The sequence below is a fragment of the Ictidomys tridecemlineatus genome, unplaced genomic scaffold (genome assembly GCF_052094955.1).
Source record: "Ictidomys tridecemlineatus isolate mIctTri1 unplaced genomic scaffold, mIctTri1.hap1 Scaffold_761, whole genome shotgun sequence".
NCBI classification, from domain to species: domain Eukaryota; kingdom Metazoa; phylum Chordata; class Mammalia; order Rodentia; family Sciuridae; genus Ictidomys; species Ictidomys tridecemlineatus.
In genome coordinates, this window is record NW_027525565.1 from 1 (window position 1) to 56,000 (window position 56,000).

A 56,000-nucleotide genomic window follows, 5' to 3' on the forward strand; every position below is an offset into this window, starting at 1 on the left:
TCCTGTGACCTGCGGCTTGTTCTCTTTCTACACAGGGGGGAACCCGTTTTCTCCTGAAGAGCTGTGTGTGTGTGTGTGTGTGTGTGTGTGTGTGTGTGTGTGTGTGTGTTTCCTGGGCAGTTTCATTCTTGATCTTTTTAAAATTCATCTTTTAGTTTTTGATGGACACAGCATCTTTATTTTTTTATTATTTTTATGTGGTGCTGAGGACCGAACCCAGACCCGCACAGGCCAGGCGAGTGCGCTACCTGAGCCACATCCCCAGCCCCCCCTTTTTATGTGGCGGTGGAATGCCCTACAATTCTCATTACACACGTGGAGCCCAGCCTTTCACCTCTCTGGTCATATACACAGTATATTCACCAATGCTGTCTTCACCCCTGAACTATTGCCCATCCCGTTCCACCATCATGAGTAACCCCCGCCCCTCCCCTCCCACCCCTCTGCCCTGCCTAGAGTTGGTCTATCCCTCCCAGGCTCCCCCTCCCTACCCCACTGTGAGTCAGCCTCCTTATGTCAGAGAAAACATTCACATTTGGTTTTCTGGGATTGGCTAACTTCACTTGGCATTATCTTCTCCAACTCCATCCATTTACCTGCAAATGCCATGGTTTTATTCTCTTTCACTGCTGAGTAATATTCCATTGTGGAGGTATGTCACATTTTTTATCCATTCATCTATTGAAGGGCAGTTTTTAAGATGCTGGGTCTGGTGGAGTTCAGCAGGGAGCACTGGGAATTTGAGACCTGTCCATGACTATAAAGCCTCAGCTCTTTCTGCCACACCAGGGTTGCCAGGGCCACTGCTGGGGCAGCCTGGAAGTCTGACCGGCTTCCCCCAGCTGAGTGGCTCTGGTGGGGTGGCCCCTGCCTCTGCCAGGCACGTCCTTCCCCTGGTGGCCCCTCTGCCAGCCACGTGAGGTCAGCCAGCCCTGGAAGCGCCTGCACCTTCCCCTGCGTTTCTGTTCCTGTCCACTGTGACCTGTAGCCTCCTAGGACAGGTTAGATCCCTCCACCACAGGGGGTCTAGCTTGAGGCCAGGCGAAGGGACAGATTCACAAGTCCAAACATGGGCGACTTCTTTCACCTGCAGCAGAGTCCAAGAGGAATGACCCCTGGTCCAGAATCAGTACCTGGATCTGGTTGCTAGATTGGCTACTTAGGAACTGTGTGAATTTTGTCAAGTGTCTTCACCTCTCTGAGCTTTGTTTTCTGCTCCCCTCAGGGCATGGTCCCCCTGGGTGGTGACACGGTGCCTGGTGTGGTCAGTGCCTGCCTTGGAAGGCATATTATTTAGTAATAACGGACAGTACTCAGCTTGCCACGTTCCAGAAAGTGCTGCAGGTTCCCAAACCCCAGGTTGCCGGGAAGGGGCCGAGGCGCTGTGAGGACGCCGGTGGTTTGCCGCTGTGAACTGGAGGGTCTCTATTCAGAGGTGACCCTCCCAATCCCCGTGGGATGGCCGAGGTGGGGGGTAGTTGTGATGGGGAGGCCTTGGAGCCACACAGCTTAGGAGCTCTGAGTCCAGCAGCAAGGGGCCGCTGTGGCAGACCACGCCTCTTCACCTCCCTCCCACGTGCTGCCCAGCACCCAGCAGTGCTGGACAGCGCTCGCCAGGCCAGGCCAGTCCTGACCGTCTCAGGGCGTCTGAGAGTCAACCTCGGTTCTTAAGTGAGGTAAGAGGGGAAAACAGAAAGAAAACAACCGAATCACGGTAGAAGGAGGAGAGCCGGGACAGAGGGACTGGAGAGTCCTGGGGAGGGCCGGGCAGAGAAGCGGGCAGCTGAGGGGTTCCTTACCACCCAGGGGTTCCCTCAGTGCCAAGGACATGGGCTGGGGCCACACCCAGGCCCCCCAGGTCCACACCCAGGCCCCGGGACAGTCCCTCAGCCCACCCTTTCCACACCAGACCCGTCTCAGGTGGACACCATCGCTGGCTTCAGGACTTGGCGGGCTCCAGGCACAGGACTGGAGGGAGCCTGCGGTGTGGACAGGCTGAGGTTAGATCTGTGACCAGGGGAACCACGCCCAGAGGAATAAGGCCACCGGGTGGAGAGGGCTCCGGACGTGGCTCCGCCTGCCAGCCAGCGAGTGGGCAGCGCCACACGGGCACCAGGACACCTTCTCTTCCCAGACCCCGCTCTCCTCATGGGGAAAGTGGGCTCTGGAGGCAGTGCCCAGCCGCCGGGCCCTACCTGTGTGTCAACATCCTTGTCCACCTCTGCAAAGAGGGTGTCCCCTGAGGGCCTTCAGCTGCCCCTGCAGCCCTGGCGCACCCCTCCCGGGGTGAGAGAGAACTCCCACTGTCCACCTTGGCCAGCCTCTTCCAAAAACAAGTAAGGAGGGACAGAAGGAGGGACAGAAGGAGGGACAGAAGGAGGGACGGAAGGAGGGACGGAAGGAGGGAAGGAAGGAGGGAAGGAAGGAGGGACGGAAGGAAGGATGGACGGAAGGAAGGAGGGATGGAAGGAGGGAAGGACAGAAGGAGGGACAGAAGGAGAGAAGGAAGGAAGGAAGGAAGGAAGGAAGGGGGGACGGAAGGAGGGAAGGAGGGAAGGAGGGACGGAAGGAGGGAAGGAAGGAAGGAAGGAGGGACAGAAGGAGGGACAGAAGGAGGGAAGGAAGGAAGGAAGGAAAGAAGGAAGGGGGGATGGAAGGAGGGAAGGAGGGAAGGAGGGACGGAAGGAAGGAAAAATGCCGCCAAAGCTTCTTAGGGAGGAGGAAGAAGCCGTGGTCCTGGGCCGCCGGCCGGGGTCTCTGTTCTACCTGCTGCTGAGGGGCTGGGGGAAGCTTGGCTCTTTGGTTCGTGGTTTCCACGTCTTTAAAATGGGGAGAGCGGCGCTCCTCCGGGGTCGAGGTGGGGTGAGAGGGAGTGAATGGTGACGCGCCCGTCATTGGCACCTGGGGAAACCTGGCCTCACGCGGGCGCTCAGGGTCTCAGGGTTGCCACCGCCCCTGGGCCTCTGCGGGAGAAAGAGGCCTGTCCAGCACACAGGGCCGGCCCCGCAGGAGGCAGAAGACTGGTGGGCTGGGGTGCCGGGCACCCGTGCTGTTGGCTGGACAGAGCCGTCCTCCCGAGGGCAGGAGACCAGCTGCCCGCCGCCCCCTCTGCTCCGTGCCCTGAGTATCAGCCTGGAGGCCGCGGGCGCTGCACCAGCCACCTGAGAGCCGCCTGGTCCTCACGGGGTTCCGAGAGCTGCCAGCTCACCACCTGAGTATTTTAGGAAAGATACACAAGAAATCAGTAAAAACAGTTACTTCTGCAAAGCAGAATAAAAGTGGAAGGAAAATTATCTTTTCACGTCTGTCCTTTAGTACCATTTGAATTTTCCCATTTTTTAAAATTAAGCTAATTAAAATACAACTGATATATAATTTCGAGGTTTAAATGATCAGATTGTGAGGTTCCTGCGTCTCAGCTAACGGCACTGACCACCTGTCCTGACCACATCAGCCCCTACTGTGGTTTGCAGGAGAAGCTCGCAGCTCTGGGTGGCTAGGGAAGGCTGCCGGCCAGCGTCCAGGGCCTCGCCCCCTCTGCTGGGGATGGGTTCCCTTTCCACCCAGGCCAGGGCTGTGGAGCCCTGACGTGTGGACACCACTTCTGGCCCCGTTGGTGGGGAAGGGGAGGTCGTGGGTCTGCACTCCGTAGAGCCCTGGGTGCTGCTGAGGCTGTGGGGCCGACTGAGCGAAGGTCCTCGACCCCCACGTGAGATGCTCACCCCGGCCCCGCGTTGGTGAGAGGACCAGGAGGAATGATTCGGAAGCCCCAGTGTCTTCGTTTAAAACTGTAGCACAGGGCACCGGGCTTGAGGAAAAGACTCGGCTTTGCAGGGTACTGAGGAAAGACCCACACGTTTGTTAGAACATCTCTATGCCAGAAACTGGACAGACGCTGTCCCCATCCTAAACAAGGACTTTCTGGGGGGCAGGCAGAGTCCCCTCCCGGAGAAATCAGGACTTAAACTCCCAGTGGTTTTCTAGGACAGTGACCGCGCGATTCTCCCCTCTGATGGATGGTGAATTTCACCACTAGTTGCCATTGACCCCCAGATGATCAAACTCAGCCTGAGGGCCATGAGAAGCATTCTGTACCCCAAGAGGCCCACTGCACAGTGTCCAAGGCCACCTGGATCGTTATCAAAGTGATGGCTCCTTGTGTAAACTTTTCCTCCCTCTCTCCTTCCTTCCTGGTGGTGGGGATTCGGCCCGGGGTGCTGTACCATGAACTGCCTCCCCAGCCCTTTGTATTTCTATTTACTTATTTATTTTTAATTTTTCCTTTTAATTGTTGATGAACCTTCCTTCCTTCCTTCCTTCCTTCCTTCCTTCCTTCCTTCCTTCCTTCCTTCCTTTTCTTTCTTTCTTTCGTGGGGTGCTGAGACACAGGGCCTCACACGTGCTAACAAGTGCTCCACCACGGAGCCCCGCCCCAGCCCCCCTTTTTATTTTTTATTTTGACAAAAGACCTCACTAAGTGGCTGAGGCTAGCCCGGAACTTTCGATCCTCTTGCCTCAGCCTCCCTCATGGCTGGAATCACAGGTGTGCACCTACTGTGCACCTATGGCAGCCCCAATGTGCTCAACCCGTTCTTCTGCGACGTCTCCCCCCTGCTCAACCTCTCCTGCACCCACGCGGCCCTCACGGAGCTGGTGGACTTCATCTCGGCCATCGTCACCCTCGGGGTTCCCTTTTGTTTTCTTAGATCACCTCCACAGTTGCTCAGGGGAGCCGATACCATGCATCCCATTTTATGGAGGGAAAACTGAGGTTTGGTGCCAGCAACAACATGCCAGGAGTTATAACAGCAGACAAGGCAGAATCCTGGACCCGAGGCGTCCGCCCCCTGGTCACACTATCTGGGCCCCTTAGGTTGCCACCACCACGGGAGGCGCTGCCCTGGCCGAGTCCCGCGATGCCAGCCAACCCTGTACCCTGCTGTGCCCCGGAGCCCGCCTGACCCTGAGGCCCTGTGGTTCCACAGGCGTGCGCCGTGGGGGAGGACAGGGCGTGAGCAGGACCGCGCTCACCCCGGAGGCCCAGGCGGGGGACGCGAACTCCTGACCAACGCGGGAGTGCTTGACAGGGACCGCGGCCCAGAAAGGCCACAGTGGGTCCAGGGGGAGAGGCAGGGTTTCCCCGAAGGCTTCTCTGAGGACACAGCCTTCCCAGGAGGAGAAGCGTTCCCAGAAACGGGAAGGGCATGGGGGAGGGGTGCTGTAGACAGAAGGAGCTGCTCAGGGAAACCCCGTCAGGCTGGAGGGATCTTGGACCTTGGAGGACGTGGAAGGGGCCGGGGGCATCCGAGGGTGGGAGGACGTGAAGCAGGGCTGAGCTGAGCCTTGAGCACTGGGGGATCCGCACAGAGCTGAGGAGGGTCCTGGGAAGGAGCCTCTGTATCCCGAGGCAGCGAGTCCCGCTGAGAGTCCTCAGCAGAGAGCAGTCGCCTGCCTGGTCTCTGCCTCTGAAGACCCCGGGCAGCCGCCTGGAGAAGGCCACGGAGGGCAGCTTGGAGCTGACAGCTGAGGAGCCGTCACCCAGCCAGGGGCGCCCTCCAGGGCGAGGCGGGGGGGCGGCTCTGCAGGGTGCCTCATGGATGTGCTTCCTTCTCAGATGGAGCCGTCCCTGGAGCTGGCCAACGGGACCAGGGTCCAGCAGTTCATCCTGCTGGGCTTGTCCACCAGGATGGGCGTCAGGGGCGTCCTGTTTGCCGTCTTCCTGGCTCTCTACCTGCTGACCCTCCTGGAGAACACCCTCATCATCTCCCTCATCTGCAGCCACAGCCAGCTCCGCAAGCCCATGTACTTCTTCCTGGGCAACCTCAGCTGCCTGGAGATGTGCTACGTGTCCGTCACCATGCCCACCCTGCTCCTGGGGCTGTGGGTGGGACCCTACCACCTTTCCTTCGTGGCCTGCATGACCCAGCTCTTCTTCTTCATCTCCCTCATCTGCACGGAGTGCACGCTGCTGGCCTCCATGGCCTATGACCGCTACGTGGCCATCTGCCGCCCTCTGCACTACCCACTGCTCATGCGGCCCCGGGTCTGTGTGGGTTTGGCTCTGACTTCATGGCTGGGGGGGCTGGTGGTCTCGGTGGCCAAGACCACGTGCATCGCCAGCCTGTCCTACTGCGGCCCCAATGTGCTCAACCACTTCTTCTGCGACGTCTCCCCCTGCTCAACCTCTCCTGCACCCACGTGGCCCTCACGGAGCTGGTGGACTTCATCTCTGCCATCGTCATCCTCTGGGGTTCCCTTCTGGTGGCGCTGGCCTCCTACGTGGCCATCGGGAGGGCGGTGCTGCGCATGCCCTCGGCCGCCGCCCGCCGCAAGGCCCTCTCCACCTGCGCCTCGCACCTGGTGGTGGTGGGCATCTTCTACTCCGTCACCATCTTCATCTATGCCCGCCCCAGCCGCATAGAAGCCATGGACCTCAATAAAGAGCTGTCGGTCATCTACACGGTGGCCACGCCCCTGTGCAACCCGGTCATCTACTGCCTGCGCAACAGGGAGGTCCACGCGGCCTTCCGCAGGAGCCTGCACTGGTCCTGAGGCTGACCAGGTGGCCGGGGCTGGGGAGACCTCGGACGGCCCAGGCCCTACTTCTCATTGGGACGTGACACACACCACATACAGTGGAACTGGACGTGGGTGCCTTCTTGTGACTGGTGTCCTCCCCCGCGCGACGTTTGGGGCTGGTGAGTCTTGTCGGGTGCTGGGCGCTCACTCCTTCTCCGGGCTGAGCAGTGATCCTTTCCCTGGCGCACCACGCTCTGATTTCCGTCCGCTGCTGGCGGCGTCTGGCCCGTCCACCCTTGGCTGTGGTGACCTGACAGGCTGTGCACACGGGCCCATGAGGCTTTGAGCGGACAAGTCTCCCGTCCTCCTGCGTTCAGGTCGGGGCGTGCATGTGCTGGGCCGGGTGCCCTTTTCCAAAGCGGGCAGTACTGTGCCTTGACGATACCAAGTGCCCGGGAGGGCAGGTGGGCAGCCACACAGGGCCCTCGGAGCGGACTCAGTCCTGGAGGAGGGGCTGCTCCTGGTGAGCCCGTCACCCGTCCTCTGGGTTCCCCCGGGCCGAGGGGGCTTTGGGAAGGGGACATGCCTGCTCCATGCCCTGCTGGCACCAAGGCCTAGACCCTCTTGGCCACCCACTAGCATCTCTTACCATCTTTAAATGGTGTCTACACTTTGACCCAGGTATCCGCTTTGCAAATCTAAAAAAAAATCAAATCATTGTCCATAAAAGTAAGCGTCTGGGGCCGTTCAGTGTAGCATGGTTTCAGGTCTCTATTCCCAGAGGGAGCGTGGCCACTCACAGTAAGGGTGAGCTACGGGTGAACTGGGGGACCTCGCAGTGTGCCACACGGAGTCACTAAAACAAGAGTCAGCTCTGCGTACTGCGTGAAGCCGTACGGCATTCCTACAGGAAGATGGGAATTCTAGACTCTAAATAACTTAGATTTTGGAATTAGAAACGTTTAAATAAAAACTAGATGTCTACATGTCTGTGCACAGGGTTTTTTGAAGGTGTAAAAATAGTTCAAGAAAGGGAGGAGTTTTTTGTGAATTTCAGTAACTTAAGTTCTTCACCAATATTGGCGTGATGCTTGAGAGGGACGCTGGCGACGTGTGACTGTGTAAGTCGTGACTTTTGCACACGGCTGTAAGAATGTTCTGCAAAGGAACATGATGAAGGACGTCGCAGTGGCTCTCTGTTAGGATGTCCACAGCCCTGTGCATGTGAGGGACAGCTGTGGAAGGAGCTGTCTGCACACCGATGGGCCAGTTAAAACGAGCCAGCTGTCCCCACAGGGTCACCAAGAGTAATTTTATAAATAAACTTACCACCGTGAAAGACATCGACTACAGATTGTGCTGTGGAAAAGTCAGGTTGAAAACGGCCAAATGATTGTGTTTTACTTTGAAAATGTGCACATGTGACATTTCATCAAGATTGGAACACTGCACAGGTGGTCGTCACCGTGTGGGGACTCGGCAGGCCTGGCTCGGCTGGTCTCTTTGCTGGCAGTTGACAGTGTCCATGAGCACATACTGCTTTTGGGGTAAATTTTCACTTTTTAATATTAAACATGACTTTGCCAGAGACAGAGTGGGGCCTCCTTGTGTGCACAGGGAAGACCCCGGAGCGTCGGCCTCAGCCAGCCTTCCCCTGTGCCTGCTCCGCCGTCCCAGGGGCTGGGCGAGGAGACCCAGGCCTTCATTGCCCAACCCACGGCAGATCCCGCCAGGCCCAGTGGTCACCTCCTCTCGGAGTGAGGCCGCGAGTGCACCCTCTCCTCTGCTCCTGCCCGGCACACACACAGGAGCTTCCTCAAGTGGTGGAGACCTGGGCCACTCACTGAGGGACGCCCTGTCGCCTGGACCCTCAGGCACAATGACTTCCTGCTGTCCAGGCAGCCACAGCTTCTAGGGAACTCTCTGGACTGCAGACCACAAGCCCTTGACACAGACATCAGGGTGTCACTAGGGAGGGACGCAGGCAGAGCCGCTGAGCGCCTCGGCACCTGCTCTCCTGCCGAGTCTTCGCAAGAGGCCCCCAAGTCTCAGCCAGGACCAGCCACTCCGAGCTGTTCCCAGGTCTGGGGACAGGGACGTGCCCCCAGCGAGAGACAGGAGCACGGCAGCCCCTGCCCACACACAGCAGGACACACGTGGACACACGCAGACACACTCCCGCCCCAGGGCTGGTTCAGGACCAGGGGAGAGGAGCAGGAAGGGCCCCAGTGGGACCAAGAAGAGCCAGGGCAGCAGTCTGGACCGTGGAAGGAGGGCAGATACCCAGAGAGGGCACCTGAGGGTCCTGGGCCCAGCCCAGGCTGGCATCCAGGGCTCCTCCCCACACTGCAGCCGGGGGCCAGGGGCAGGAGCCAGGTCCTGCGCCCTGCACTCCCCGCTGCCCCTCAGTGACTGACCTCTCCTGGCTCACCACCACGTCTCTTCAGTGTCGAAGATGCACCGTGGGCTCCATGAAAGAGCTGAGCGTGCAGCCGCCATGGCCACGAGGGACGTGGGGAGCAGAGACCTGTGCCCTTCCTCTCTAAGAGCCTCAATGCCCCAGGCACGTCCCCACCTTGGGCACCAGGAGCAGGAGGAACAGAGGTCAGACGGGCTCTGGAGTGGCCATGGTGGCAGAGCCACCGCCCATGGGACCCGGAGCTCCTCCTGCCCCTCTGTGAACTTGGGTCTCTCTCTGTCTCTGGGCTCATGGTGGTACCTGCCCAGCACGGCTGACCGCTGGCTTCCTAAGGCAGACTCCACACAGAGCCCTGCACCCGGGTCGGGGCCCCAGGAGCTGTGCCAGCGGGTCCACACACCCTTCCCACAGCCAGCCCTGCCTGTCCTGTCCCCGTTCACCCCGGCAGCCTGCTGTCCCCAAGAGCGGGGTCTGCAGCAGAGGCAGGAGGAGGGAGCCCCTGGCCAGCTGAGGCTGGTGGAGGGGCTCCCTGTTCCCCAGACAGTGGACAACGGGGAGCCTGGGCGTGGCCCCAGTGCAGGTGACGGACAGCACCTGGCTGAGGTCCCTGGACTGGAGGCCCAAGCTCACTTCTCCTTCACCACCTGTCCCTGTAACGGTTCAGGCACCGAGGTTCTTACTGAGCCATTGTCCCCAGGGCCTCAGGGGGCAGCCCACACTCACGGCCAGGACTCCATCCCAGGGCCGCCCTGCGTGGGGTAGATGGGTACCGCGCCAGGGGACGGGCTCTCTGCAGATGGACGCCAAGGCCCTCAGGAGAATGGCGCCCTGTTCACTGGAGGCTCCTAATGCTGGGAAGGGTCAGGAGAACCAGGGTGGTAGAGGGCGTCACCAGACATTCCTGGGCGTCCTTGGTGGCCCTGGAGCGAAGTGACCCTTTCCCATAGAGTGTGTGACAAATCTTGCAAGTTCAAATGGAGCTTGGCCCACTAGTGCTCCTGGGTCCCCTCTGTCTCGAGGTCTACCCCTGCGCACGGCAGGTGGCTCTGTGGCAGTGCCCCCGCGGCAGTGTCGGGACCACGGAGCCTGCGGTCTGGGCACACGCTCACTGACACGAGGCTGGAGACGGACCTGCTTCTCCCCAGCCCCACGGCCCCTGGGTCGGAAGCCCCTGTGCTCACGGTGGAACAGAAGGAACGCTCTCGGGGGTCTCGTTCCTGTCTTCAACTGTGAGACTCTCCATCGACAGACATCTCAAAGCTCTACCAGGAGCCAAGCCCTTGAAGGGAAAGTCATGGTCCCTTTCCTGGATGAGGTCACAGGGTGGTGGTGAGAGAGAGAAGTGAGCAAATCTGTGCCAGATGAGGTCACAGGAGCCAGGCAGGAGCCCAGCAGCCTCCGCCCTGGGGAAGAACTCCGCTGACCGCCTCCCTGCTGTGTCCACTGTGCCCTGCGTCATCTAGGGGGGTGTAGGTGACCCCCACTTCACAGGCTTAACGAAGGCAGTAGCCACTGCTGACTGGGCACCCCGTGGGCACTAGTGTCAGGACAGGTGCTTGTGCACGCAAGTTCACTCGATTAGACAGTCCTGATGGGCATGACCGTCACTTTACAAATGGCTGTCGGGGACACGCAGTCTTCAAGGTGGAGCAGGAACTCCAATTCAGGCTCTCCTGCTCCAGGTTACAGGCCACTCTGCAGCACGGTTTGGATTTCTGGGTACCTGAGGGGGATCGTGCCACTTCCGCGCCAGCACACAGCTCCCCCAGGGCAGGAGAGGGAGGAGCTGAGTGACAGGTGCTCTGAGGAGGTGCAGCTGATCTCCAGGGTGAGCTGTGGGGAGGTGAGTGACCACCAGGCAGAGGGTCACTGCGGGCGCAGATGGGCCAGGAGCAAAGTGTGCTGGTGTGTGTGCACAGTGGGAAAGCAGGGGCGCACACTGGGTGGTAGGGATGTTAGCGTGAGCCCCAGAGGCAGGCAGGGACGCGGCACACCCTGCCTCGCGGCTGCCCAGTCCAGGCTGCAGCATCGTCCCCGGCGGCACTGCCATCCCTGAGAACACAGCTCCTCTGGAGTCACAGGCACAGGGACTTAAAAATAGCTTTATTTGATTGCAAAAAGGGAAAATAATCACATTAAGTTTGATAGCTCAATTGAACTGGACCGTCCAGGTTTGCACTTAGTGTTCCAAAACAGAGAAACGCCCGGGAACAGGTGCGGCTCGCTGAGGGGTGAACCTCGCACAGGGAGCTGGGGCGAGCCAGGGTGGGGGAGACGCTCTGAGCCCCTCTGAGCTGGCAGCGCCCCGGGCCTCTTCCTCCTGTCTCCCGTGGAGCCGAGGCTGAGCCTCCTCAGCCCTCCCGAGTCTGCAGGCTCCCTCTGCACCTGGCCTGCTGCCACATTCTGCGGGACGCTGCCTCTGCTCAGAACCCCTCGGCACCGAGCCACCCGAGAGCAGGGGTCACAGCTCAGCTTCCCGCCAGGGTCCTGCGCTGCAGGGGGACTGATGCAGAGCAGAGGACCCTTGGGTCACCCTCCCAAGCCCCCCCACACTCGTGAGAGGCTTTCACTTGGACGCCTTGTCTAAGTCCACAGAGGGCAGCTGGCCCTCTAAGGCCCAGCTCCTGGGCTTTAGCTGGTCCTTCTGCTTCCAGCTGCTGATAAAAGCAGGTCTCAGCGCTCGCTCGAGATCACGGAGGCGAGCAGCAGGGAGCGCAGAGGCCCCGGCCACCTCTCCACCGGCTCCCGACAGAAGTCCCTGACCCCCCGGCTGGTCACTCGGGGCGCTGCGTCTTCACCTCTCTTCAGGAAGCAGAATCTTTCTGGAATTTCCTTCAGGAAGGAAAAGCAGGACCTGCCTGGCCGTCGCTGAGAGGTAAGAAAGCAAGATGGCTTGGTTTAGGGACGGAGAGAGGAGTCACAGGCCACCCTCCTGCAGGCCACCTGCGGGGCCAGCCCCCCACAGCGGGAGACGCAGGCAGAGGCTCCAGGTCGGAGGTGCCGTCTGAGGTCACAGGCCAGCTGCAGACGGAGGGGACAGAGCCCGCTGTGACTGGATGACGGCACGATTCCAACTGAGATCCATAAAACCAACTGGGTCGACACGAGCCTGAAACAATGACCCAGAAAAAATAACACCAAAAGATGAAATTAAATTCAGACAGGACGCAGGAGGGGCACGTGGGGGAGTGTCGGGAGGTGTGCTGCCGGGTTTGCCTGCCCGTGTGGACTCTGCCGTGTCACTGTGCCTGGTCACCGTGCCGGCCGTGGTGACAGGCTGCTGACAGTGGAGCCCACCTCTGCACCCCGCCCACAGAGGCAGACCCCAAGGTCCCGCTGCGCCACGTGTGGTCTTTGTGCTTCAAGGCACCTCCTGACCCCACAGGTGGTGGGCGGTGGGCAGCACCGCCCTGAAGCTTTGGCCAGGCTGCTCCGGGCAGCAGGACCAGGGCCTCAGACCTCCCACGGGACTGGAAGCAGCTCAGCTGCGATGAAGGCTTCAGGCCCTCGAGCCGTCCCCACACTGCCCACTGTGTCCAGCAGACTGACCAGGGACACCCTGGGCATCCGGAGTCGTCCCTGGGGAATGACAACACAAGTAGCCCCTGGGGGGGCTCAGTCAGGTGCAGGGTTGAGGTGGGCAAGGGGCAGAGAAAGGACCACCACCAAGGGGACCTGAGAGGGAAGTGGTCCACCCAGGAGGGACAGTGCTGGGTCACAGCAGGAAACCCTTCAGTACCGAGGACAGCGCTGACATTACCTCCTGGTGGGTAGCCCAGGGGGTCAGAGCCCACGGCAGGGCAGGGCTGTCCTCCTGGGCCACAGCCAAACTCCACTCTGGACAGAGCTGAGCCCGCGCCGGGCAGTACAGACGTGGGCCTGGAGCTCCGAGCGCACTGTGCTCTGAAGAAGAGGGCACTGCGCTTGGCACGTCCAGTGTGTGCAGGAGCAGCCCCACGGGCTTCTGTGCAGACGGAAGCTCAGCCTGCCCACCAGGGAGCTCTCTGCCGACCGGCTCCGGGACTGACCTCTGGTGACGTCAGGCGGGGCTCAGAGACCACAGTGCACCCACCCCATCCAGGGCACCTGGGACGCCGACAGGTCTGGTGACACGGGGACACCGCTGTGGACACTGGGGTGGACTCCGGTAGCTGCGGGTCAGTCTTCCTGGACAATGCCTGACCTATTTGGAGTGTGCCGGTGCCGCTCTAGACCCTGGGAAGCGAGTGGGAAGTGCTCTCTGTTAAGCTGCACTCTGCCGCCCACCCTCTGGGTGTGCAGTGGTTTCTCGGTTTAGTCTCAGTTTCCGTTTCCTTGGTTCCTAGGGAAATGAGCGTATTTTCATGCCCTCGATTGTTGATGACCCAGGCATCCCTCCATCTTTCCACTGGAAAACTAGACATCAGCTGGTAAATGTCTTCACGTTGTACCTGGGGACCCCGTCACATGTACCCTAACCAGGTTCTGCAGGGGACTTGTAACTGTTGGGGAAATCAGAATCTCTCTGGATGACGGCAGGCTCAGTGCCTGACTTTCATGGGTCCAAGGTCATAAAACCCCTATCGTTTCCTAAGATCCTGGGGACAGTCACTTCATTTTATATTTTTAGTCCACCTGGGGCTGGGTTTGGTCCTGGGTGTGGCCAGGGGTCCAGCATGGATTCTCCCACAGCAGGTCACTGAGACGCGCCCACGTCCAGTACTGTCCTCACAGAGCTTGTGGTGGGCAGGTGTGTTTCTGGGCTTCGTTCTGTTACTCTTGTTACCTGTGAAGCTCGACTCGCACCGGGAATGTGTAATGGAGAGGACTGAAGAATGTGCCGGATGGAGGTGCAGCCGCCGGGCAGCCCAGGGAAGGAGGAAGCCCAATCCCCTCTCCCCACCGCCCTCCTCCTGCACCCTCACTACTTCCCTGAAGGTGCTGGGCTGCACTTTCCTGATGCACCTGGAAGGTCCCCCAGGGCTCAGCTGCAGCTGCTCATCTGTCAGGAACAAGCTCACCGGCCCTCTCCCGCCCCGCCCCCCAGTGTCCTCTGGCTGCCCCTCTGAAACAGGCCCCTCCAGACCTGGCTGAGCACATGCACCCTGACTTGCTTTCTCTTGGCATGTAGCCTCTGAAATTCTCTTTTCATATTTGTCCTCCCTGCCTCCCTCCCTCCCTCTCTCCCTCTAGATCATGAATTTCTAAAGGTCACCGGCACTGGTTTTGCTGTTTCTGGCACCTGGAACCTGGCGCATACTAAGTGACTCTCTGGTATTAAACACAAGTGATAAGGTCACCAGTGTGCCCAACTATTCTGCTCGCCGAGTCTCAGGTTGGATCCCCTGTGAGGGCCCAGAGAGGACGGTGCTTCTGCACCTCTGACCCTTGAACAGGTACTGACAGCTGAGCCAGCGAACAGAGACCCTCTGTCTGGGGCGGGGACAGGGGTGAAAAGGAATTCATCTCTGGGCTTAGAAAGCCCAGAACTGGGCCCACACCTGAAGCTGGGCACGGGCCGTTCCTCTCCCTCCCCCCTGGAAGGAGCTGCCTTTGCAGCTGCTCGGGGAGGAAGCCTCTTGGGGAAACATGACATCTCGTGCCTTTCCAACGAGCAGAGGCGACCCTGCTCCAGAAACCAGCCCAGTGGAGAGGGCACACGTCTCAGAATGATCGGGACTCCTGCTTTAGGACAGGACACACAGTCTCTGGGGAGAGGAAGGAAGTCCAGCAAGAACAGACCACTTAGGGCCTCGAGAAGCACTGACGTGGGCGTCCCCCTTGGGTGAAGCGCCCCCTCTGTTGCCTGGGTAGTGCCCTAGCGGCTCCCAGCGTGTGGGGTGCAGTCACCTCCACCCTACAGACAGTGACAGGCTCAAGGTTCAGAGTCTGGCCCCAGGCCACAGCCTCAGCGAGCCAGGCCTACGGTTTCCCTTTCCAGTTCCGCAAATTTGCACCTGTTCCTCCGAACGGATCAACCCACAGCCAGTCCCCAGGATCTCCAGGGGGTCTCCCTTGCCCTTCACGTGGGCGGTCTCTACAAACCTGTTTCTCTCTTCCTCAGATGGAGAGGTCTCTGGAATTGGCCAACAGGTCCATCAGCCACAGCTTTATCCTGCTGGGCTTGTCCACCAGGCTGGGCGTCAGGGACGTCCTGTTTGCCGTCTTCCTGGCTCTCTACCTGCTGACCCTCCTGGAGAACACCCTCATCATCTCCCTCATCTGCAGCCACAGCCAGCTCCGCCAGCCCATGTACTTCTTCCTGGGCAACCTCAGCTGCCTGGAGATGTGCTACGTGTCCGTCACCATGCCCACCCTGCTGGCGGGACTCAGCTCCAGTCCCCGCCGAGTGCCCTTCGCAGCCTGCATAGCTCAGCTGTTTCTCTTCGTCTCCCTCATCGCCACCAAGTGCACGCTGCTGGCCTCCATGGCCTATGACCGCTACGTGGCCATCTGCCGCCCTCTGCACTACCCACTGCTCATGCGGCCCCGGGTCTGTAGGGGCTTAGCCCTGTCCTCCTGGCTGGGGGGGCTGCTGGTCTCTGCGGTCAAGACCTCGTGCATCGCCAGCCTGTCCTACTGCGGCCCCAACGTGCTCAACCACTTCTTCTGCGACGTCTCCCCCCTGCTCAACCTCTCCTGCACCCACGTGGCCCTCACGGAGCTGGTGGACTTCATCTCCGCCATCGTCATCTTCTGCGGGTCACTCCTAGTTGCCCTGGCCTCCTACGTGGCCATCGGGAGGGCGGTGCTGCGCATGCCCTCGGCTGCGGCAGGCCGCAAGGCCCTCTCCACCTGCGCCTCGCACCTGGTGGTCATGGGCATCTTCTACACGGTCGTCCTCTTCATGTATTCCCGGCCCGCCCACATCGAGTCCACCGACCTCAACAAGGTGCTGTCGGTGGTCTACACAGTGGTCACGCCTGCCTGCAGCCCCATAGTCTACTAGCCTGCACCGGGCCATGCGTGCGGTGATGCTCGGGCCCTGCCCGCACGCAGTCTCGCGGGAACTGCAGGCCCACTGGGGCGCGGCAGTGCAGGGTCAAGAGCAGAGGTGCAGGCTTCGAAGCAGGTAGTGACCCCGAGGAAGCCAGGAAAGCCGGAGGAAGGTGGACTGAGCACCACCGCTGAAGGGAGGCTGGCAGAAGCAGAGGCTGGCGAGGAGACGAGGCGCCTGTGTGCCCCTCCCGTGGGAGAAGGGCGCGGGTGCAGGATCAGGCAGGGAGACTGCGGAACGGGAGCAGACGCTTTGGGGAAATGGGCAGTAATAACTCAGACCATTTAACGCCCTGCGCGCCTGCTGTGAAAAACAGGCCGGAATGAAGGCCTCCATTAGACCCGCGGTTACTGACTGGGAGCTGACCCGCGGCCTGCACTTAAAAGCAGGAGATGCCATTACCTGCCGCATCAGAGGTCTGTGGGCCACGACGACCGTGATTGCAGAGGGCCCGGTGGACGTGTGTGTGAATCTGGATGGACACGGGCAGGGGAGCTGGGGTTCAGGGAGGGACCGCGGGGTGCAAGTCCTGCTTTATGTGCTGGATATTTTGGATTGCTGGTGTCACCTTTATAGTTCAATAAATAAGTCACAGGATAAAAGAGGAACAGGAGCGGGTCGCCTTCCTTCTCATCACACCGATGACTTTAATTCTGTGGTGGCGCCCGGGAGGAGCATGTCCTGGTGCGGTCTGTGGGAGTGGGGTCCACAGGAGTGGGGGCCGTGGGAGAGCTGGTCTCTAGGGGCTTAGCCCTGTCCTCCTGGCTGGGGGGGCTGCTGCAGGAGGCATCTGGTGGCACACACAGAAGCTGTGGACGCTGGGTGCCTTGAGCTCATCTCTCCAGAGGCAAAGATAAGAGGGGCAGAGTATGCGCAGAGGGTGGGTGGGGGGACACACACTGGGCAGCTCTGCACCAAGGTGACCACATGCCAGTTCCCACTCTGACGGCAGTGGCCGTCGGGTCTGGACACTGAAGACCCTAGGAGTCTTAGGCTCCCGGTGTCTCCAGCCCTCTGCCCTCCGGCTCTGTCTAGGGTCGGACCTCCTGGACCAGGGGAGGCCAGGGTCCTGGCTTGGGCCAAAGCACTTAGTTACCCTCTTCTTGTGTCCTGATGGAGACGGTCAGAGTGAAACATGACCTCCCGCCCCTGGCTGGCAGAACCTCCCCACCTGGCCCCCCGCAGTGGACACAGGCCGAGGTGCAGCTGGACTCAGGGTCACTGTTCTATGGCATCCACCAGCCTTGGGAACACCAGAGCTGCCTGAGGTGGACAAGGGTGGCTGTGCAGAGACTTTGCAGGAACCTCTGCAAGCCAGAAGGTGACAACCTTGTGGACACTCAGGGAAGAGGACGAGTCCCCTGGGAGTCCACGCCTCCACCAGCCTCAGCTGGCCAGGGGCTCCCTCCTCTGCCTCTGCTGCAGACCCCGCTCTTGGGGACAGCAGGCTGCCGGGGTGAACGGGGGCAGGACAGGCAGGGCTGGCTGTGGTGGGAAGGGTGTGTGGACCGGCTGGCACAGCTCCTGGGGCCCCCACCGGGTGCAGGGCTCTGTGTGGATTCTGCCTTAGGAAGCCAGCGGTCAGCCGTGCTGGGCAGGTACCACCATGAGCCCAGAGACAGAGAGAGACCCAAGTTCACAGAGGGGCAGGAGGAGCTCCGGGTCCCCTGGGCGGTGGCTCTGCCGCCATGGCCACTCCAGAGCCCGTCTGACCTCTGTTCCTCCTGCTCCTGGTGCCCAAGGTGGGGACGTGCCTGGGGCATTGAGGCTCTTAGAGAGGAAGGGCACAGGTCTCTGCTCCCCACGTCCCTCGTGGCCATGGCGGCTGCACGCTCAGCTCTTTCATGGAGCCCAGGGTGCATCTTCGACACTGAAGAGACGTGGTGGTGAGCCAGGAGAGGTCAGTCACTGAGGGGCAGCGGGGAGTGCAGGGCGCAGGACCTGGCTCCTGCCCCTGGCCCCCGGCTGCAGTGTGGGGAGGAGCCCTGGATGCCAGCCTGGGCTGGGCCCAGGACCCTCAGGTGCCCTCTCTGGGTATCTGCCCTCCTTCCACGGTCCACCCGACTGCTGCCCTGGCTCTTCTTGGTCCCACTGGGGCCCTTCCTGCTCCTCTCCCCTGGTCCTGAACCAGCCCTGGGGCGGGAGTGTGTCTGCGTGTGTCCACGTGTGTCCTGCTGTGTGTGGGCAGGGGCTGCCGTGCTCCTGTCTCTCGCTGGGGGCACGTCCCTGTCCCCAGACCTGGGAACAGCTCGGAGTGGCTGGTCCTGGCTGAGACTTGGGGGCCTCTTGCGAAGACTCGGCAGGAGAGCAGGTGCCGAGGCGCTCAGCGGCTCTGCCTGCGTCCCTCCCTAGTGACACCCTGATGTCTGTGTCAAGGGCTTGTGGTCTGCAGTCCAGAGAGTTCTCTAGAAGCTGTGGCTGCCTGGACAGCAGGAAGTCATTGTGCCTGAGGGTCCAGGCGACAGGGCGTCCCTCAGTGAGTGGCCCAGGTCTCCACCACTTGAGGAAGCTCCTGTGTGTGTGCCGGGCAGGAGCAGAGGGGAGGGTGCACTCGCGGCCTGACTCCGAGAGGAGGTGACCTGCAGCTGGTTTTTACTGATTGATTGATTGCTTTTATTGCTACTGAAATTTATCAAAAAAACTTTCTTTAATTTTTAGTGCATGCCTCCTTCAAAAGTCCTGTGCAAACATTCATAGATGTGTGTGGCTTTTGTTTTTAAATAATGGTTTAAATGGTAATTGCAAAGCCTTTATTTCCTCTTTGTGATAGCAAATGTCCTTCCCCTGAGTTCTTTCACAGCCAAACACTTATTTAAAACTTTACTTGAAATTTACAGTGTAACGCGAGTTCACGACCAATGCAGGGACACAAACAGCTCTTCTCAGCACAGCTTCTTAACATTTCATGCCGTGGAGTTATCGTAATTAACTCTCATCATCTTGTTGACTGATATTCACATTTCCCAGACTGAGGCATTTAAAACAATGCCACAATAAATATCACTATGTGACTATTTCCAGTTTTCCTGCGAGCTGTTTGCAAGGGCGGCAACTTTGGCTCAGAGTTTAGGCACTTTGTATTTCTAATGCACTGTCACTGGGTACTCTCCAAGGGGCTAGCGCTTTTTGGGCAAAACCAGCAACATCTGGTTTTCCAAAGCCCCTTTAGTTCTAAGCGGGATGATCTTTTGCATGATGTCAACGTGTATGGGTTTCCCCTGGGGGACGGAAGGTCCTGGAGTCAGACAGTCGGAGGGCCGCGCAGCCTTGTGAGTCACTAAACACTCCACTGCATCCGGCATGTTTACAGGTGACATTTACCATATGTGAATCACAGCTCTAAAAAAAGTAGGGCCTTGGCCGACCGAGGTCTCCCCAGCCCCGGCCACCTGGTCAGCCTCAGGACCAGTGCAGGCTCCTGCGGAAGGCCGCGTGGACCTCCCTGTTGCGCAGGCAGTAGATGACCGGGTTGCACAGGGGCGTGGCCACCGTGTAGATGACCGACAGCACCTTGTTGAGGTCCATGGACTTGATGCGGCTGGGGCGGCAGTAGATGAAGAGGGCGGCCGAGTAGAAGATGCCCACCACCACCAGGTGCGAGGCGCAGGTGGAGAAGGCCTTGCGGCGGGCGGCGGCCGAGGGCATGCGCAGCACCGCCATGCCGATGGCTGAGTAGGAGGCCAGAGTGACCAGAAGGGTCCCGCAGAAGATGACGATGGCGGAGATGAAGTCCACCAGCTCTGTGAGGGCCACGTGGGTGCAGGAGAGGTTGAGCAGGGGGGAGACATCGCAGAAGAAGTGGTTGAGCACGTTGGGGCCGCAGTAGGACAGGCTGGCGATGCACGTGGTCTTGGCCACCGAGACCACCAGCCCCCCCAGCCATGAAGTCAGAGCCAAACCCACACAGACCCGGGGCCGCATGAGCAGCAGGTAGTGCAGAGGGCGGCAGATGGCCACGTAGCGGTCATAGGCCATGGAGGCCAGGAGGATGCACTCGGTGCCCATAAGGACTATGAAGAAGAAGAGTTGGGTCATGCAGGCCATGAAGGAAAGGTGGTAGGGTCCCACCCACAGCCCCAGGAGCAGGGTGGGCATGGTGACGGACACGTAGCACATCTCCAGGCAGCTGAGGTTGCCCAGGAAGAAGTACATGGGCTTGCGGAGCTGGCTGTGGCTGCAGATGAGGGAGACGATGAGGGTGTTCTCCAGGAGGGTCAGCAGGTAGAGAGCCAGGAAGACGGCAAACAGGACACCCCTGACGCCCAGCCTGGTGGACAAGCCCAGCAGGATGAACTGCTGGACCCTGGTCCCGTTGGCCAGCTCCAGGGACACCTCCATCTGGGTGGAGACAAAGGAAGTTTGTTGACACCTGGTTCCTGGAGATGCCTGGTGAAAACCACCCGGGAGGGTGCCCAGAGTGGCCGGGCCAGCGCCTGCAGTCTGATGTCCACTGGGACTGCTTTCCTGTTGTTTTGACAGATTCCCAGGACAAACTCTGAGCATGAGAACTTGTGGCTTTTCTTACTAAACCCATGACCTTATACAAACAATTCAAGGTTCTAAAAATTGGGAGATCAACACCTGCTTCCCCCGAGTGTGTTACGAAAATCAGGTGAGCGGACGGACGTCCAGCAGCTGTTCTGAGAGCCTGGGGGCCTGGCCTCTTCAGCCTGGAGTCCGAGGGGTCTATCGGGATGACTTCCTCTTGTTGTGACCTGCGTATGCTCACAGTATCATCTGAGCCTGCAGGAGGGTAGTACAGCTCCCTTGTTGCACATGCTTCTGTTTAAATGCATCTCCAGCCTTCTCTGTGCTGTGTGTCACCCACAGAAGGAAGAGCCCCAGCAGGTCCCACACAAGCTGCCTGCCCTGTGGCAGGAGGCCAGCGGCCAGGTCCTTCCCTGGTCCAGTTATGGTGCACACTTCCTGCTTTCCACTCTGACTCTGAGGAAAGTGAGGCCTGGAAGAAACCATGGGAGTAACGGGCCCATGGTCCAACAGCCACACCTCTACAATGGCTGCCTCTGGTGGCCGGAGCCTGCGTCAACCCAGCCCAGCTCCTCGGCCCACCTCCCAGCTCAGCTCCCTGTGTCACCTCCCAGCTCAGCTCCCTGTGTCACCTCCCAGCTCAGCTCCCTGTGTCACCTCCCCAGCTCAGCTCCCTGTGTCACCTCCCAGCTCAGCTCCCTGTGTCACCTCCCCAGCTCAGCTCCCTGTGTCACCTCCCCAGCTCAGCTCCCTGTGTCACCTACCCAGCCCAGCTCCTCGGCCCACCTCCCAGCTCAGCTCCCTGTGTCACCTACCCAGCCCAGCTCCTCGGCCCACCTCCCAGCTCAGCTCCCTGTGTCACCTCCCAGCTCAGCTCCCTGTGTCACCTACCCAGCCCAGCTCCTCGGCCCACCTCCCAGCTCAGCTCCCTGTGTCACCTCCCAGCTCAGCTCCCTGTGTCACCTCCCCAGCTCAGCTCCCTGTGTCACCTACCCAGCCCAGCTCCTCGGCCCACCTCCCAGCTCAGCTCCCTGTGTCACCTCCCCAGCTCAGCTCCCTGTGTCACCTACCCAGCCCAGCTCCTCGGCCCACCTCCCAGCTCAGCTCCCTGTGTCACCTCCCAGCTCAGCTCCCTGTGTCACCTCCCAGCTCAGCTCCCTGTGTCACCTCCCAGCTCAGCTCCCTGTGTCACCTCCCCAGCTCATCTCCCTGTGTCACCTCCCAGCTCAGCTCCCTGTGTCACCTCCCAGCTCAGCTCCCTGTGTCACCTCCCCAGCTCAGCTCCCTGTGTCACCTCCCCAGCTCAGCTCCCTGTGTCACCTCCCAGCTCAGCTCCCTGTGTCACCTCCCAGCTCAGCTCCCTGTGTCACCTCCCCAGCTCAGCTCCCTGTGTCACCTCCCAGCTCAGCTCCCTGTGTCACCTCCCCAGCTCAGCTCCCTGTGTCACCTCCCAGCTCAGCTCCCTGTGTCACCTCCCAGCTCAGCTCCCTGTGTCACCTCCCCAGCCCAGCTCCCTGTGTCACCTCCCCAGCTCAGCTCCCTGTGTCACCTCCCAGCTCAGCTCCCTGTGTCACCTCCCAGCTCAGCTCCCTGTGTCACCTCCCCAGCTCAGCTCCCTGTGTCACCTCCCAGCTCAGCTCCCTGTGTCACCTCCCCAGCTCAGCTCCCTGGCCCACCTCCCAGCTCAGCTCCCTGTGTCACCTCCCAGCCCACCCCCAGGCCCCGCCGTCCTCCCTGAGCACAGGTGGGCTGCCAGGTGCTGAGTGGGGCAGCGAGTGTGGGGCCACGGTGGCCACCAGGGCCGAGCTGCGTGGAGCCCAGTACCTCCCCAGGGATGCTCCGCCTCGCCCCACCGCGGGGACCCGAGCCTGGGCACTGAGTAACTGCCCAGACCGGCCACGCCCGAGCGCCGGTGCAGACTGGTTCTCACTGAAGGAAAGTGTCTCCTGAAACCCAGCTCAGAACCAATTAAAGATCATTTACAAACACAGTCACCTTCAGGACCTTCAGAATGACCTGAGGGACTTACCTTTCGGCTGCGTTTGCTCGTTTGGAAATTCAACTGCATCTTATTCTTGTTTAAAATGATCTGTAAGGAAACCAGTTTTACCCGAGGGCCAGTTCTCTTATAAAGGCCCAATTATTCAATGAGAGAAACAGAGGTATTACTTGGCTCTGTTGAGCATAAAGGAAAAGTGAAGTATCCAGGCCAGACCCAGCAGAACCTGCTGTCTTTAAATCATCTACCAGGATGTGGTGTGTGTGAGTGTGTGTGAGTGTGTGAGTGTGTGTGTGTGTGTGTGTGTGTCTTAGGAAAGGACTTCACTTGTTCACTATATTCTCTATTAGTATCTCAACACATAAAAGTGCTTCCCACGAAATTAGCATTCTAATAAATTTCTGTTAATCAGATAAAGATGAACAATGATGGATGTTTACAGCAGCTCAATCCACAAGAGCCAAGCGAGGGGACCAACGTAGGTGCCCTTCAACAGATGATGGATAAGGAAAATGTGGTCTACATACATATGGAATGTTATTCAGCCACAAAGAAGAATGAAATCGTGGCATTTGCTGCTAAATGGATGAACTGGAGACTATCGTGCTTAGTGAAATCAGCCAGACCCCACAGACCAAAGGTTGAATGTTCTCATATGCAGACGCTAATACACAATAAGGGGGGCAGGGAGGAATAGAAGTCCACTGGATCAGACAAAGGAGACTGATGGGAAGGGAGGGAAGAGAGTAGGAACACAGGAGAATGAATCCGACATCGCTTTCCTGCGTCGTAAATGAATACACCACCACTGAAACTCCACATCACACACAACCCCGAGAATGGGACCCTAATTAGAATAAGATATACTCCATGTCTCAAATGTCAAAGCACACGCTACTGTCACGGATATCTCAGAAGAACAATAAATAAATAAATAAAAACCCAAACAATTAGCGGTGATGGACTTTATAAATCTGACTTATTGGGCAAGGGAGGGGGCTAGGGTTAGAAATGAGGGTGGAATGTGATGGTCATTATTTCCAAAGCACAGGTGTGAAGGAAGACATAAATCGGCGTCACTATACTGTGTGTACAACCAGGGAGATGGAAAACTGGGCTCCATCTGTGGAATAAGAATCGTGATGCATTCCTCTGCCATCGATACATAAAAAATAAATAAATCTGACTTATTCATTATTATTTAAAATGCTTCTTCTGAATGTGAAATTTAATGGTGATGGACACTGTGGCTATGGTTTGAATTTAATCCCCCCAGTAACAGGCCGAGGGCCCGTGGGGCTACCCTGTGGTTCTGGCTTGGAGCCCGAGGCAGGCCGAGGTCAGGGGAGGCCTGAGGTCACGCTGGACGTGTGGAGAGTCGGGCAGGTGCTTCAGCCGCCTCAGCAGGAGCTCACTGACTGGGTCTGACACTGCAGGAGGGGTGTCCGCGGGGACGGAGCGCCCTGTCCAGCTCAGGCTGGCCGCTGGAGCGCCGTCTCCACCTCAGCTGCCTCCTGTCCTCTGGCCCCTCAAGGCTGCCCCCCAGCTCTGCCTCTCTTTCTCCCCCTGCACCCACCCAGGCTGGGCACCTCCCCGAGTCTCTTCCCGGGTTGCTCGCTGCCATTCCAGGTGCAATGCTCCGGAAAATCTGCTGCCTCCTGTGGGTGCACCCCACGGGCTCCCCAGCACCTCGAGTCCAGCACAGGGTGCTGAACGCCAGTCCCCCCTCAACGCTTACCCACCAACTCCCTGTCAACGCCTGTGCTCGGTTCGAAGGTGCGGGCTGATGAGAGCTGGCCACTGCTCCCGGGGGATGGCCTCACGTCCTTCCTGCCTCTGAGCCTGGAGCGGGCGACTGGACCCGCAGAGTTTCAACTGCTTTTCAAAATCAGGGCCTCTCGCAGTGTGCCTTGGGGCGCAGGTGATCTCCCGGCCGTGGGAGGGAAAGTGGTCAGAGGCTCCGGCCCAGGGGCCGTACTGGACTGGGACTGGAACCGCTGTCTTCCTGGAAACCCAGAATTTTTCCTCATGAGGAAATAGACTCTTAGCCAGAAGAAGAACTCGCTCACAGTCTTCGTTCTCTTCATTCCACGACGAGGGCAGTGGGCCCACTTCACCCACGCTTTTTTTTTTTTTAAATACCTTTACTTTACCTATTTTTTAATGTGGTGCTGAGGATCAAACCCAGGGCCTCCCACGCGCTACACAAGCACTGTGCCACGGAGCCCAGCCCCAGCCCTCACCTGCTCTTTGTTTTCGGGGGGATTCATTTTTTTCTTTTTGATTTTTATTTGTCCTTTTTAGGTATATATGACAGAGGATGTCCCTTGACATGCCACACACATGGAGGAAACGTCCCACTTTTGCCTCACCTACTATATATATATATATATATATATATTTTAGGATTTCTATGGCTTCATTCCAAAGTGCTGTTCAGAATCATAATCACTGACACCCGTCACCGCCCAGTGGGGAGATTCACGGGACACGCCCGTTCCTGCCCACATCCTCATGCTCCCCACCACTGTACCTTCACCTTCCGCCCTTCCCGCCCACCCTTCCCAGTTCCTAAAGAGTCTCTTCAACTTTCAGATCATCATTTTTCACTTTGTAGTTTCCACATAGGAGAAAAAAAGGGCAAGACATATCTTTCTGTGTCTGGATTATGTAGCTTAACATCATATCCTGCTGTTCCACCCATTTCCCTGCAAATGTCATTCTTATTTATGGTTCAATAATCCTACATCAAGTATAGGGGAGATTTCAATATAGTCTTGATTTTAATCTCTCTAAGGGCAAAAGATACGGAGCTTTATTCGTGTAATCATGGGCCATCAGTACTTCCTCTTTGTGAAGTCTCTTCAAATAATTTTCCCATTTATTAGCTACATTATTTCTTATTGGTCATGTTTTTTTGAATTCTTTACAGTGTAGATATTAATGCTGAACCAGATGAATAGCAAATATTTCCTTTCACTCAGCAGGATGATCTTTACTCTGTTGATTGTCTCCTTTGCAATGCAGAAGTTTTTTTTTGTGTGTGTGTGTGTTGGATGTAATTGTTTTTCTCAATTCTTGCCTTTATTTCCTTGGCTTTTGTAGTCCTATCTAGAAAATAACTGCCTGTTCCCATGTCCTGCAGTATTTTCCCTGTTTCCTTTTTACAGATTGAAAAACTGGGGTTTTCCTTAGGGCCTAGGAGCAGTCTGTGAGTTGATTTTTGTGCAGGGGGATAGACAAAGTCTATTTTAAGTGGCTCTTCTATGTGAATAGCCCGTTTCCCCGGCACCATTTGTTGAGCGACTATCCTTCCTGGGCGTATGTTTTTGGCCCCTTTGACAAGACTCAGTTGCTGGAGATGCACAGTGTACTCTGGGCCCTCTCCGCTGTCTCACCTGCTCTTAGGTGACCAGTTCTCCCTGAGATTGAGAAGTGCTGGGAGAGTAGCCACTGAGGCCGGACTCTTAGGGATGGAGGAGCATCACGGCTGACAGAGGCTGAAGTCAGGCCCAGGGCTGCTCCCCCCTCCCCGCGTGTGGCCCTCCGGAAGCCCCTGCCCCTCATGGCTTAGGTGCACGTGTGTGTGCCCACCGGCTGCTCTCTCAGCGGACATCCTGAGCCCGGGTCAGCTCAGGTCTGCAGCTGCCCTTGGTCTCCTCACCTGGTGGCAGAACTCAGCCTCTGTCCAGAGGAGGGGGGGCAGCCCTTCAGTCCATCTGGGGGGCAGCTGGTCTTGGTCCTGAGGAGGCGCAGGCCCACCTGCCCACCCGCGCTGCGTCTCCTCCTGCTCTGGCTCCCGTGAGGAGGAGCCAGGGAGGGGAGCTTAAGCCGGAGCTCTGGGCCTCGGGGGCCGCCCTGTCTCTGTGGACAGGAGAGGCGGGAGGAAAGTTCTGCGGAGGAGGGGCAGAGGAAGGGCGGCCTCCACGCCACCTCAGACCAGGTCACTGTGCCTTGTAACGTCTTCACCGTCCCAGGCCTGTGCTCAGGGGCAGCTCCAGCCTCCAGCTGACCAGTGCTGGCGTGGGTCAGTGTGTCAGGGCTTGCCTCGAGCAGCCCTCATGAAGCCGGGGACCACAGGGGGCCTCCTGGTGCACACCAGGGGCTCAGAAACGCTTCCCCTGAAGGAAGAACGAAAAGGGACGTGTACTCTGTCCACAGCGGCTTAGAGCCCAGTGCCATCGGGGACGTGCCACGGGACGGTATTCACCCTTAGAAAGAAGGAAATTCTGGCAGCTACCAGATGGAGGGGCCTTGGAGACAAGGCGCGAGGTTAGCACCCTGCCCTTCCTGCATCTCCAGACCCTCTCCACGGGTCCCCGAGTCCTGGAATGGGTGACGGGGTGGTGTCACCTCACAGCAGTGAGCTGGCAGACACACCCTCAGATTGCAGGGTGTGAAAGAACTGATCAGACTGTAGAATACCACGAAACCCTGGTACGGTCAGTGTTTCCCGGGAGAACCCTGACGCAAGCCAGTTGCTATTTTAACATCTCCCAGACTTCTCACATTTTGTTAAATAAAAAGAAAGAAACGTTGCCCCCAGAAACATCAGGAAACCCAAAGTTACATGGCAGCTTCTCTCGGAAGAACTCAGAATCAACATAATTGATATTTTCACATCCACTGCCTCAAATTATTTTTATTAAATTTTTTTTTCTTAAAAAAAAGAAAATTCAGCCAAGTGCGGGGCACACACCTGTAATCCCAGCCACTCAGGAGGCTGGGGCAGGAGAATCATGAATTCAAAGCCAGCCTCAGCGATTTATCGAGACCCTAATTAATTTAGTGGGACCCTGTCTCTAAATAAAATACAAAATGGGGCTGGGGCTGGGGCTCAGTGGTTGAGTGCCCCTAAGTTCAAACCCCAGTACCAAAAAAAAAAAAAAAAGGAGAATGGAGGATGGATGGATGGACGGACAGACGGAAGGCCTTGAGCTGGGTGAAGTGGGCTGTACAGAGGGACAAGGGACTTACTCACAGGACACAGGGAGCTGGATGGGCCAGAACGGAGCAGGGGCCAGCCCTGTGGAGGACTGGGAGCTGGGAGCTGGCCAAGGGCGCAGTGAGCAGAGGCCAGAGGCCAGACCTCGAGGACCGGGTGCCGCAGAGCCTCATGGCAGAGAGGTTGGACTGCAGCAGGAGTCCCCTTCCGTGTTCCTGCACCCACGGCCAACCAGGGAGGGTTGCACAGGCACAGCCAGTCACCGGGCCTGCTGAACCAACTGACCTTAGTGGTGATTATTCCCCAACTAAGTAAAACAACCAGCAAAGCTCACAGAGAATTTCCGCGTTGTTCCACTTGGTGGCTTTTATCAACTTGCACAGGATCGACTTCTCTTCTGGTGTGTTGTACTTCACATGTGTAACTTGGTCACACTTCCATCAAGACACACAATGCGTTTAAGTAGCTCATGGTTTCTCCTGTCATCGATGTCCCATAATAGAGTTCAGCCCACACTTTTCTTTGTGGTACCAGAGATTGGACCGGGGCACTGAACCACTGCACCCACATCCCCAGCCTTTTTTATATTTTATTCGGAGACTGGACGAGGCTAAGTTGCTGAGGCCGACGTTGAACTCCTGATCCTCCTGACTCGGCTCCCCGGCGGCTGGGACGTGGGCGAGGACCACCTCCGCTGGTCACCACACCTTTCCGATGGGCATTTAGCTTACCTCTGATGTTTTCATGCACACGAGGGGCACGCCCACCCTGCGTGTGACCCCTGTTCTGGGGACACACGGACCCGCTGGGTGGACAGGACGGTGTTCACTCCGCTTCTAGCCGTGAGCTGAGACCCTCCCCCTGGGCGGCCGCGGACACGTCCTCTGGCCACCCCTTCCCCGCGGCCTCGGCTCGCGCGCCCTCCGTGGCTCAGGCTGATGTCGTGCATGTGGACTCAGCGCCTGGGGGACCCCTCCTCCAGCCTGGCCTCTGGTTTTCCAGGTCACCGCTGGTGCTGGGCCCAGGAGGACTGGAGGCGAGGGAGAGCCCCGGGCGGGGGGCGGCGGGGTCACGGCCCGCGGAGGGTCCTGCGCAGCGCTGCGTGGACCTCCCTGTTGCGCAGGCAGTAGATGACCGGGTTGCACAGGGGCGTGGCCACCGTGTAGATGACCGACAGCACCTTGTTGAGGTCCATGGACTTGATGCGGCTGGGGCGGCAGTAGATGAAGAGGGCGGCCGAGTAGAAGATGCCCACCACCACCAGGTGCGAGGCGCAGGTGGAGAGGGCCTTGCGGCGGGCGGCGGCCGAGGGCATGCGCAGCACCGCCCTCCCGATGGCCACGTAGGAGGCCAGCGCCACCAGAAGGGTCCCGCAGAAGATGACGATGGCGGAGATGAAGTCTACCAGCTCGGTGAGGGCCACGTGGGTGCAGGAGAGGTTGAGCAGGGGGGAGACGTCGCAGAAGAACTGGTTGAGCACGTTGGGGCCGCAGTAGGACAGGCTGGCGATGCACGAGGTCTTGACCGCAGAGACCACCAACCCCCCCAGCCATGAAGTCAGAGCCAAACCCACACAGACCCGGGGCCGCATGAGCAGTGGGTAGTGCAAAGGGCGGCAGATGGCCACGTAGCGGTCATAGGCCATGGAGGCCAGCAGCGTGCACTCTGTGCAGATGAGGGAGACAAAGAAGAAGAGCTGGGTCATGCAGGCCACGAAGGAAAGGTGGTAGGGTCCCACCCACAGCCCCAGGAGCAGGGTGGGCATGGTGACGGACACGTAGCACATCTCCAGGCAGCTGAGGTTGCCCAGGAAGAAGTACATGGGCTTGCGGAGCTGGCTGTGGCTGCAGATGAGGGAGACGATGAGGGTGTTCTCCAGGAGGGTCAGCAGGTAGAGAGCCAGGAAGACGGCAAACAGGACGCCCCTGACGCCCATCCTGGTGGACAAGCCCAGCAGGATGAACTGCTGGACCCTGGTCCCGTTGGCCAGCTCCAGGGACGGCTCCATCTGTGTGGAGACAAAGGAGACTGCTCAAGTTCTGGTGCTGGCACAAGCTCAGTAGCCCAGATCAGAAGGACGTCCTCATGGCCGGAGCCACCCGAGATATCCCAGCCACACCTCTGCCGGAATCTAGGGGGAACCGACCGGGGATTTTGGAGGCAAATTCTGAACACAGTCACTGTTTTTACTAAATCGGTTCATGTGGAAATATTTTCCCCAAATGAAGCCCCAGAGAATAACATTTCTCTTTCCTGAGGTGGTTTAATTAAGCAAAGCACTGAATGTCAAGTGTCTCTAACAAATAAACTCAAATTGTTTTCATTATGAGCTTTGCGATACAGATGTCCTTTCCAAATTAACTTAATTTTCTTTTTAAACTCCACATAGAAATTCAGTATGAATCCAGAGTAGAGCAAGACTGTCAGCTGTGTTCTTCCAAGAACATTACACTTAATGTGATTTTATTTTCTGGAATTATATTATGCCGGGGGTCAGCAATCGTAATATCCAAGGAAGACAAGAGGTAGTTTTCTATCGGTGTCAAAGAAGGATTCCCACAAAAACTGACACAGCGTTGAGCAGGAGGCTGGACCATCACGAACTGCACCCAAACTCTGTGATCATAGACACTTTTGGTATATAACCCTCTGCTACTGTTGAGGCAGCCAGAGTTCACATAGAAAATAATATTATTTTTGGTTGTGGTCCTGGGGATTGAACTCAGGGGCACTTGACTACCGAGCTACATCCCCAGCCCTCATCTATCTTTACTTTGAGACAGGGTCTCGCTAAGTTGCTGAGGTTGGCCTGGATCCTGTGATCCCCCTGCCTCAGTCTCCATGTTGCTGGGATTACAGGGGTGTGCCACCATGCCCGGCCTTATTGACGTAAATGGGACACAGAATCTAGCCATAAAACTTCCATAAGTTGTGAGCCTTTTGTAAGTGCCGGGAATCTGCCATGAAACCTGGTTTTTTCTTTGGTTCTGTCCCATTGGGCAGATGGGAGGCTCAGACAGGCAGATTCACTCTCCTGCACGCACACAGCCAGGTGAGAGATCAGGAAGGACCGACCCAGCAGGCGGCGTCACGGCTGCCGGTTCTGTTCACCTGAGCGTGGTGCTGGGCAGGGGATGGCGGACCCTGTCCGGTCGGGTCTGCAGAGCTAGCACAGCTTTCTTCTCAGTGCAGGCTGCTGTGCACAGAATCCACCGCACGGCTGTGCTGAGCTCCTTCCCCACAGGGCCCTGGGAAGCCCTGGACAGATGGTCACTGCTGGGGAAGAGGGACAATGGAGAAGCAGAGAGATAAGAAGACAGAGCGATTTCACGAGGGTGAGAGCTAGGTGGGCTCTGCAGATGGTCCTCAGACGGGGAGGGGAAGGCGACTCGTGCCAGTGATGGAGGAGGCTGTGGGGGGATCCTGGGGAACCCTGCGGAGGAGGTGGGGGGCGCTGCAGCCAGAGGACCGCACACGGGCGCTGGAGGCGCCCCCTGGGCAGGACCCACAAGTCTCCACCTGCTTCTCTGCGAGCTGGGCGCCACCGTCCTCTCTCCAGGTGAGACAGCCCCACCAACCTGGCCTGGGAGCCCACAGCCAAGTCCCCAGCAGCGATCCTCCAAGGAGAAGGTGAGCGTGGCCCAGCTGCTCATTCTTGCCTCGCTGGGACCCCGCGGGTGGCAAGGAAGAGACTCCACCTCCAGACCTGAGCCCGAGGCGGCCCTGGGTTCAACCTTCCTGCTCTCAGTCTCCCTCCCTCCCACTCCCTCTCTCTCCCTGCGGCTCCCCTGGTTCTCTCAAGGACCAGTCCAACATGCTAAAATGTCGTCAGGATCCTCACTTCACAAGGGAGGTGACAGATGCTCAGAGAGTCAAAGCATCTGCACGGAGTCCTGCATGTGAGGCAAAGGGGACCACGCACGCCACTCCTGAGCCCGCGTCCCGCCATCCAGCATAGAGCAGCAGCACCCCTCTGCAAGGGTCCTCCCCGTGGAGGTGACAGTGAGCACTGGGCTGAGCTCTTTCCCAGCCGGGCACTGCGCGCACGCTTCCCACAGTTCCCTAAATTCCCACCACACCTCTGTGAGGGTGCTGGTCTCTGGAGCGGCAGGAACTGAGCTCGGAGAGATGGGCAGCTTCCCTGGGAGCAGAGCGGGAGCGGCAGACCTGGGTGCAGACTGGGCTCCCCCCATGTCCTGTGCCTTTCCTCTCTTTGGTTCTGGAAGAGCCTCCATCTCAGGTTTTAATAGCCATTGGACCAGCGAACAAGAACTTGAAAGGTTTGCTGGTTTGTAAGGATGCTGCCTGCTGCTAGTGCCGGAGCCAGGGGGTTTGAGGAAGCTCCCCCACGGCACCAGCAGGGTCCTTGCCACCACCTTCTCCTCATCAGAACCAGAGTTTCCCGGGAAGCAGGTCTGGGGATGTGGGAAGCGCTTGAGGTCCAGCGTTTGGAGAAAGCACAAGGATAATGAGCTAAAGGAGTCCTTGGGACTGACGAGTTCCGCGCCCATTAACTTGTACACCTTTCCAGCCACAGTTAGAACATGCACCGTGTGGCCCTTTCCTGGTGTAAATCCGGACATGCTTGCACAGAGTTTGAGGGAGGTGAGTCCACAGTGCAGCGTGCCTCACCTCACCCGCGACTTTGGGCTGGGCCTCGTCTTTCTGGGCTGTTTACCAATCAGTGCAACAGGTATGTTACCGCTTTCCCACAGGGCTGCTGGGGGGAGTAGGAAAAGGATAGCCCCACATTTGGTAGCTACTCTCTGAACTTGTGTAAAAGTCCAGGCCAGTGCCAGTCCTGGGGGTGGACCCTTCCTTTGGCCCGTCCCCACTCCCGGCTGGTGAAGCTGTTCTTTAAGCTGAATAAACATGTGCCCCTCAACACCTGGCGTTGGTCTCAGTGAGTCTCAGGGGGTACTGCTTCCCCCGCTCACCTGGCCTCCTCTGGCCTCTCCGAGGAGCGTCCTCAGCCTCCTCAGCCTCCCTCCTACTGAGATGCTTCACTGTCCATCCTCCCTGGACCTGCCTCTGGCCTTCTTCCTTCTGCTGCCATTTCCACTAAATACTCACCTGCATCATGAATCCTTTTTTGGGGTCACCTAATGTGGCCAGCGAGTTGAGGTCCTGAAATTCCCCCAGGTAATGTGTAGAACTACCCAAAACTCCACCCCAAAGGTTCAGCACATTGAGCCCAAGAACTGAAAAACAAAAAACAAACCCGAAGTCATTCCATCCTAAAATGTGCAGAGCCCCCCTGGGTGGAGGGAGTGGAGAGCGGAGGCAGCTCTGGCTTCTGCTGCCACGGGAGCTGGGCCAGGCTGGGGCGTGTGGGAGTGGGCGGCTCGGCTCTTCCCTCTTCAGCCGATCCCTGGAATCACACCCTTCCCCAGTGAAGAGAGGGAACGCGCTGGAGGCTGAAGCTTGAGCCCAGGCGTTAACCAGGAACCGCGGGTCCTCAGCCAGGTCCAGGACTCTCAGGAGGGCGCAGCCTTGGCGGGTAGAGCCACTCTGCACGGTCCGCCAGCCAGGTGTGTGGGGACAGCAGCGCAGCAGGACCCAGGGGCTCGATGGCACGGGAGACCCATAGCTCAGCCTCTAGGTGCCTGGGACTGTGAAGGATGTGGGTCTGGGAGAGTTGTGTGACCTGCTTACACCTCCTTTGCCTGTGCTGAGGGACAGTGGCTGCCGGCCCCTGAAATGAGCAGATTCCACGTGGCAGAGGCTGCTGCGTGCCTCAGAGGGGGCATCGGGGCTGAAGCAGCACTGTGAAGTCACGCAGGGCACGTCCCTTCCTCGTGGCATGGCCACCTTGGCCTGCTGTGGTGGCTGTGAATGGGAGCGAGGGCAGCCGCGGCTGCTGCTTCCTCACCACATGCCCTGAGCCGCTATCCTGGGTGCCCGAGGCTCTGTGAAAGAGGGTCCTCGTCGTCACCCCAAAGACTGTCGCTCGGTCCCCTCCCCTGTCGGAGGAAACACAAGGTGCCCACCTGATGCTCTGGTGCCCAGGTGCCTCAGCCTCTGTCCAGAGGAGGGAGAGCAGCCCTTCAGGGCATCTGGGCAGCTGGTCCTGGTCCTGAGGCAGGCCCACGCCCACCGCCCTGCGTCTCCTCCTCTCTGTCCCCTCTGAGGCCAGGAGGAGCCAGGGAGGGGAGCTTAAGCTGGAGCTCTGGGCCTCGGGGCCCGCCCTGGACCTCAGGGGCCCGCCCTGGGTCTGTGGACTTGCAGGAGAGGCGGGGAGGAGGAAGCTCTTGGCTGACACTCCACAGAGACTTATGCAGGCAGGCTCAGAGGACGGAGGCCTGCAGACCAGCCTCAGCTGGACTCAGCATGCCCTGACCGGTGTCCTCCCCACTGGCCTGTTCTGAGAAGCCCTGATGGCCACCGGGACCCCAGGGGGAGCCATCTATGCAGACTAGAGACTCAGGAGATGCCTCCAGTGAGGAGCAGAGGCACAGACGGACGCTTGCATGTCTGTGTTCACAGCGGCACAGTGCCCAGGGCGGGAAGCAATCCAGGTGTCCCTCAGTTACGAACGGACAGGCACAACTGGCACACACCCATGGGAACGCAGCCCAGCCTCAGAAGGCCATTCTGACAGGGGCCACACCGGGGTGAGCAGGAAGGCACCAGGCTGAGCGAAGCTAGCCTGCACCTGTGGACCACACTGCCCACTCGCACAAAGTGTGACAGCGGCCAAGCTCGGGGCTGTGGCCTGCATCTGGGCGCTGGGGAAAGGGAGTTAGTGTCAGTGGGGAGGGTTCCAGTTGTGCAGGGCGGAAAACTCGGGAATTGAGTAGAGCTGACCCCTGCACATCAGTGGGAAGGGCCCCAGAGCTGAGAACTGGCTCAATCCTGGAGCCAGTGGTGGTGACGAAGCTCACGTCCTGCACAGCTCACCACCATCAGAGTCACTAGTGTAAGTGCTGCTCAGGAGCCGGCACAAGGCTCTGGAGACCATCTGGCCCCAGAGGACATGAGAAAGCACTCAGTAGCAGGACGCTGCCAGTCCCACCCTGTGAGTGACTTGGCTGCCATCCAAGCTCAGACCCAAGTGCTGGCAGGCGGGGGTCACCGTCACTTCTCACACTGCCGAGGGGCCTGTAAAGCCTGTTGGGTGGTTTGAACTGCATTGGGGGTAGCTTTTAATAAGGCTAGATGTAGGTCTATCCTTTGACCCAGCAATTCTCCTCCAAAGAATGTGCCCGAGAAAAATGAAAATGTGTCCACTAAACTAGTGCGCCCCAAATGACCACAACTTCATTAACAACTGCCCAACCCCCAGACAGCCGAAGTGTCCACCCACAGGTGAGTGAGCAGACACGTCACACCCACGAGAAGCTGCACATCACGTATGTGGACGAGATTTGGCCATGGACAGGGGAGCTGCCCGTGCACACGGCGAGGGTGGGTCTTGCAGACGTGGTGATGATGCTGATCCCAAGGATGTACAGCTGGACCCTGTTCATGTGAGAGTCCACGGAGCAAAACCCAGTGGTGGACACGCACAGAAGTCAGAGCATTCACAGTGTGTGGCAGGGAACAGGGAGGAAAAGCCCCGGGGAGAAGTTTCCAGAATTGAACAAATGTCCTGTGCATCGATGGGCCAGGTCCCAAACCTGAACTGAAGGTCTAGGACGCGTGCCTTTTGACACGTGGACTTTACAGGAAAAGAGCTGGGATCAGACCCCGAGTCCAGTTGGCTCTCCTTTCCCACTGGGCTCGCTTTTCTTGTCCTATTTTTTAGGTCTGCTCTCCTTATTTTTTAGGCTTGCATTTCTTATTTTTCCTTAAACGCTGCCTGTATTTTATACACACACTTCTTATGAGTTCCTTTTGGTCACACGTGACAGTGGGATTCACTCTGATGAGACGTGATCTGCTCTGATTTGGTCTCCAGAACCCCCTCCCTCCTTCCTCCCTCCATCCCCCTTCCTCTCCTTTACTTTTCTTTTTTATTTCTAAGGTTCGTGTTCTTTTCTTATTTTTTGGTTTGCTCTCCAAAGTGATATGGGTTGGAAATTCTGAGTTTAAATCCTGACCAATGACTCAGTCATGGGTAAGCGGGGGCCAGATTCCCCTGAGGAAGTGAGAGGGGACTGCGGGCCCCCCCCCCGTGCAGCGAGGGGCCTGGCAGCGAGGGTGCAGGTAGACCTGTTTTGAGATGATCAGACAGAGGGGCACGTGTGTGCCAGGGTGTTGGTGTGTACCCGTGTTTGCACATGTTCACGTGAACGCTGAGTGCACACACGTGTAGCCACGTGAACGCATCTGTCTGTAGACACACATGCACACACACACCATCTCTGCCCCCCGACAGACCCAGAGCGGCGACGGCCCTGGCACAACGAGCACAGGAAGCCAGACCTGGCTTCTGTACCCGGCCCTCAGGGAAAGGAAGTTCTGGCACACCCTGCAACATGCCCAAGGCCGACGGGCAGCACAGAAAGGATCAGAGTGAACCGTCACAGACGGCCATGGGCCACACATTCCATAGTCAAGAGGGAACTGATTGAATTCCTGGGAAGATACAACCTACCAAGATCAAATCAGGAAGAAATGGAAGAACCAAACCCACCGAGAGGCGGAGTGGTGATAAGGCATCCTAATGAGCAGAGGCTCTATCAGGTGGCTTCCTGACCCAGGCCCGCCGCACCGTGGTCAGGTCCTTAAACACCTCCCAAAGTGGAGGGACCTTCCAAACCGTGCAGGCCAGCGTCCACGATGCCTTGACCCCAAGATGAGCCACGGAACCTGCAGGCCAGCACCCTGCTGAGCACTGACACCACCCTCCAGAAGCACCACAAGCCAACTTCACCCGCCTGCTAAGAAGAGCCTCACCATGGGCTGTCCAGGACACGGCCTGTCCCTGGGGTGCCGCTTGGCTTAAGCACCTGCAAGTCAGTCAGCGTGACACTCAATAGATGTGGTCAATAGATGCAGAAAACGCATCCTTTCTGGAAAAGGCTCAAAAAAATAAAACGGGTGTGGAAGGAAGTGTTGTCAACCTCCAGGAGCTAGCACGGTGGTTAGGGGGCCACAAGCCTCTCCTGTGGACCTGTCACCATGGGAGGTCTCCACTCCAGCTGCACTCCTGGAAGTGCTAGAAAGAGCCACCCGACCAGGAAAGGGTGCCACCAGAAAGGAAGAAGGAAAACAGCCCTGCTTGCAGAGGATGCTACTCATCACGTCTAAAGACTGTGAGAACCAATAAGTGAATTCAGTAAAGGAGCAAAATACAAACCCCCATGTAAAAACCACTTCTCCCTCTTTACAGAGTGATGACCTGCCTCCAAGAGAAACCAGGAAGACAACCTCAGTTGCATCAAAAAGGATAAAACAATAGGGACCAGATCAACCGAGAAGGGGAGAGATCTCTAAGCTGAGAAGGACCACACGACGAGGGAAGAAGTCCAAGCAGGCCCAGGGGACATGGAAAGGCACCTGGGTTCAGGAGCCAGACGCAATGAGACTGTGGAATGTCTGCACTTCTCCAAGTGACCCGCAGATTTAACGCAATTCCTGTCAAGATCCCAGCGATATATTTCACAGGATCAGAAAAAAATCCTAAAAATTCTTTTGGGCCAGCAAGAGCCAAAGCCACGTGGAGAAGGGAGACCAGACGGCAGGGCCATGCTCTCTGGCTTCAGGCTGCAGCACACGGCTCTGGCCAGCAGAACGGCAGGACGTCCGTCTTTCAGGAGACACAACAGGGCAGACCCTGCCTGTCTGATGGTGTGGGTGGCCTAGGGACGTCCTGCTGAGAGAAGGAGCCCAGACGGAGAGGACAGTACCAGGTGGCCTCACTCACATGGGAGTCCAGGGCACTGCTCCACAGGGGCAGAGTGTCCAAGGGGCCTGCAGGGACCAGGAGAGACCCAGGGTGAAGGCTCTGGACCTAGCTCACAGCACTCTGAAACGCATGAGAGTGGGAGTGAGGCTTGGCTCCAGGAGGCAGGGCGGGACGGCGCCGGCTGGCTGAGGTGACCGCGTGCACTCTGCCGTCCATCAGAGCACCCACAAACACCTGGAAAACACACAGTGCTTGTCAACCACACCTCGGTGACGGTGAAGAAGTCAACAGAATGAAAAGCAAAAGGTCTTCAACCCCTTTACTTGGTTTTTTACTGCACGTATACCTTGGTTCTATTTCCACGTCACAAAATCCACTTATTTTCAGGTCACCGTGGTCATCTCACAACTAATGTAATATATTTAAATCCCTAGGACTGGACACTGGGCTTTTCCTGACGTTTTCATGCACACGAGGAGCATGCCCCCTGCGTGTGACCCCTGTTCTGGGGACACACGGACCCGCTGGGTGGACACGACAGTGTTCACTCCGCTTCTAGCCGTGAGCTGAGACCCTCCCCCTGGGGGGACACGTCCTCTGGCCACCCCTTCCCCGCGGCCTCGGCTCGCGAGCCCTCGGTGGCTCAGGCTGATGTCGTGCATGTGGACTCAGCGCCTGGGGGACCCCTCCTCCAGCCTGGCCTCTGGTTTTCCAGGTCACCGCTGGTGCTGGGCCCAGGAGGACTGGAGGCGAGGGAGAGCCCCGGGCGGGGGGCGGCGGGGTCACGGCCCGCGGAGGGTCCTGCGCAGCGCCGCGTGGACCTCCCTGTTGCGCAGGCAGTAGATGACCGGGTTGCACAGGGGCGTGGCCACCGTGTAGATGACCGACAGCACCTTGTTGAGGTCCATGGACTTGATGCGGCTGGGGCGGCAGTAGATGAAGAGGGCGGCCGAGTAGAAGATGCCCACCACCACCAGGTGCGAGGCGCAGGTGGAGAGGGCCTTGCGGCGGGCGGCGGCCGAGGGCATGCGCAGCACCGCCCTCCCGATGGCCACGTAGGAGGCCAGCGCCACCAGAAGAGTCCCGCAGAAGATGACGATGGCGGAGATGAAGTCCACCAGCTCCGTGAGGGCCACGTGGGTGCAGGAGAGGTTGAGCAGGGGGGAGACGTCGCAGAAGAACTGGTTGAGCACGTTGGGGCCGCAGTAGGACAGGCTGGCGATGCACGAGGTCTTGGCCACCGAGACCAGCAGCCCCCCCAGCCATGAAGTCAGAGCCAAACCCACACAGACCCGGGGCCGCATGAGCAGCGGGTAGTGCAGAGGGCGGCAGATGGCCACGTAGCGGTCATAGGCCATGGAGGCCAGCAGCGTGCACTCCGTGCAGATGAGGACTATGAAGAAGAAGAGCTGGGTCATGCAGGCCACGAAGGAAATGTGATAGGGTCCCACCCACAGCCCCAGGAGCAGGGTGGGCATGGTGACGGACACGTAGCACATCTCCAGGCAGCTGAGGTTGCCCAGGAAGAAGTACATGGGCTTGCGGAGCTGGCTGTGGCTGCAGATGAGGGAGACGATGAGGGTGTTCTCCAGGAGGGTCAGCAGGTAGAGAGCCAGGAAGACGGCAAACAGGACGCCCCTGACGCCCAGCCTGGTGGACAAGCCCAGCAGGATGAACTGCTGGACCCTGGTCCCGTTGGTCAGCTCCAGGGACGGCTCCATCTGTGTGGAGACAAAGGAGACTGCTGATATCCGGCTGCAGAGGCATAATAGTGAGAACGTCATTGCAAGGTGTCCACAGTGGCTAGAGGCCCTGGTGACCTGACCACTGGTCTTATGTTAGAAATTGTTGAGAGAGAGAAGCTGTAAGCTCATGAGACAAAATTTGAACTCGGTTACCCAAGTTAATTGTCTTAGTAAATATGACTTTGGAAAGAATCTGACCATCAGAAACTGGGGAGAATTACATTTGCTTTCCATGAAATTAAGTGAAGGAATAGATTAAAATTCACTGTAAGAAATTAGAATTATTCTCTTTTTCAAAATTTAAAAAAAAATTTAAAATTATAGATGGATACAATACCTTTATTTAATTTATTTATTTTTATGTGGTGCCGAGGATCAAACCCAGGGCCTCATACGTGCCAAACCACTGAGCCACAACCCCAGCCCTAGAATCATTTTCATTTCAGCTTTTTGAACAACAACAACAACAAACAACCCCCAACACCTAAAACCTGTTCTTCCACCTTACGAGTTGTGCTCGTCTTCCACCCACCAGGTTGCAGTGTTCCTAAAATGCAGAGTTGGTCATGGTGCCAGATGGCTCATTCTACGACACTCCTCATCTCCTAGCGGGGTGGTATTTCCTGGATCTGAATCGTGCTCTGGATCACGGATGGTTGTCAAGACGGCAGAAGGGCCGTGGTCCTGCTGAGGGACAGACCCTCTGGGGGACAGTCCACTGTCACACGCACTTCCCTGCCATCTGCACCCCCGTCCACCGGGGAAGCTGAGCCCCAGAGGAACTGCCCCTATGCCCGGGGCCGGACTCTGACGATGAAGTCCTCCAGGATTCTTGGAGTCAGGACCTGTCATTGCTACTCATTTTCATTCTTGGTTCTGTGTGTGGAACAAGCGGAGGTCAGCTTCCCGGCTCTGTGGCCCTGGGCAGCGGGCTCACCGGACCGAGCCAGGAGGCTTCCTGGACCTGACCTGAGCCCTGTGCCGATTCCATGGCCTCATGTTATCACCCTCAGCACAGAAACCAGGACTCTCCCGAGCAGGACCGTGCCGGGGACCGTCTGAGGGGGCGGAGGCTGCCCTGGGTGCCTGGGAGCCTGCGTCCTCCTCCGCAGTTCTCACAGTGGACTTTCAGCTCTCCAGGTATTCTTTCTGCAGGTGAAACTCCCCAGTTCCATGGCCACTTCCCACACTCCGTGAGGATCACACTTCCCCAGAGCCCAGTGGTCTCCTCAGGGTCACTGCCCTGGCTTCCCCTGGCATTTCCCTGAGCCAAGCTGAGCTTATCTGGGGCTCTACCTCCGGACTTGGGCCCAGACCCCCAGGTGATTGACAGTCTGACAGCCCTGGCTCACGGCCCCCACCTCCCTCACTGCTCCATCTCTTCCTTGCTCTTAAGCAGTAGGCGCTCCGTCTGTGCCTGATTTATTGTAGGGCAAGACATTTACAGGAAAGTGCTCAAGGTCGCCCTTGTCCCTGACGCCGGATGACAGCTGCCGTCTCCCGGGTGCACCTTGGGGGATAGTTCCCAACACGTAGCTGTGGGGTCTTGGCCAACGCCCACATGTTCAACTCCTCCCTCTTCACTGATAATTTATCTTGAAAAGAGTTCTTGTCACCGTGGAGCTGACCTCCAGGACACTGTGGAGGTCACAGAGCGGATCTAAGGCCCCTTCCAGCCCCAGGTCCCAGCACAGCACCTGGCACAGAAACCCCATTTTCATAAAAATGAATGAACCGATGGGAGGATGGAACGGGAAAGGCACCCGAGCGTCAGACTTACGTTACCTGAAGAGACACCTGCACTCTGTGTGCCTTGCCCGGCTCAGGATGCCCCAGGTCATCTCACTTCCTCTCGCCAAGCCCTGGTGAGGTAGGACTTACAGAGCCTCAGGCGGCCAGAGCTTGCCGGGCACCAACGGATTGCTTGAACTTCAGTGGGTTTCAGATTCCACAGGAGGAAACAACGTATTAAATAAAAGCACAGTTCAAGCGTGGTTCCAGGAGGAGTGGATGCTGGAGGGGTGGGGGCCACCTGAGTTCTGGCCACGAGGGAGGCTGCAGGTGGAGACGTGGAAGAGGCGGAGGGTCACGAGAGGCATGGGCAGCTGTGGGTGGGAGAAGAGCCCGCGGAAAGGCCCTGGCCCCGCGAGGCCAGAGCAGGTGCAGGTGGAACAGAGGTGGCCTGAGCCGCAGTGCAGAGCGCACCGCTGTGATGGCTCCTCAGTGCGCCTGCACTCCAGGGCCGCGCCAGGGATCTTGGGTGACATGGTTTCACCAGCTCTCGAGGACCTTGTGAGCGTGCTGCCATTTGCCTTATTTTATAAGGAAAGTGACTGAAGGTCAGGAGGTGAAGCCGTGGGTCCTGAGTCCCGGCCGGCGAAGGAAATGGGAGCAGAAGGTACAGGATTTCTTGGGGCACACAGGCACCCTGCCCCCGTCACAACAGTGTTCCTGCTGAGGACAGCCACGTGGCAGGTAATGGTAAGAGCCGGCAGCAGGCGCTCTCTGGGCCCAATGCTTTCCAGACGGAGCTGCTGCTGCTGCGGGTCCAGGTGCTGGTGAGCCCAGGCTCAGAAGCCAGCAGCCCCCGCCATGCCGCCCAGAGCCAGAGCCACCTCCCTTCTCCTGCCCAGCCATGGTGCCGTGGTCCTTCAGCCCAAGAGTTTCCACTGCACATATTTAAATATTGACTGGAACAGAAAACAAAATATGTCCCACAGTTGTAAGAAAGTGCATTCCGTGCACAGAATGTGAGGGAGGAAAGGGCCTGGGAGACAGAGCCTCCCGAGGCCTCTTGGCAGGGACCCGAGGAGAGTCCGTGCCAGATCTGTGTGCTCCGTCACAGGCATCAGGGTTTCCCAGGAAGCCAGGTTTGGACCCGGGCAGAGTCTGATGAGCCAGGGCAGAAGACCCTGAGTACCTCCTCCTTGGCCTGAGCATGGCGTCACCTACCACAGGTGCAGAGGCGCGAGCCTGCCCCTCCAGCACACAGCCATCGGGAAGAACTGCAGCCATCACCCTGTCCTGGTGTAAGTCCAGTCACCGCCCTGGGGCAGCCAGCCACACTCCAGCTGTGCCCTGGACTCTGGGCCTTCGGATCGGAACCCCTTTCCAAGCCACCACAAAGCTGGTGTCATCCACCACCGGTCTTCAGAGGATTGTTGGGGAAAATATAAAACACATTGTGGGTGGCTATAAAAGTTCAGGCCCACCAGGTACCGTGGGGCACGCCTGTAATCCCAGCAACTTGGGAGGCTGAGGCAGGAGGATCAGGAGTTCAAAACCAGTCTCAGCAACTTAGTGAGACCCTAAGCAACTCAGCAAGGCCCTGGTTCAAAATGAAAAATAAAAAGGGTTGGGGGTGGGGCTCAGCGTTAAGTACCCTTAGGTTCAACCCCAGTACAAAAAAAATACAATAAAAATAAAAGTTCAGGCCTGTTGTCCTGGAGGCCTGGGCCCGATTCTGTCCCCCGGAGGCATCCTGCCTGGGGGAGCTGTCCTTGGTGCTGAGCAGGGCTTCCCGGAGCTGGGCTCTGGCCCTGGGGCTGGAGCCCACTGCAGTCGGGGACAGGAGCCTCACCCCCTGGCTGCCAGCAGGACTTGGTATTTAAGGGTGCTGCCACCAGCCAGGGCTGAGTGCAGGTGGCTGGCCCCCCCTCTGAGCCCACGTCTGTGCCTGCCTGCAGCGCTTCCTCTCCAGGTGCCTCCCTCTTGGTCCTGCCTTCGGCCCTCCCTCTCCTTCCCACCTCGGCTCCCTGAGAACCCCATGTCAGCCCCCCTGGCTGGCGACTTCGAATGGAAGGTCTGTGTTAAAACCCACGAGTGCACCCAGGGTCTCGCTGGCATTGTGAAGCCCAGAGACCATCCCACCTGGAACCTGCTGCTCTGTAGCTACTCGCCCATGGCTGAGCCAGGTTGGAGGCAGCCGGGGTGAGAAAACGCCTGTCACCACAGCAGCTCTGCCGTGAGCTCCATGATTTCCTTGCTGTAGGAGACGGAGCAGCTTAGTGAGGTCACTGGGACCTGGATTCAACAGTAAACAGAAGCGAGTTGGGATCCTCTTATCCTAAACCGAATCCAGGACTTCTCATGAGGAAGCAGGCTCCTGGTGGGCAGAAGCTGCAGAGTGTGTGACTCTGCTCCGTCCCACACACTTTCTAAGCAAAGCTTTGTGCAGAGAAAGCAGAGCAGCAGGAGCAGTGGACTCTTGGCCATGGAAGGACTGGGCTCTGGCTTCCAGGGTGCAGAGCTGTGAAGCAGCATCCCGAGCCACGGCCCTCCCTGCCCCAGCCCCCTGGGCACATCCCACCGTGGAGTAGCTGTGCCCTTCTCAGAGCCAGCAATTCTCTGCAACAGCCGAGCCACCCGACCAGCGCTCCGGGGAGTGGAAAGTGGTAGTTAAAGCAAAGCCTTGTTAGACAGCCGTGAGCAGTAGGGTTTCCTCCCCACTGACTGGCTAGGCATGTGATATTCAGGAGGTCAGTCGACTGGCGTGTGCTGCGTGCAAGTGTGTGTGTGTGTGTGTGTGTGTGTGTGTGTGTGTGTGTGTGTGGAGAGAGAGAGAGGAGGACAGGGGGACAGGGGACAGAGGGAAAGGGGGAGAGGGGGAGAGGGGAGAGAGGGAGAGGGGGAGAGGAGGAGAGAGGGAGAGAGAGAGGGAGACAGGGAGAGAGGGGGAGAGGGGGAGAGAGGGAGAGAGAGAGGGAGAGAGGGGAGAGGGGGAGAGAGGGAGAGAGGGGGGGGAGAGGGGGAGAGAGGGAGAGAGAGAGGGAGAGAGAGAGGGAGAGAGAGAGGGAGAGAAGGGAGAGGGGGAGAGAGAGAGGGAGAGACAGAGGGGGAGAGAGAGAGAGAGAGAGGGAGAGAGAGAGGGAGAGAGAGAGGGAGAGAAGGGGAGAGGGGGAGAGAGAGAGAGGGAGAGAGAGAGGGAGACAGGGAGAGAGAGAGGGAGAGAGAAGGGAGAGAGGGAGAGACAGAGGGGGAGAGAGGGAGAGACAGAGGGGGAGAGGGGAGAGAGAGGGAGAGAGAGGGAGGGAGAGAGAGAGGGAGAGAGAGAGGGAGAGAGAGAGGGAGAGAGAGAGGGAGAGAGAGAGGGAGAGAGAGAGGGAGAGAGAGAGGGAGAGAGGGGGAGAGGGGGAGAGAGAGAGGGAGAGAGAGAGGGAGAGAGAGAGGGAGAGAGAGAGGGAGAGGGGAGAGAGAGAGGGAGAGAGAGAGGGAGAGACAGAGGGGGAGAGGGGAGAGAGAGGGAGAGAGAGGGAGAGAGAGAGAGAGGGAGAGAGAGAGGGAGAGAGAGAGGGAGAGAGGGAGAGAGAGAGGGAGAGAGAGAGGGAGAGAGGGAGAGAGAGAGGGAGAGAGAGAGGGAGAGAGGGAGAGACAGAGGGGGAGAGGGGGAGAGGGGTCGTCCGGGGAGGGGGGAACTAGGGCTCCGGGTGGCTGGTCAACAGGGCCTCTCAGGGTGGGGTCTGCACCTGGCCTGTCCGGGGTTCTGTGAGGCCTCTTGCGGGTTCCTCGTCTTCGCCCACAGAGCAGCATTTGGTGCCCTCCCCTGCTGGAGGGAAGACAAGGTGCCCACCTGCTGACGCTGTGCCCGGGGGATGCTCTGGTGCCCAGGTGCCTCAGCCTCTGTGCAGAGGAGGGAGAGCAGCCCTTCAGTGCATCTGGGCAGCTGGTCTTGGTCCTGAGGCAGGCCCACGCCCACCGCCCTGCGTCTCCTCCTCTCTGTCCCCTCTGAGGCCAGGAGGAGCCAGGGAGGGGAGCTTAAGCTGGAGCTCTGGGCCTCGGGGCCCGCCCTGGACCTCAGGGGCCCGCCCTGGCTCTGTGGACTTGCAGGAGAGGCGGGGAGGAGGGCTCTGTGGAGGAGGGCAGAGGCAGGTGCACAGGTCTGTGAGCAGCAGCTCCTGCTTGGCCCATCAGTCCTGAGTGACAGGACACACCGCCCTGGGGACCATCGGGAGCTGTGGCCATGGCTGAGGACCACGGAGAGGAGCTGCTGGTAGGCAGGGGGCTGGGCTGCTGGACAGAAGCTTCCATGTGCACCTGCGGCCAAAGCCCCAGGCCACCCAGGCGTCCACAGGGCCCCAGGTGAGGGAGTGTCGTCCAGATTTAGGAAGCGGGGACCCCAACATGTGCTGCCATGGGATGGACCCTGAGGACCACGGCCCCGGGGACGCGCCAAGTGACGCCACCGCACATGTCAGACACGTCATTAAATCCAAAGAAAACAGTGTGTCAGGAGTACCGCGAGAGGTGCGCGGCTGGGGGCCTTCCTGAGGGAGACCTGGCCAAACCCACCACCGCTGCACTTTCCTGCTGCAAAGGTTCTTTGTCTGATCACCGTCCAGAAACAGCAAAACTGACGTCTGTCTGACACAGCCCGGACTCCCCCTCGCCTTCTACCCCACCCAGCTTCAGCCTCAGCCGCCCTCCAGCCCGGCTAGTGCTCCTCATGGTGAAGTCCCGTCAGCCTCCAGAACGGAGGGGTCCTGCTGAGCCCCGTTTCCTCCAGCCACACAGAGCCGCTCAGCGTGACGTGCTTTTGGGAAGCGCTGGCCCAGCAGTCACCTGCCGTGGGAACTCAAGAACCTTCTAGATGTGGATCTCCGCGGACTCAGCTCTTACCACTCCAGCAGCCCAGCGCCTGAGCCTGGCTCCGAGCCTGCCGTATGAAGGGAGGTGGGCCTGCCTTCCCCGGGCGCTGGGAAGACAGAAACAGCCAGCCGTGGAGTCACTCTGCGGGCGACCCCCTCAGTGGGTGGTGTCTCACACCACGTGGTGCAGCTGTAAAGCCTTAGACGCATTTTAGACTCAGTAAATCCGTGAACACGACCTGCCTCCGCCCAAGGCCCACAGTCATGGTGTAGTAATGCTGTGACATGCCCAGGGTTCCTCTTCTGAAGCAGCGATGTCACCGAGGGGGCCGAAGAAGAAGAAGAGTGTGGTGTTCATGTCTGCACCTCGGCCCTCAGAGCAGAGTGTTGGGCAAGTCACATCCTCCCTGAGGCTCAGCCTCATCATCTGTAAACAGGAGGTGGTGTGGGATGGCCCCAGGCTGACTGTGCAGGATGAAAGAACAATCAGTGTAAAACACCACCGCGACACACACAGAACAGACCGTGACCATCTCGACAGGGCAACAGGGTCCCAACACTAACGCCACGTGTGTGGCTGTCCCGACCTTAGCTCCTCTTGGATTTCAATCCCAAACTCTTTTAACTGAGAGGATTGATGGTGTGATTTTCCAGCTCAAAATGCTTCATTTTTCATATGTGATAGTAATTGCCTCCACCACCATCATCATGACCATCATCACCATCACGACTATCACTAACACCATCATCCCCACCATCACTGATCACCACCACCATCAGCATCATGACCACCATCACCACCATCATCATGACCACCATCACCATCACGACTATCACTAACACCATCACCCCCACCATCACTGATCACCACCACCATCAGCATCATGACCACCATCACCACCATCATCATGACCACCATCACCATCATGACTATCACTAACACCATCACCCCCACCATCACTGATCACCACCACCATCAGCATCATGACCACCATCACCACCATCATCATGACCACCATCACCATCATGACTATCACTAACACCATCACCCCCACCATCACTGATCACCACCACCATCAGCATCATGACCACCATTACCACCATCATCATGATCACAACTATCACTAACACCATCACCCCCACCATCACTTATCACCACCACCATCAGCATCATGACCACCATCACCACCATCATCATCATCACCATCACCATCACGACTATCACTACCACCATCACCCCCACCATCACTTATCAACACCACCATCAGCATCATGACCACCATCACACCATCATCATGACCACCATCACCATCACGACTATCACTACCACCATCACCCCCACCATCACTGATCACCACCACCATCAGCATCATGACCACCATCACCGCCATCATCATGACCACCATCACCATCACGACTATCACTAACACCATCACCCCCACCATCACTGATCACCACCACCATCAGCATCATGACCACCATCACCACCATCATCATGACCACCATCACCATCACGACTATCACTAACACCATCACCCCCACCATCACTGACAACCACCACCATCAGCATCATGACCACCATCACCACCATCATCATGACCACCATCACCATCATGACTATCACTAACACCATCACCCCCACCATCACTGATCACCACCACCATCAGCATCATGACCACCATTACCACCATCATCATGATCACAATTATCACTAACACCATCACCCCCACCATCACTTATCACCACCACCATCAGCATCATGACCACCATCACCACCATCATCATCATCACCATCACCATCACGACTATCACTACCACCATCACCCCCACCATCACTTATCACCACCACCATCAGCATCATGACCACCATCACTACCATTATCATGATCACGACTATCACTAACACCATCATCCCCACCATCACTGATCACCACCACCATCAGCATCATGACCACCATCACCACCATCATCATGACCACCATCACCATCATGACTATCACTAACACCATCACCCCCACCATCACTGATCACCACCACCATCAGCATCATGACCACCATCACCACCATCATCATCATCACGACTATCACTAACATCATCACCCCCACCATCACTTATCACCACCACCATCAGCATCATGACCACCATCACCACCATCATCATCATCACCATCACCATCACGACTATCACTACCACCATCACCCCCACCATCACTGATCACCACCACCATCAGCATCATGACCACCATCACCACCATCATCATCATCACCATCACCATCACGACTATCACTACCATCATCACCCCCACCATTACTTATCACCACCACCATCAGCATCATGACCACCATCACCACCATCATCATGACCACCATCACCATCACGACTATCACTACCACCATCACGACTATCACTACCACCATCACCCCCACCATCACTTATCACCACCACCATCAGCATCATGACCACCATCACCACCATCATCATGACCACCATCACCATCATGACTATCACTAACACCATCACCCCCACCATCACTTATCACCACCACCATCAGCATCATGACCACCATCACCACCATCATCATGATCACGACTATCACTAACACCATCATCCCCACCATCACTGATCACCACCACCACCATCAGCATCATGACCACCATCACCACCATCATCATGACCACCATCACCATCATGACTATCACTAACACCATCACCCCCACCATCACTTATCACCACCACCATCAGCATCATGGACCACCATCACCACCATCATCATGATCACGACTATCACTAACATCATCATCCCCACCATCACTGATCACCACCACCATCAGCATCATGACCACCATCACCACCATCATCATGACCACCATCACCAACACGACTATCACTAACACCATCACCCCCACCATCACTGATCACCACCACCATCAGCATCATGACCACCATCACCACCATCATCATGACCACCATCACCATCATGACTATCACTAACACCATCACTCCCACCATCACTGATCCCCACCACCATCAGCATCATGACCACCATCACCACCATCATCATGATCACTACTATCACTAACACCATCACTCCCACCATCACTGATCACCACCACCATCAGCATCATGACCACCATCACCACCATCATCATGACCACCATCACCAACACGACTATCACTACCACCATCACCCCCACCATCACTGATCACCACCACCATCAGCATCATGACCACCATCACCGCCATCATCATGACCACCATCACCATCATGACTATCACTAACACCATCACCCCCACCATCACTGATCACCACCACCATCAGCATCATGACCACCATCACCACCATCATCATCATCACCATCACCATCACGACTATCACTACCACCATCACCCCCACCATCACTGATCACCACCACCATCAGCATCATGACCACCATCACCACCATCATCATGACCACCATCACCATCATGACTATCACTAACACCATCATCCCCACCATCACTGATCACCACCACCATCAGCATCATGACCACCATCACCACCATCATCATGACCACCATCACCAACACGACTATCACTAACACCATCACCCCCACCATCACTGATCACCACCACCATCAGCATCATGACCACCATCACCACCATCATCATGACCACCATCACCATCATGACTATCACTAACACCATCACTCCCACCATCACTGATCCCCACCACCATCAGCATCATGACCACCATCACCACCATCATCATGATCACTACTATCACTAACACCATCACTCCCACCATCACTGATCACCACCACCATCAGCATCATGACCACCATCACCACCATCATCATGACCACCATCACCAACACGACTATCACTACCACCATCACCCCCACCATCACTGATCACCACCACCATCAGCATCATGACCACCATCACCGCCATCATCATGACCACCATCACCATCATGACTATCACTAACACCATCACCCCCACCATCACTGATCACCACCACCATCAGCATCATGACCACCATCACCACCATCATCATCATCACCATCACCATCACGACTATCACTACCACCATCACCCCCACCATCACTGATCACCACCACCATCAGCATCATGACCACCATCACCACCATCATCATGACCACCATCACCATCATGACTATCACTAACACCATCACCCCCACCATCACTGATCACCACCACCATCAGCATCATGACCACCATCACCACCATCATCATGACCACCATCACCATCACGACTATCACTAACACCATCACTCCCACCATCACTGATCCCCACCACCATCAGCATCATGACCACCATCACCACCATCATCATGATCACTACTATCACTAACACCATCACCCCCACCATCACTGATCACCACCACCATCAGCATCATGACCACCATCACCACCATCATCATGACCACCATCACCATCATGACTATCACTAACACCATTACCACCATAACTATCATCACCACCATCACCACCATCATAACTATTACCACCATCATCACCATCACCAGCACCATGACTATTATCACCACCATCACCCCCACCATCACTTATCACCACCACCATTATCACCATCACCACCATCAACATGACTACCACCACCATTATTGCCACCATCATCACCACCATCATCATCACCATCATCATCACCAAAGATATAGTATTTACTCTCTGGTGGGTACAGTTCTACAGATCAAGCAAATTTTCAAATTTATATAAATTCATAACATGTCTTCACAGGGTGCTGAATTTCCTGTACTTAGAAGCTCATGATAATTTGAACTTAAGTCTCCCAATTCCAAACCCGGCCTGCAGGGAATACTACTGGATGTTCCCTTCTAGCCATCGTTTGGGGTTTAACCTATGGGTTGGCTATGGGGGTGGTAAGTGGAAAACTTCATAGAGTGCCCGCTGTGTCCAGGATGCACTGGGGGTGCCCGCTGTCCCAGGATGCACTGGGGGAGACCGCTGTCCCAGGATGCACTGGGGGTGCCCGCTGTGTCCCAGGATGCACTGGGGGTGCCCGCTGTGTCCCAGGATGCACTGGGGGCTTCCATGTTTCCTCTGTGTGGTCGGCATCATTACATTCTCACTCACAGATGAGAAAACTGAGGCTGAAAGTCAAGTCCCAGTCCTATATCTAAAGAAAGAGTTACACATCAAATTCAAGGAAATTGAATTTGTCTTCTAGAAAAATAAGATCCCTCCAATAGAAGAGAGAAAACTCCTCCTCCGATGTATTTACTTTTGTCTAGAAAAAATTCCTAATTGACTTGAAGAAATAAATTAACCCCTGTTAATCAGGCTAACTATTAGAGATAACACTCAGAAAATAAGATCACTTCAAAGGACAGAAAAACCAACCTGAACAGGCTCATGTAAATGTGAATTTATTTGGTCACATAAAAGGAACCCACGGGTGGGACAGACATCAGGCATGGCTGGATCTAGGAACTCCACAGTCATTAGAACCCCATTCCCCTTCCTCTGCTGGTTTTGGTTTTCTTTGCATCAACTCCATTATCGAGCAGGGACTCCCGTTAAAGGTCACAAGCTGCAAGTCACTGACAAAGAGAATCTGAGTGAACATCTTGGGATCTGATGCCCTGAAGTAGATTCTACTAGTGTCTCAAATTCTTCACTCATCCCCAGATGAATGTCAACTGCCCAGTTTGCAGTGTCCCCCACAGAGGAAGAGGGTGTCCCGCTGCCCCTGGACTTTGGGTTTGCCCATGTGCTGGGCACTGGCCCACTCACATAAAAAAGTCTTGGGCACCCCTTGCCCGGGGCCTCTGCAGGCGTGCCTCCCTGCAGTGTGGTGAGAAGAGGGCCCCAGCCAGCTGGGGGGGGGGTGGAGGACCGAGGACCCAGCTCCCCCAGCTATCCCCGCCCACACCAGCCACCACTCAGTCTCCGGAGCAAGGCCATTGGGTATCAGCAACGTCACCCGGATGAACAGGAGCCCGGGCTGGATTAGCAGCACTCAGCCGAGGGCAGGTTCAGGAGAACAGATGGAGGCTCTTAAGACACTGGGTGCCTTGTTACTCCGCATTCCAGTGGCAGCTGCTGATCCCCACACTCCAGCTGTCCCAGGCGGCTTAGCCTGTCAGCTGCCAGGTACTCATGGGGGCTGGAAGCCTCGGTCACGGGCCTTTGCTTGGGCAGAAAGATGTGATCCGTGCGTCTAGGAGCCCCGGCACAAGGCACAGGGATTTCCAAGACTAGGGCCACCCAGACTGAAAAGAGAAAGAGGACAGTTCCCTGAGAGTCTGAGCGCTACACACACTTGCACAAAGATCCTGGGCAAAAGCAGATGCTGACTCTGACTCCCATCTTGGGCCCAAGAGCTCATGCCCTGAGTCCAGACGGGCGAGGCCACCGGCACAGGCGCCCCAGGGCAGCCTTCACCTCCTTGTTCCGAAGGCTGTAGATGAGCGGGTTGAGCATGGGGGTCACCAGGGTGTAGGACAGGGACACCACCTGCTTGCTCTCAGGAGAGTAGCTGGCCTTGGGGCGCAAATGGATGACCCCCGTGGTGCCATAGAACAGAATCACCACGATGAGGTGGGATGCGCAGGTGGACAGCGCCTTGAGGCGCCCCGAGGCTGACGGCATCCGCAGGACAGTGGCCAGAATCCTGGCGTAGGATGTGGCAATCAGGCAGAAGGGAACCATGATGACCAGCACAGTGGCCGCCAACACGTTGGCCTCGAAGACCCTGGTGTCTGCACACACCAGGCTGAGCAGAGGGGCGATGTCACAGAAGAAGTGGCGGATGCCACGCGGCCCGCAGAAGGGAAAGCTGAACAGCCAGGCGGTGAAGACCAGCGCCACGGGGACTCCCGCCAGCCAGCAGGCAGTGGCCAGCAGGCGGCAGCGCCTGAGGCTCACCAGGGCACCATAGTGCAGCGGCCTGCAGATGGCCACGAAGCGGTCCCAGGCCATGGCGGTCAGCAGGAAGCACTCGGACGTGACGCACGACAGCACGAGCAGCAGCTGCAGGGCGCAGGCCGCGGGGGACACGCCACGCCCGGGCCGCAGCAGGGTCAGCAGCAGGCGCGGCGCCACGTCCAGCGAGAAGCAGAGCTCCACCAGGGCCAGCTGGCGCAGGAAGAAGTACATGGGCGCGCGCAGGGCGGGGTCCAGGCCGGGCAGCAGCGCGATGAGCGTGTTGCCCAGCAGCGCCAGCAGGAAGAGCGCCAGGAAGAGTGCGGCGAGCAGCGGGCGCAGCCTGGGCACGTGCGCGAAGCCCAGCAGCACGAAGTCGCGCGCTCCGCTCTGGTTGGCCCAGGCCAGGGCTGCGGGGCCGCCCGGGGGAGTGCGGGCCACGGGCATGGGCCAGCTGTAGAGTGCGCGCGGCCGGCCGAGGAAGCCTGGGAGGGGAGAGGATGGAGAAGGTGCCCTTGAGGCCGCGCCTGCTGCACATGCGTCCTGGGCGCAGAGCCCCCGGGGTCTCGGCCCAGGGCAAATCAGACCCGTGGTGCGCAGGAGCCAGGGAGGAAGTCAGAGGTCCTGCGAGCTGGCCTGGCCCTGCCTGCTTTTCTGGACTCTGGTCCGGGAGCTCAGGCCCCCACCTCAGGGCCTCTGCCCTGCTGTCCCCTCCTCTCCAGTCAGGAGGGAGCCTTTCATCTGTTAGTGTCCTGGGACCTGCCCACCCACCAGGCTGCACCGTTGACTTCTCCGGGCTCCCAGGCGCTGTGGCAGGCACCGAGCCGGGGTTCTGGATGGAGAGGGAGCCATGGAGAGCTATGTTCCCACTTGCTTTCCCCTCCTGGGCACATTCTTCTTATAGGTCCCGACACCCTCTCACTGGGCCCTGCCTCCTGCTGGCTCCGCCCCCTCTCCCCAGCTCTGGCACCCTGCTCTCCCTTCTCCACCCAGCCCAGGATCGTGACTGTCTACACAGCGTGGTAAAGACGCTTGATGTTGGGTTGACTACTGGGTCCCGTGAAGCTGCAAGCCAGCAAGCTGATGGAGCTCCTCATCTGCAGGTGGGTTCCACAGTGAAAGAAACCGTTTCAGACTGCAGGTGAACACCATCAGGTGCAGAGAGCACTGGGGTGAGCTCATGGCCAAGAGGAACTGGCACTCCTGAGTGACTGTCCTGAGTGGCACAGCGGTGAACCCCAGGGAAGACGTTCCAGCCTCTCGTCTCCCAGATTCAGACTCCCTTCTGAAGCTGAGGGTGTGGTGAGGAACCCTCTGCACGCTGTGGGGGTCTGCTCCATCCTGCTCCACAGCAACTCCCTGGCCTAGGCCACCAGCACCCCTCATGCAAGGGCCTCCTGCTTCTGTTCTGGCTGGCCTCAACCCTAGAGTGAAATGGCTGAGTGCCTGGTGGAAAACACACAGGTGACCGCAGCTCCCTGGGCACCAGGACATGACCACGGTGGCCCAGCCTGGCGGCTCCGTTGCAGGGTGCTCGTGCACATGCTTTGGGGACTCCTGCTGGTTGAAGACCAGCTGAAGAGTGTGCACCGCTTCCCCAGGGACCTACAGTGCTCAGCTCTTGTGAAAGCTTCTGGCTGCTCTCGTTTATTCAACCTCTGTTGATTGAGCATCTCTTCTGTTTCCAAAACTCTGCTGGGTGATGAGGGTTCTCCACAGAGGAGTGTCCAGGGCCAAGTGTGGGCGCAGGGAGGGAAGGCAGGGGGCTGCCTTGGGAGTCCTGTGCATGAGGGATGCTGGTGGCTGGACTGTCCTGGTGGGTGTTTCAGTGAGGGTGTGCCCACTGTCGGGATAAGTCCTGGAGGTGGTGTCCCTGGGCATGACCATGGAGCAGACATGAGGGTGAAGGGTAAGTCCTAGGGCTGTGGCCAAGGGAGGGGATGGAGCCATTTTCTGAGATGGAAGGACTTGGGGTGTTCAGGCTGGGGCTGAGGCAGGGGAGAGGAGGGCTGGGCTGCACTTGTGAGCGGGAGCCCACGGGAGAAGACCCTGGACCAGGGAGGGGTCAGGGCCAGCCTGTGTGAGGAGGCCCATCTGGCACTCAGTGTTGTTTTCTGTCTGGCTTGGGTGAGCCCACCAGAGAGGCAGTGCCGACTGCTCTTCCTTTCCTCTTCCGTAAACGGACACAAGAATGTCTCCCCCAAGGACCGGCTCAGGGTAGAGCCCCTGCCTGGCAAGCACAAGGCTGGGCTCCGTCTCCCCCGAGGGAGACTCCCCCAGACACGGGGCAATGGGGTGATGTCTGTCCTCACCAACCCCAGCTCCCACTTGGCAGAACCGAGGCACAGAGACGGTCGGTGAATCTGCCCAAGTGAATGGAGAGCGGAAGGCGTGGACTCAACAGGAGAAGCCCTAGGTCAGCAGAGACCCGTGAGCAGCTGATGGATGAGCGCAGCCGCCTCCCACGCCCGTCTCATTTGCCCAAACCACACGGAGCAAACCCCGAGCTCACCTCCTTCAGTACCCGTGTGGGACGCTCCTGCAGAGTGTCCGTGTCTGCTCTTACCAGGAAGGGGCTGTCCTCCACTGCCCTGAACCAGGGACTGTGGGCAGAGCTCAGACAGAGGGGGTTCAACCTGGGACCCACCCTTCCCTGGACACACCAGTGAACAAGTGGAGGCCTTTGGCTCTCTGACACGGTCACTGTGGAGAGGCTGGGACATCTTTCTTTAGAACAGAGCGAACGGGCCCAGCCAGGTGACTGCAGTTAGAGTTCTCCCCGCAGACTTGCTAGAAGGCTGGACGTTTGGGAGGGATGGATCCACGAGAGCGAGGGGAGTACTCGTTCCACGACCTGACGTGTGCCCAAGGTCGAGCTGCACACCTTATCTGCCCCTGGTTTTACTTGCCAATCACCCCTGATGATAAGGCACCTATGGACCCGACCCCCAGCCTGTGGGGACCCAGTGAGGTGCATCTCAGACTCCAGTCAGCGGCACCCAAGGAAGTCTCGGCCTCGAGGTCACCCCCACCGCAGACGGAGAGGCCTGACCGGGTCGTGTCCAGCACAGCGCTGGGTTTACAATGAATTTTAAGTTTTTGAGGAAACTGTGTTTATACCCCACTAAGGCCGCACACAGGTTCACTACGTGTCAGGGGGGCAGGAGGACAGTGCCGGGTACAAGGTAAGAGCTCGGCAGTAGCCATTGCCCCTAACAGTTCAGATGAACACCCCAGTGCCCCCTCCTGCTGTGACCTTGGGGACTTCATGCCACCTCTACCTGCAATGCCACAGGAGCCCCCTCCTGCTGTGACCTGGGGGACTTCATGCCACCTCTACCTGCACTGCTGCAGGAGCCCCCTCCTGCTGTGACCCGGGGGACTTCATGCCACCTCTACCTGCAATGCCACAGGAGCCCCCTCCTGCTGTGACCCGGGGGACTTCATGCCACCTCTACCTGCAATGCCACAGGAGCCCCCTCCTGCTGTGACCCGGGGGACTTCATGCCACCTCTACCCGCAACGCCACAGGAGCCCCCTCCTGCTGTGACCCTGGGGACTTCATGCCACCTCTACCCGCAATGCCACAGGAGCCCCCTCCTGCTGTGACCCGGGGGACTTCAT

General features: G+C 57.9%; 6 protein-coding genes and 1 long non-coding RNA gene across 16 annotated transcripts; 3 read left to right on the forward strand and 4 right to left on the reverse strand.

Annotated features, from left to right (window-relative positions):
- Nucleotides 1-5,614: 5,614 nt before the first annotated feature.
- LOC144374582 (olfactory receptor 6Z7-like) lies at nt 5,615-7,149 on the forward strand. Its single transcript, XM_078037342.1, is given in 2 exon segments — nt 5,615-6,167; nt 6,170-7,149. Coding segments are annotated over 2 exon segments (936 nt in total). The 3' UTR covers nt 6,553-7,149.
- A 3,855-nt stretch (nt 7,150-11,004) lies between these two features.
- Nucleotides 11,005-15,866, forward strand: LOC101976980 (olfactory receptor 6Z7). 10 transcript variants are annotated; one of them, XM_078037350.1, is made up of 4 exons: nt 11,159-13,095; nt 13,264-13,347; nt 13,610-14,313; nt 14,982-15,866. In XM_078037350.1, the coding sequence occupies exon 4, from the start codon at nt 14,982-14,984 to the stop codon at nt 15,864-15,866; it is 885 nt and encodes a 294-aa protein (XP_077893476.1). In that variant the 5' UTR covers nt 11,159-13,095; nt 13,264-13,347; nt 13,610-14,313. The 10 variants fall into 10 exon arrangements, with proteins under 10 accessions (XP_077893472.1, XP_077893476.1, XP_077893479.1 ...); XM_078037353.1 differs by having other exon boundaries at nt 14,111-14,313; XM_078037352.1 differs by having other exon boundaries at nt 11,159-11,813.
- Nucleotides 15,867-19,313: 3,447 nt separating this feature from the next.
- On the reverse strand, nt 19,314-20,252 carry LOC101974065 (olfactory receptor 6Z7). Its single transcript, XM_005341511.3, has one exon. It carries the CDS (start codon nt 20,250-20,252, stop codon nt 19,314-19,316), a length of 939 nt encoding a protein of 312 aa, XP_005341568.2.
- Nucleotides 20,253-28,415: 8,163 nt separating this feature from the next.
- On the reverse strand, nt 28,416-29,369 carry LOC144374583 (olfactory receptor 6Z7-like). Its single transcript, XM_078037343.1, has one exon. It carries the CDS (start codon nt 29,352-29,354, stop codon nt 28,416-28,418), a length of 939 nt encoding a protein of 312 aa, XP_077893469.1. The 5' UTR covers nt 29,355-29,369.
- Nucleotides 29,370-30,536: 1,167 nt separating this feature from the next.
- On the forward strand, nt 30,537-32,231 carry LOC144374584 (uncharacterized). The gene is made up of 2 exons (XR_013433951.1): nt 30,537-30,681; nt 30,906-32,231. It is a non-coding gene; the product is annotated as an uncharacterized LOC144374584 (long non-coding RNA).
- Nucleotides 32,232-37,877: 5,646 nt separating this feature from the next.
- On the reverse strand, nt 37,878-39,006 carry LOC101977256 (olfactory receptor 6Z7). The gene has a single exon (XM_005341521.4). The coding sequence runs from the start codon at nt 38,921-38,923 to the stop codon at nt 37,922-37,924; it is 1,002 nt and encodes a 333-aa protein (XP_005341578.3). The 5' UTR covers nt 38,924-39,006; the 3' UTR covers nt 37,878-37,921.
- Nucleotides 39,007-50,862: 11,856 nt separating this feature from the next.
- On the reverse strand, nt 50,863-55,763 carry LOC101977529 (olfactory receptor 10A7). Its single transcript, XM_078037355.1, has one exon. The coding sequence runs from the start codon at nt 52,821-52,823 to the stop codon at nt 51,837-51,839; it is 987 nt and encodes a 328-aa protein (XP_077893481.1). The 5' UTR covers nt 52,824-55,763; the 3' UTR covers nt 50,863-51,836.
- Nucleotides 55,764-56,000: the final 237 nt, after the last annotated feature.

What these genes read in the sequence shown, in the direction of transcription:
- LOC101976980 (XM_078037346.1), top strand. Translation starts at nt 14,982, where the DNA reads ATGGAGAGGTCTCTGGAATTGGCCAACAGGTCCATCAGCCACAGCTTT.
- LOC101977256 (XM_005341521.4), bottom strand. Translation starts at nt 38,923, where the DNA reads ATGACGTTCTCACTATTATGCCTCTGCAGCCGGATATCAGCAGTCTCC.
- LOC144374583 (XM_078037343.1), bottom strand. Translation starts at nt 29,354, where the DNA reads ATGGAGCCGTCCCTGGAGCTGGCCAACGGGACCAGGGTCCAGCAGTTC.
- LOC101974065 (XM_005341511.3), bottom strand. Translation starts at nt 20,252, where the DNA reads ATGGAGGTGTCCCTGGAGCTGGCCAACGGGACCAGGGTCCAGCAGTTC.
- LOC101977529 (XM_078037355.1), bottom strand. Translation starts at nt 52,823, where the DNA reads ATGCCCGTGGCCCGCACTCCCCCGGGCGGCCCCGCAGCCCTGGCCTGG.